The sequence below is a fragment of the Amblyomma mixtum genome, chromosome 9, assembly GCF_055824585.1.
Source record: "Amblyomma mixtum isolate Tamu chromosome 9, ASM5582458v1, whole genome shotgun sequence".
In the NCBI taxonomy this organism is placed as follows: Eukaryota; Metazoa; Arthropoda; class Arachnida; order Ixodida; family Ixodidae; genus Amblyomma; species Amblyomma mixtum.
The window spans coordinates 100,948,740-101,020,828 of NC_143020.1; the positions used below are offsets into that span (position 1 = coordinate 100,948,740).

A 72,089-nucleotide genomic window follows, 5' to 3' on the forward strand; every position below is an offset into this window, starting at 1 on the left:
GCAAGAGGTACGGGGCAAAATCTTGCATTAGGATTTTAAGCATGCCAACTGTTACTCCGTCAATCCCAGGGGCAGCAGATTGCAGGCAATTAACTACGGACGCTAAATCCGATACAGATACCTTAGTGAAGTCTCCACCCAAATGAAACGGAGTTGATGGAAAGGTAGTGCGAGCTCAAAAACGCACAGCAAGGCATTGAGCTATGGACTCTAGTATATCTTTTTCGTCCCGAGGTGGCAATACTGTGGACTGAGAGATGTGAGAAGAAGGCAGCACATGAGTACGTTCCATGAATCTATAAAGAGACTTCCGGTTGACAGGATTAGACAGATAGGTGTTCAGGCTGGCATTGTACTCATCCTTAGCCTTAGATATTGTTCTTTTAAGAGAGGCTGCAAAGAATTTGTAATTTATCCAGTTCTTTGGGCACTGGTTGTGCGTTAGACTCTTCCATGCAGCTTTCCTTCGACGATAGGCTTTTTCGCAGTCGTCATTCCACCAACTGGAAGGAGTCTTATTTACAACGCCTGACCGGACTGTAAAGACTGCTCGCCGAGAGGCGTCTAACACTGAATTTAATACCAGAGGGCCCCCGTCAGATTTATCGGAGGGGGAAACAGACGAGAGGGCCTCACCTAGGAGGTTCTTGAACAGTGTAGTATTTATAAATTTTTGTGGCGAACCAGTCGCCCTGACTGGACTGCACGCAATAGTGAAAGTGATTGGGGCGTGGTCACTGGACGTACCGCAGTCAACTGTACACCACGAAGATACCGCTGTACCATTAACTGCTAGCGTTAAATCAATAGCTGATCGAGAATTAGCCCTCATGTAAGTTATGGCGCGACTATTGTAACAGCACACGCCGTTTGCTGACATCCAAGACCAAAGTAATTTCCCGCTAAAGTCTGATCTGAAACCCCAAATTACATGATGAGAATTGAAGTCCCCAGCTAGAACTACTCGTCTGCTGATGCGCAGTAACGCATCGAGCTCATCCGTCCTACGGACTCCTGCGGGGAAGTAGATATTTGCCACCGTAACAGGGGCGCACTGCGGAATAATGATTTCAACGGCAAGTATCTCACAATCAGGTCTCACAATTTTGTGAGACACTTTAGCACGATGATACAGTTTCGTTGAAATCAATGTTAGTAAGCCCCCACCCCTGCCGTTTGGGCGATCATTTCTAAAAACGGAGAAATTTTTAATTGCAAATGGGCGATTAGGATTGAGCCACGACTCCTGTATTAAAATAATGTCTGGACTATGTTTTAGTATAAGCTGCTGTAAATCGGGGAAAGAAGATGATATAGAGCGACAATTCCACTGTAGAACAGATATTCCCGCCATGATTATTGCTTTAAAAACGTAGCCGCAACAGCCTCTTTCAACACATCTGTTTTCTTTGAAATTCCAGGCGAACTTTTCTTAGTCTTACCATGATGATGGTCAGATTTCGATGCAGAAGAGGAAGCACGACGCTTCTGAGATGGAGTAGTCATTTCAACATCTGACTCACAAGCGTTAGAGAGGGGGACTTGGTCAAAGTCATTTACATCCACGGACGTGGAGGTAGAAGGGGTGGTGGGCTGAATAGCAGCAGTGGCAGAGGAGGAAGGACAGGTAGACGAGTTGAGGTAACTTAAAGCCGATGAAGCAGCCTGCGCGGAAATGACCTGGGACAAGGCGTCACTGAACGTACTGATCATGCGGTCAAGTACGCCAGCAACAGCCTTCTCCACCGCAGCAACAACAGACTTAGTTGAGGCTGCCTACACATCAGCAGTGGTCGTGCGGGCAATACTTGCGTAGGAGCACTGCCGTCTGTCAAGGCGGGCGTATGCATCAGCGCGCGAGCACCTGTCACGCTGAATAATGTCCAAGACGTTCTGCTCATCGGCACGCTTCGGGCAGGTGGGGTCGTCAGCTGTGTGATCAGAGTGGCAAAGACAGCAGCTAAGCGACTCAGAAGTGCAAATATCGTGTGCATGATCACCGCAACAAACGCGACAGCGCGTTGCGGACTTGCAAGATTTGGCACTGTGACCGAACCGCCAGCAATTCTTACACTGTGAAGGACGGGGCTGCAGTGGGTCTACACGGTACACAATAGGCCAAACTTTGATCTCGGACGGACAAGAGTACCCTGCGAATGTTGCAATAACCGACTCCGTTGGTGTTCGAGAGCCTCCAGCCTCTCTGCTGCAGCGGTAAACTGAAAGGATGCCAACACCGGCGTCATGAAAGTCTGCAAGAATTTCCCCTGGTGTAGCGGAAGGATCCACACCGCGTATAATTCCTTTTACGCAGGCTAGCTGCTCTGGAATGAATACCTTCACCGGTAGTGAAGCGAAAGAGGTGCACTGCAGCAAATCAGCAACGCAATCCAAGTGAGCCGATTTGCATAGAATTCCTCTCTTGCCAAATGGTCGCACCTCCGAAATCTCAAGATAGTGGCTGGTGGCTGCCTTCAGCTGCTCCTGGATCAATCGAGAGTTTTTTATTTTAATTACTCAATCTCCTACAGGGACCAGCGCCACAGGGATTAGCTTTGCACCGTTTTGACTAAAAGATGGTAACGGCAGATTTTCAGCCGGTAAACTGGCGAACCAGGTTATCGGACCTGAGGCCGGGGAAGACATAGCCATGGCGGAAAACCTACATCCAAAGGGGGAAAGACCTGGCCAAATCCCCCACTCGCGGAACGGCCTCACCAAAATTTGAAGACGGCCAGAAGACGCAGAGGCAGTCCGTGGTAGAAGCAGCTCCAACGGGGAGGAGAGGGAACAGCAGGAACAGGCAGTTATGGCGCCCGAGCTGCAGCTAGCAAAGCAGAGCGAAGAACGATCCTTAGTGGAACATGGTTGACGAAGAGAAAGTGGAAAACCTGCTGGAGCATCTGGCGCTGCTGGTCTGAAAGCCCTCGTGGCTGGACGGTTCCGGAGGCTATTCCCTACATCGCGGAAATTCCAAGCTGCACAGCATGCGTCAAAGAATTCACTGCACAGCTAACTGACAAGGAAGGTTTGTTTATGTTTACTGAGGACTACCTAACAAATGTCATGGGTATGAACTTAGGGATGGCTCTCAAGGTATGCAATGTGGTGAGGTCACTGATAGAAAACCCGGCATAGGTTTCGCGACTAGTTTAACATCATCTGCATGAAGACATGACCACCGACCTTATGGAGCAGGACATCAGCAATACTTCATTTGTGACCCATGGAGACTGGGATGCAGCAGGACATCAGCATGCCTTCATGTCTAATCTCGGAGATTGGAGGGCTACAAAATTCTCACCATTTGCACTGTGTCAGCGTTGCGCCTTGAGTGAATGTGTCTCATGCAGCGTGTCAGCTCTCGCTCCACCATTTTCGCCAAAATGAACAGGTTTGTTTTGCATTTGTCTCCTTTCTGGCACTGCTCGTCGATATTGGCTAGAATACCCATTCCCAGAGCAACTGGAACTCAGTCACCAGCTGCCATATCTGATAACGAAGCAGTGTTGGGAATAACGCAGGGTTACTGGCAATGGGTGCTTGGTAGTAGGTCGCTGGATACTGGGAGGTAAGTGCAGCATTTATGAAACATCGAGGTCTGTGCTCATTAAAGAGACAGTATATTAATTACTGACTAAAACACGTGTCATGAGATTATATTCGAAAAAAAAGTACCATGATGTAAGAGTGGAGCAGTGCCATATCGGAGGAAACAAAAATATATAATTTTAATTTGGCATTGAAAAACGCCTAAGAGCGATGAAGCCTTTCCATTATTGGTGTACCCACCACGTGACCGTATCTCCGAGATGTGCACTGTTTGGAGCGGTAACCACGGTCTTCTAGAACGTCAGTGTCCACACGACGGACCGGAGCACGGGAGAAAAGGTCACCTGAGTGATGTGCCGAGTGCGACAACACACCGAGGGAAGGAAAATTCTAGGAACTGCTGTCCTCTTCGCTCATCTCGCGCTGCCCTCTATTCGCGAGCAAACTCAGCGTAAGGGGGCACCGTGATGTCTGGCGGCTCACAACAACGTGACAGCCCGTTGAAAAGGGGTGTGAACGTGGACGCGATCATCGTCATCATAAATATATTGCTACACTGGGCAAGATGATGTATTTGCAAAGGTCCGTACGTGGTCTGTGGGTGTGTCCATGCATATAACTGGTCGCTTTGAAAATGTATTGCTGTTCCTGGCTTGCGATGAAATTCGCGCTGGTTTGTGGAAAGCGGTCACGTTTTTGACGGTGAGCGCTTAATTTTGGCGTGCTCTAGAATCCCCATGGACACTGAAGCCGAAGTTGTGACATTATTTGCGTGACAGATCCGCATATGAGATAGCGGTCTGACTGAGAGATGCATTTACGGAGTCAAGAGTAGAGTAACCAAGGTGCTCCAGCTGTGTCCCCAAGAGATGGAAGTACGTCAGGACGGTGTTCATTCATTCCCACAGATAAGGACCTCGGTGATTTTGCCATCAATGAGCATGAAAGCCAAGGCGCCGCGCTCACCAGATGTTCTTTCACTCTTCGCGCTCTCTTATGTGCCGCGTTGTTGCCGCTAAATGTTTCGTTGCAATTAGCAGTAGAAAAAATTCTTCGAGTCGAATGCTAATTATGCTCTCAGTAGCGAATATGAAGCTACCTTTGGCGAAAAGAGCAGCAAATAATTCAGCGGCACTTTGACTGTCTAAAGCATAGTGTCGAACCGGAACCGAACCTGAACCCGAAACAGGAACAGAACCCGAATTTTCACCCGAAACCGTAGCTGAACCGAACCCAAAGCCTTGCCATTACTGGTGTACCCACCACGTGATCGTATCTCCATGAAGGTGGGTCCAGACGTGCGGACCGAATCGCGGATGGTACGCGTGCGTCAGCGCGGTTATCGTGACACGTGCATCCGGGAGTCGGTCTGAACGTCGGGCATTCACACGAACGCAGCGGACAATCCGCGCATACTCTCGCCCACAGTGGGCTTGCGCTGTTAGCGTGGCTTCGAAAACTCAGCTGCCGAGAGTTTAAACATGAACGCCGAACGAAAACGTCGTCTCGCCGCACTGGTTGTCGCCATTAAAGCGTCTGAGGGCGAGAAGGAAGCTTTCGCGTCTAAAACGGTTATGTTGGACAAAGTCAAGGTTGGAAAAACAGTGTTTGGCCATGCAGGACCTGCTGTACGAGGACCTACTTGAATGCGACCCGGAGAGTACAAACGCTTGCTGCGGCTTAGTCCAGAGCAGTTTTACCAGATACTGGCTCACAGAGCTCCTTCTCTCCATATTCACTCAAATAAGCAGAAACAACAAAGCTAAGCGGGTATTTACGCACAAGCTCAAATACACAGTACGACGCAGTGAGAGAAATACGAAAAGGAGGACACACAATGCTGCACGCGAGCTGCAAATGCGGCGAAAAGCGCGCCAAAACGAAAGGCGCCAGCACGGAGCAATGCCGACTTCATTCAGGATAGCTAGCCAGACGAGCGCACCTAGAAGCAAAAACAATCCCGGTCCGCCGACAAGCCCTCGGACTGAAAAAGGCGCTGGACTTTTTCATTCGGTCCGCGGTCCGGGCCCAGAAAAGTGCACGCCGCCGGCTCAAGGTCACTCAGAGCAGGGACGTTCACGTTACGTGGCACGCGGACAGCGCTGACGCGCCCGGACCATCCGCGATCCGGTCCGCTCGTGTGCGGATGCTGCGGATGCAGAGGGAGTTGGAACTGGTCCAGAACGTCAGGGCGATGCAGGAGCAATACGTCTACGCCGATCCCGGAGCTTCGAATGCGGAGCCAGTGGAAAGGATTGTCCGACAGAGCCACCCCACGTTTGCTCTCTATCTGCGGAAGAAGTCACTGCGGCGACTTGAACGAGCTAGCTGTGGCAGCGCGTCGGGTAGAAGCCGAAATCTCGGCAGCCTGCGCCGCCGCTCTACGCGCTCTATCACACCAAAAGAGTCCTAGATTTTTCGTGCAGGACTAACGCATTTAAAAATTCCTTTCCTTGCGGACTATTTGCGATTGGAATTGTTATCCGCCAATACGGTCAACTGTACAACGGTTTCGTGATTCCTCTGCGCCCTTGTGCCTCCCCCCATCAAAATGCATTCATGTTGTAAACAGTATCTTGTGTCTTTGTTCTGATTTATCATTCAACGTCCTGTATCTAATTGTTTGCTGTTTCTGAATTTGTTGATTTGTATTGTCCACTCCTGCCTAAGTCCTGTATCTTAGGCCTGTAAAATAAGTCAAAAAATTTTTACCAGCACTTCTGACAGATACTCTCGTCTTGTATGCTGACACGCGAGTTTACGGCTACTTTTTCGGTTTGTCAAGCAAGAGAAGCGGTATTTTCCGTAAAATAATATTTATATTGCATTTGAACGACATTTCCGAGATAACTCATTAGCAGTGTTTATACTCGGGTAAGATTTTTGAATGCCTTGGTAGCGTTACCGTCATCGTGGCTTTTGTGAAATTAAGTGATTTAACTAAGTGATCTAACAGTCCTTGAATTTACGGTGCCTCACCATAATTGAAATGTGCTGTAAATGCGAAGCAAAAAAAAAAAGACATGCGTGTAGCCTTTGGCAAATTTACAAATATGTGTAATTCTTTAGGTGCTTGGCTCAAATAGTACTTTGCACCTTTCTTTACAGAAGTCTTTTGGCAGCAATGCTGTCAGCTGCTTACTGCTGCATTTCACACCATCCGGTCATGTGGTGATATTGGTGTTTTTTGAGACTGAGATCTTCTAGAAGGGATTGTATATATTAGAGGTGTTTGGCAAGTGGTGGCCCCAAAATTAATGTGTACAGTTAATAAATCTCACAGAAGGGTCCAGGGAGCTAAGCAGCTGCAGTTAGTGAAAAAAATGGTTCTAGGAAAAAGCTAAAATACTAATTGACCAAGATGATTGGCCTGCAATCAAAGAAACTGCTTGGATTTAACGTGGTGTTAGAGTGAAGGCCTTATGATGGTCAAGGCATTTCCAATTGTTGCTCATGCTTGGCCTTCCTTAGAATGGCCAATGGTTGGCCTGTCGCCACATCTAAACACAAACTTTGATTGGTGTCCAGCATTTCGCCAATTATGGAAGCGTTGGCCACTGATTATTTGCCCTGCTGAAAAAAGTTGTACGATGCAATAAACTCATAGAGTTCGTCACACAAATATAGAATTATCATACAAATCATGGAAAATTATCATACAAATGTCATACATTTCTGTAAAGTCGTGCAATCATCAAAAAGATGTCACAGAATATTATACGAATTGTGTAATATTTTATGAGGAAGCCTCTATGAGGTTATTGCATCATAGATTTTTTTCAGCAGGGTGAAACCGCAGTTTCCAGCGCGGTGCACACAGCTACCGTTGCAACATTCCCAGCTGCTTTTCTTCTCTTTTGTCGATTTTCTGACGGGGATCCTGTCTGAGGCAAAGTGTTCGAAGGACTGAAGGGGCAATAAGAAACGTGCTTTGTCTTGCTGCAACCTATACTTTCATTTCAGTGTCAGAGTTAGGTTTGGGGTTTGGAATAACGGAATAAAGTTTTTCTTTACAAATTAGGACTTTTTCAAATGTTTATAGTTTCCCGCTTTGCGCGCAATCTGGCGGTCCATTCTTTTTGGTATGCAAGCCGAGCAGCTGCTGGAAGACCCTATGAACCCAACAACGGAAGAAGCAACAGTGCCTGCATTCGTGTAATAGTGTTTCCCTCTTGGCATGTGCACAAATAAATAAAAGTATGCGCTGCATATTGTCGTTGTCTTGATTAGTATACCAAAGCATTTCCCGCTGCCCAAGGCTGCAGGGCAGTAATACGTCAACTGTAAGTATTCAAGTTCCACTATTTCCCGATTCAGACAGTACAGCTGTAACGGAGGGTGCTTTGTTAAGCACGCATAGCTCGTAGTGACGCTTTGTACTTTCAGTTACTCTTTGTAGCAGGCAACGTCTTTTTCTGCGAGAATGTCTCCGAACCTAGCACCACACTGACACCTGATGATGAAATAAAACTCATTGGTTAATAGACTGCAAACAACAGAAATTGAAAAATGAGAAAAGAACTTCCTACTGCTGGCGGGAGACTGAGAAAGAAACTTCAGTAGCGTTTGTAATTTACTAAGACGACCATGTTCAGGAAATTAATAGAAAATGCCATTCATAGAATTCCTCATCAACGCATGTAGCGCTTACCAATAACAGAGCTCCTGTTGCGCATAAAACGTAGCATATTTTGCATTACGTCCGTGGACATCAGCTGGCTAGTTTCTGACTCCGTGCACTAGTATACGTTGTTTGTGCTTTCTACGTGACGTAGGGTGCCTATTTATATTCCTTTTCGTCGCGATTTAAACATCCACGGTTGTTCTCTGTGCGAACGGAGCGACCAACGAATGCCATGACGCCAATGCCGGAACTTGCTTTCAATTTCCCAATACAAGTTTTAGCGCTCGGTAAGTCCTTTTAATGCGTTATGCTCGCTTCAGCAGTTTTGGTCCAGCACGTCTACGTTGACGCACCTGTAGGGCATCTAGGGTTTTTTTTTTTCAGAAACTCATAGCGCCAAAGGCATTATAGTGGGGCTACAGGAAACAAAAAAAAAGAGTGCAGCTTCACAAGAGTGACAAGAAAGCATTATTTCATGTAACCCACAACACATCTTGAACGCACCTCTGCCATACAAGTTTCTATGCTTTGTGTAACATTGAAAGCCATCTGACTATACTTAATCAGCAACTTCACTACCTAACCATTATCCCGTGACCAAATTAACGGACGGCCTAACCATATCAACGAATACACCAATTTCATAAACCTTTTTTTAATGCATCGGAAATTAATTTTGAGAAAAGAAATCACCGCTTCATTATGCTGACTTTCACATGACCGGTGCGACCTGGCTTTTATTACCGTGGTACACGTATTTCTTGCCGTTTATGAAGCATCGTGCGTGAGATTGACTTCTTCGACACTGATTTTCGCGAAACTCCCTACACTTTATTTTTCCTTGCGTACCCCTTCCCAAAAATCCTCTTAAATGCTAACTTTGCTTTCTTTTTGTTAATTAGCAATCCTTAAAATCTGCTTTTCAGCGTAGGAAGCGAAAATATTAATCGAAGGACGATCTCTGCAAGATCTGGACTTGTCCAACATACGAGCACTTCCATTTTTACCGATTCAACACACGTTTGATTTACACGTATAACTGCGACAGATATAACGAACGCTCGGCTATTAAGGCGAAAGCCTTTAATGCCCCATACTGTTGTTAGCAGACGCGTCGGCAGCCGTGTCGACAGACGCGTCGGCAGATTCGTCCGCCTTTCGGCGTCACTGCTTAATAGGCTCAAGGTTCCAGCATTAATAAAGGCGCATCTAGTGAATGCATGGGCTTTATAAATAAAATCAAAGGAGTAAAGTCAAGAAAAGGAAAATAAAAACTAAAAATAAGATGTGAAAATAAAAATAAAAAACAATAAAATTAAGAATAGGAGCAAAAAATAAATAAAAAACAAGATATGAAAAATAAAAAAGTAAATAAAAACAAACAGTGGCCAGGAAACGCTTTCGCCTTGCAGCACTTTAGTGAGCCAAAGTGCCCCCTGATTTTTTCTGCATAATGCACTGAGCTAGAAGTGTTTGCCTAGTGCATCTGCTTGGTGCCGAAATGTACCGCCAGCAGTGATAACAAGAGGTAATGTACGTGCACTATGCCCTCGAAGTGCTTTTAGTGTACAGTACACTTTATGCGTATCTGCGTAAGAATTTACACAGGAGAGAAACGACTGCTAACTTTCCCGCTTGGATACATCGAGTACGCTTGCATTTGCTTTAGCTCGCTTAAAGTTCAAGTTGCCAACCGTAGAATTATAGCGAAACTTTTACAACGAATTATTTTCATTCTCACGAGCTCTTCTGCAGTGTGCATCCTGCCCTGCTCTACGTTTGCTTTGTATTTCAACTGGTGTCTTTGAGATGGATTTCTGTGCAGCGCCTATAATACGCAGTGCGACCAAGAATTGAAATTCATCTATACCTAGTTATGAAATTGATGAAGATGACAATGGAGCATCTTTCGATCAGCAATCCGTTCTTTAAACTTACTAGGATTATTTACTTTCGGGTTTATATTTTATGTGCATTTTAGAGATATGGGAAAGAGGTCACTTCTATAGAGATTATTTACAACAGCCCTCACAGTAGCTGCCAATAGCAAGGTCTATCGCAGCGCGTTAGCTGTGTGCTGCATTAAAGCATGTTGGTTCTCTTCTGTAGAATATGCATGACCCAGATAACAATATGAATTTTTCGACTAGCGCAACTCGAGAATCGGTTCAAATACCTCCCCACAATGGGTGGTGTGCGTGAATATCGCCGACCAACAGGAACGGCTCCGGAAGCTGGTAAATGAGTTTTTCAAGTTAGTCAATGGAAAGTTGATGATGTGGTGGTATGTATAGGCAACATACGGTTTTAGTGCTCGTATTGCCACTGCCTCTAAATCTGAGAGGCAATTGAATTCTGAAAAACAACAGCAACGACACCTGATGAGGAGGTACTTCCTTGCCAGTCCTTCCGGTACACTACATATTTTTCCAGAAAGGCAAACTATGTTTGGTTGATACTGCGCGAGTATTTCGATGCCAACCAGCTTCTTTGTAGCCCTCGGCAGTTCCAGTGCATAAAGCTTTCGACAGCCATAGTTGTAAGCGAGGACGCGAATACTAGCCGGAGTTATTCACATATAGCCGCATTTATTATCCTGCTAAATTGACAGATGTCTTCGGTTTGAGACGGTCTTGGAAAATCCGCCTCTATTTGGAGGACTCCTTCAGCGTCTCCGACGCTGAGAAGCCTGGTATTACCTCCACTGGAGACGCGGAAGCAGATGTGGATTCGTCAAGAGGGAGAGACTCTCTCTCGCGTGCCTGTATTTTCTCAGAGCTCTGTGAAAAGTTGACCTCTGGGACAGGGAATGTTGGCGATGGTGTATTGCGTGCCCAGACGGCGCCCGCCCCTGCACGCTGCGTCAGCGTAGGATCTTCCGGAGAGAAGCTAGAGCTTCGTCCGGGCTTCAGAAAACGTTCTTTTCTGTAACCTTTATCTGGATTACTTTTTTTTTCTCTTTCTGGAACGCCTGACGTGTTCGTGAATGCGCAGCGTGTGTCCTGTGACAGTTGGGACATTCTGCTTTACCGGCACTGCAGTTATCAGTCAGGCGCTCATGGGCACCGCTCTTCGCATTGATGAGATTTCCACGGCATGTTTTGGATCCGTGTCCGTACTCTTCGTAGTTGAAAAATCTTCTCGGGTTTGGGATATAGGGACAGATTTTACAATGGATGATTCCGATTTCACAGTATCTGGTAGACGGTACCGTTCAAATGTTAAGGCGATATCGGATGCCTCTTCCTCGTTTCGCCTCATAGTGATGCGGCGAAGGGCAATCGCACCTTGATCTCGGAAGCATTTCAGGAGATCAGACCCTGTTTCGCGGGTCATTCTGATATACCACCTTGTACAGTGTTTAGACTACGTTTGAGGGGTGACTGTCACCAGAAGGTGAGCAAACTGCTTTTGCTTGAGAGGATGTCAGAGTGATCTTCCTGCGAAACTTCAATCGTTCAATTTTGTTCTTTGCTTACTTTGTGAATGCTTGGGCTGCTGTTTCTCTTTTTTTGTATTTACCTGCATTTATGTGCTGTGTTGCTGTATCAACCCCCCCATTGTAATGCCAAATGGCGCTGTGGGTAAAAGATAAATAAAATAAATAAATAGAAGGTCATCGGATAAAAGTGTTTTTGCTTTGTAATTTTTTCCTATCATTCTCTCAAGGGTTCTAGCAATAACAAAAACAGACACTGCAGGAACTTTGTCGTTATCTACTAGGGTGTGAGAATAACCACATTTACAATGATTGCACCGGTATTGATAAAAACACTTATCTAAAGCAGCCGTATTACATTTCGGAGAGACTAGACAACACGAAAAAGATGAAGAGTTATCAATGCCGCATTAATGTATTTAAGTATTCGTTTTTCCTACCACAATTCTGGACTGGAATAAGCTTCCGATTGATGTGGTTTGTGCACCTGGTTTCCAAAGTGCTGTTGAAATGATAACCTGATGTATTTCTTCCAGGTCTCGTGCGTTTACCAGCGCTTTGCCGATGTGTTACCATTCATACTACTCGTGAACTCCTTTAGTCTTCTCTTAGTATGCTGTGTTATCCTTGCTGACATGTTTCCCAATATCTTCTGTGCATGTGTTATTGTATGTAGTAATATCCCCCCATAATGCCTCATGGGCGCTGTAGGTACTTGCAATAAATAATTAAAAAATATCAGGAAACGAGGAAAGTAGTCACAGTGCGGTCGATTTCTAGTGGAGCCTTCTACGGTGCAGTTCCTTTTCAGGAATTCATCAGGCTTTTTGGAGGAAGAGGTACTCATGCGATATAGGTATGCTGACGGTTCCTGAAATGTCGCCTGTGTTGCCCATTCTTATTTACAGAAAGGTCCCGGAGCCCCTGACTCGTAAACAGACGGGGAGCCCGTCGGCGGCAACTTGACCATGGCTCCGACCGCCGCCGTTCATGGTTTCTAACATTCACCTTAAAAACTATCGCCACGGTGCGGATGACAGCTTCCGTATAAGGGGGCTAAGGGTCCGTGGTGGCACCAAGCACCATCACCTTGAGACTCAAGGTGCCGTTGCGGTGATGGGAGCGAGATGCTAAAGCCCCGTGCACGTTAAAGAACAACAAACAAACAAAATAATGTGTGAATGAGGCAAGATGAACAACTAGATGGGAACTTTCACTCGTAAAAGCGATTGGAAGCGGCAGCATAAAATACCGAGGAAGTAATTTGTGAGGGTAATGAAACAGAACGAAGTTACTCAAATTTAACTTCATTATGACCAAATGTTTCGGAGAGTCCCCCAAGGTGGAGTAGATTTGTAATAAGGGAGTAGTTACTCATTGAGGTCCAAGCTTGCCGTCCTGGTTAGCTCAATTGGTAGAGCGACTGCTCCGGTGTAGCGGTGGTCCTGGGTTCGTACCCCGGACCAGGACGAATTTTTCTTTAACTACGAAGTTTCCGAGAAAGCTGTATAGCTTTACTTTGTAGCCGTACGGCTGCGCTCGGGTGGACGTCAATGAGTAATTACTCCCTTATTAACTTGATTATGTTAGCTTACGTCGATTATATAAGCTGGATGATTGTCCTCTGCCGTTGGCGCATCTTCCTGACTGCCTTCAGGCTCGCCTAGCTCATTTCTGTCTCAAAACCTGCTTTGTACGAACTATTCAAAGCTATCCTCAACTTCCGATTGGGAAGATATAGATTTGGGCACCTCTGTTTTTTTTTCCACATCCATGCCGGTATCCCGAATTGGGTCTAAAAATTACAACGAGAAAACCAAAGGAATGTTCAACACTCTAGCAAGGGAACAGCGGTTTGAAATTGGTGGCGAGGTACTGGAAGTAGTAAGGGGATACGTCTACTTAGGGCAGGTAGTAACCGCAGATCGGGATCGTGAGAGGGAAATAACTAGAAGAATTAGAATGGGACAGAGCGCATGTGGCAGGTTCTCTGTGGTCATGAATGGCAGTTTACAAATATCCCTCAAAAGAAAAGTATACAACACTTGTATCTTACCGGCACTCACCTACGGGGCAGAAACGCGGAGGCTAGCGAAAAGGGTTCAGTTCAAGTTCATGACAACGCAGTGAGCTACGGAAAGAATAATTATAGTGTAACGTTAAGAGGCTGGAAGTGGGCAGAGAGGGTGAGGGGATAAATGCGGGTTAATAACATCCTAGTCGAAATCGAGAGGAAGAAATGGGCTTGGGCAGGGCATGTTACGCAAATGGAAGATAATCGCTGGTCCTTAAAGGTCACGGAGCGGATTCTAAGAGACGGCAAGCGTAGCAGTGGACGCAGTAAGTTAGGTGGGCGGATCAGATAAATAAGTTAGCGGGGATACGGTGGGCGCAGCTCGCAAAGGACAGGGTTAACTGTAGAGACATAGCAGAGGCATTTGTCCTGAAGTGGGCGTAGTCAGGCTGATGATGATGATAATGCCGGTAGCTCGCCTGAACGATATTCTTTCTCGTGACGTCTCACTTATCTAACTCGGCCACTCTGAAAACCCAGTGCTTTCTCCTCTGCCTGCACTGCCCCGGAGATCATAGAGCCAACGATCCATAAAAACCATAAGCAGAATGAATGAATCTATATACAACGCATCAAAATGCGCAACCAGCACCAGACTCCACTTTATTGCAGCACACCCAGCAACGCAACGCCACCCGATTACCATCTAGAATAGCCATCGCAAACAGCGAAGACGCCGCCGTCTCAGAAGCACAGGACAAGCAGCCTAACGCACCACTGTCAAAGCCAATGGCATCGGCAAATGCTGCTGACATCCTGCAACGATGTGCCTCGAGTAAAGGCCCTGTGCGCAGCCTAGAAAAACTGACACAGCTACGCCGACTGGTAAGCCAAGCACTCCTTCTTCCATGCTACAACCACACACTACTACTACCATTTACGCAGCTCCACAATATCAACAACATATCCAACACATACCGTCAATGCTAGAATCTGATATGAACAAAACAGAGATCCCGTTAACGTGCTTTGAAAAGACTGAACAGACTTCACCGCCTGACTGACACTGCAAAGAAACTTGACTCAGCCAACGAACGCGACGAAACACGCCAGAGCATGCTTGAACGCCTTCTCCCAAATGAAAACTTTAGCTGCGAAAACATGGCGTACATTTCTCAGTCGCAAAAGAGGCAAGGAGAACACCTAGGAAACACGAAACATTTTCCGCACAAGCTCATAGTAAATTTCAGGTTCTTCTACTCTCCTTGCACCAGGGGTGCCCCGTCGGAGACGGTTGGTTCCAACTGGAAGACTGAAGCTCTTCGCACCAGGGGTGCCCGTCAGAGACGGTCTTGTGTTCAGTTGAAACGCAGGGGTAAGGCGAACACTTCAAATTTTATGTACAGTATTTACAATAGATACAAGTTAAGGCACTAGAGAAATTAAAACAGCAAAGGACAAACAACAAAAAGGTGGAACTGGCTAATACTAGGGGAGGCCCCTACTCGGCGTGGCCGAAAATGCGTTGCATCTCACCTTAGCCCAGAACCCCGCTTCCAGCTCCGGGGCCCGGTTTTAAAGCCCTAAAGGCCCGGCCTACATTTCGTGGCTTCCAATCATGTTACAATGTTCACATGATTGGTTTAGGGAGAGCCTGACCAGCCCTCCAGCTCCCGTAAGGTGAAGAACCCTCTCCACCACAAAATAAATACACAAATACACATTCGTGCCAGCACGTGCGCGAATCGGTACCGCGGGGCGGGGGGACACCCGAATTTCCCGGCGCGTTCGCAAGCGGCCGCGTTCCGAGAAAGGAGACGCTCCGCTTTGAGCGCCCCCAGCCGCGTTCCAATGACCCCGCGTACACTACCGACCCTTTACACTCATACCGCTGTAATGCTGGCACGCAGGACGTATTTCTCATACTACAAAGCACGCTTCTGCAGCCAAAGACAGCACAGACACAGGCACTTTTCGCAACAGACATAAAAAAAACCCTCTATAATGTTACACATGATCTCATACTCAAGTCCGTTCAAGACACACGATGCGGCCCCAACATGTGCAATTACATACGCAGTTTTCTCAAAGGTAGGGTAGCCCTTTTCAAGGCAGCGCCGTCTCTCTCTCCTCCCCAGTCAACATTACCCGTGGACCACCTCAAGGATCCATTATATCTCCAACCCTCATTAATATATGCCTGAGAGCTCTACCCACGATCTGAAACCGTCATCCCACATTCTACGCCGTTACCTTGTGGAACGAATCCGGATGTCCAGGGGACGTTGAAACGACCCTCCAGGAAAGCATACACACCATAGTGGATCACTTCCACGTAACCGGATTCAAACCGTCAGCAGAATAGTCGGAATTCCTCCTGATGAATCGAATGCAATACCAAAACAAAACCACCGCCCTGTTACAACTCACCCTACTCGGCAGACAGGTACCAAAGGTGACAGCGTGTAGAATACTCGGACTCCTAATACACGATTACGACAATACAAACTGCAACCTTGTACAATTTCAAAAAAGTTTTCCTATTCGTACCGCACAGTGCGTGAGCCACATGACTGAAGGAGCACGATATATTAACAACAGAGGTTTATGGGGTTTGAGGTCCCAAAGCGACTAAGGCTATGAGAGACGCCGTAGTGGAGGGCTCCGGAAATTTCGACCACCTGGGGTCACGGAAAACAAACCATACGGTGCGGTTGATGCCGCGCCCAAACGCACTTCTTCGAACTACTTCTTATGAAACGATACTCGAGCAATTAACTTCACAGGATGAGAACGCAAGACATTTGAAGCCAGGGCTACTGCGCTGCGAACGGAAATTCAGTGACCGCGAGTGGCATCATGCCTATGCAGCTCCAGGCTAATGACTGGTTATCAGGAAGTGAAAGCCGCGGTCATTGTCTCACGCCTCGATGGACACCTCAACCACGCCGTAGGGGAAGGTGGGAGTGAAAAAAGTAAATTAGCTGTGGTTTAACTACTGCTCAACCTAGTTAGAGAGTGAAAGCTCTAGTGTATCGAGTAACTAGAAGCGGCTTGGCGTCAGTAACGCTGAGAACGTTCCGGACAACTACCAGCACGGGAGCTCGTCGAAGAGGCTGCGTCTTCGTTCCCGTCCACGTCAGCGCCGTCTGCGGCGAGATCAGTCCCGGTAGGCACCTTTTCAACGCGCAGAGTGACGTTATGCTAGGTCACGTGACTTGCACTCTGTTATAGGGTATATGACGTCATCCATTCACCCATTGTTATTCTTACATTTTGCTAAATTTTTCAAAAGTCAAGCAGAAGGTCACATCGTGTTTAGCACTTGTAGTTATCCACTGCTATAGAAACATATCAACTCATTAATTGTTGCAATTAAATTGTATAATTAATGTTAATTAGGCAAAACTTCATCTTTACAATGATGCATTACATGTGGACATTGTTTACTTCAATGTATTGTCATTACTATACTATGACGTCATCATGGTCAACCACAGTAACTAGTACACGCCTAGATGCAATAAGACTAGCGATCCTGCGGCGCTACTCCGCGGCCAAGCGCGGAGCTCGGCGCTGCGACCACCTGTTTCCAGACGCATATCCGTTGTCTAGGCACGCCGTTGCTAACCGCCTGCTACTCCTCTCGAGGCTCCGGCGCCGTTAAGCTTTTGTTATAAAAGACTGCCGAGATCTCACACACCTTATCCGACGGATCCTTAGCAAGAAAGTGTACGACGCCATAGCGTAGTGTGTTAGGGTTTCCACTCTGAGCAGTTTGACACGTTTAAACGCAGGGCAGTCTCCCATGCCTCTCAGGTGGGTGTGGGGGAAGGTGAGGATTCTGAGCACATGGCCACACCATGTCAAAGCTATCGTATATCTCCCCACAGTGCGGGCAGCGCCCATCTATGTACGGATCAAAGTGTTTGGCGATGGCAGAACAGAGAAGAGTTCCTGTCTGCACTGCAGGTGCCGTGGAGTTCGCTCCTCCGCTTTGCTCAGCCCCTTGGCAGGTGTTGGGTAGAGACGGTGGCTGTCGCAGTAATGAATTAAGATTTCGCGGGACCGCAGAAGCGGTTTATGAGCTACTCAGCCAGGAGAGCTAGAATGAGGAGCCCGGTGTGTGATCGCTCGGGCGGCCGCATCAGCGGCCTCAATGCCTCGTAGACCCTGGTGGCCAGGAGCCCAGATTACATTTGAACGAGTTGGATCGGCGAGAGCCCGTCTTACAATTTGAGAGGCAAGAGGTGATATTTCCACTGCAAGATAGCGTTCACAGGCCTGGCGAATGTCTGTGCTAACCGTTCTCGATTTTGGATCGGTGGCAGCGAGAGCTACTGCTATTTCCTCCGCTCGCGTTGAATTCGGGGCCCTAAACGATAGGCCATCGACATTCACTCCCCGGGGGACTACGGCAGCCGTGCAGAATCCCGCGGCCGACGGCCCTGTGATGTCTGCGTAGTAGACGCCCTGTTTAGATCCATATTGCCTCTCAAGCGTGCGAACCCGGGCTTGTAGTCTGCCTTTATGTGAAGTCATGTCCATGTTACGCGGGAGCGGAGCGACACAGAGCATATGGCGCCACAGCATCGGCCTCTTTTGATGACGTCGACAATGCTGTCTCATGCTCGTTAGTGCCAACTTCAATATGCACACTGTCGAGGCACAAGTGGATACTGTCCTCATTAGGGTCCACGGTAACGTGAAAGTTATCACCCTTAACATTAACCGCTAAGTCGGAATCGCGTAAAGGCCACGGCCACGAGATGCGAGGTGATGAACGCATCCCTGTTAGCGAGGTAATGGACGTTAAATTTTTCCTTTCCGTTCTTTTGAAAAACAAAAAAGTGTATAAAAGTAGAGGAGCCATGTGAATGAGCCCGGAATGCAAAAATGAGAAGGTAATGAAATAGCGCTCCGATGATCTGTGCTGCAGCGGCTACGTGGATGTTCACGGCCGCTAGAAATCATTACAGCGCCGGGCAGCATCGCCCTGGCCAGAGCCGAAGGGAATATACGGCTCTGGCCCTGGCCACTGTGTTCACTCGCGCAAAGCGCCGTAGTGCGGCGGCCGCAAGACATGGACGCAGCGCGCAAAGCGAACGCCGCACTAGGTGTTCACCAGTGTTGTAGGCGTTACCGAAAAAAAGTAACTAAATACGTTACTCGTTACACTAACAAAAAAAGAACGCGTTACCGCCCTACGTTACCTACAAAAAAAGGTAACGCATTTCCGTTACCGTTACCGAAAAAAAGTATCGCACGCTACTTTGCCGTTACTCCATGGCCATAAATTTTAATCAGTGGTTCCTCGCTGTAAGAACTCAAGATAACAATTTTATAAAGCTCATACTTCATATAATTCCAACTTGACAAAGAAAACATAGCTGAACTGAACAAATTTACAGTAATTCTGGTGTGCTTCTGCTTACGAAATTACGCGGAAATTGTGTAGCAATAACGAAATGCTTAAATGTCATAGTTCAGAAAAATATATTTGCGCACATAAACAATTTTTTTTTTTACTTGAACCTGCATAATTATTGCAAAAATGCTGAGTGTTTGCGTCAAGGTGTTCAAGGTCAGCTTCGCTCGCAAAACTTAGCCGCAGTTGCAGATAGAAACAACTGGTTGACTGCAATCCCCTTTTCTGTGCTGTATCATTGTACTCTTTCTATGGCTCTCTTGGGGCCAACTTGAAGTGAACTGGCGACATTCATGAGTTTGCTCACAAGAGGGAACTACTTCCACCAAGAATGCGAGAGTGTCGCCTGAGAACGATACATTTTGGTTGAAAAACAAGGTTACGCAGAAACTCACTTAAATATTTCTCCAAATGGTTCATTGGTGGCTTGGCATGCGTCCACTCTTTAGAGAGTTGTGTGTGTGGGTGGTTTGGGGGTGAATACAAGTGGGTGACTGCGTGTTCGTGCTTTCTTTTTTAGTTGAGTGCGTCGTCAAGGGCAGGTCTTTTCTGGCATGCATGCGAGCCGCAACAAGGGTCGTCGAGAGCACCGGTAGATTTTGTTTATTTGCACCATCATTTTCGGAGTTTTTTTTTTAAAAGAGGCGGAGGGGAACAATTGAAATAAAAAGTAACTAGTAACGTGACACGTCACATTACCGAAAAATGTTAACGTAAGTACGTTGCCCGTTACAGGTCCGAAATGGTAACGAGTACGTTACTAAGTTACCGAAAAAAAGTAACACGTTACCGGTAACGCCGTTACTTGTAACGCGTTACCGACAACACTGGTGTTCACTGGTTACCGCTGACCACCCGAGGGCGAGCGGCATCGATTTCTCGCCCTCTATCCTCGGCGCAAGCGAGCGGCAGTATCCGCCGGAGCTGCTTGTGGCCCATTCAGAGCGGCCTGAAGCATCCTTAAGTCCGTTCACTTGGACTGCATACGACCCGCATACCTTACGGCACGGTTCGGGTGTCCACCGAGATGTGAGAAAAGCACTGCGCCATTTCCTTTCCCGAAAAGCGAACCAACCAAGCGCATGCCACTGCATGGTCGCGACGCCGAATGCACGCGCCGAACACAATGTTGTACACAGTCCGAAGATGATTGCTCGAGGCCTAATCTAAAGTACTCTAACGCGGTTCAATATCGCAGGAAGACTGACCAATACGCGGGAGCTTAGCTAGACGCTGGACCATCACCCCACGGTCCGCACTATCCTGCAGCGCCATTTTTACTGAAGAGCTTAAGTGAACATGAAAACAGAAAAAATTTGGTGCAGTTCGGCCTAAGCGACAGCGAACGCTCATGTTTCGTTATACTGTACAGCCGACGCCGATGAATATCCAGCAGGAAAGGTGCGCTTCTAAGCCGAGTAGTGGACCCCCTGGCATTCCAGGAAAACCAGAAATTCGGGTAGACGAAGGCGAGATTCCTCCTTGCCCAAGAAAGATTTGGATTGCACGAGCGATCCATACTGCGTGTCAAGGAAGCAAACCCGCGGGGTGTGCATTTTTGACAAAGGCTCTGCACCTTCGCGAACAGTCCCGAGAAAAGCGTAACCACCTGCGAAGAACGGCTACACCTTGCTAGCCTCCTGGTTTCTTCTGGCGGGTGCATGAAAAGCGTGGCAGAATGACAACGCAAAGGCCGCACGTTGGCAGCGATGAATAGGAATGCCGAGGGTGAAGATAAACACCACTAAGCTTCTCTGTTACCTTATGATTCCCAACAGCGTTGGCAGTCCATCGCATCTACGATAACATGCATGAATGCAGTTCTGCTTCTTGAGGCGACCGAACTCAAAAGGAATAAAAAAAAATTACGAGTCCAAAAATCTTTTCTAACGCGACGATTCAATGCCACCTTGCGCGACATAGGATACGGTCATGTGTGCAATCGCCAAATTCTTGGAAATTTCACTACAAGGACTTAACTTAAGGACTTAACTTAGCTTTGCCAAATAATTATCGTCCGATTGCAATTCTTCCCTTTTTTGACAAAATTTTAGAAAAACTAATTGAAGTAAGGTTGTCTAGTTATATTGAAAAATTTAACATATTGACCGATAGTCAACACGGCTTTCGGCGCGGACTATCTACAGATACTGCAATAGCGTCTCTCATAGATTACGTTAGACTAACAATCGATAAAGGAATGTTCTCAGGAGCAGTTTACATAGATTTTAGCAAAGCATTTGATTCCATTGATCACTCCATCTTGTTTCACAAATTGGAATCTTATGGTATCACTGGACCTCCCCTAATGCTCTTGAAGAGCTTTCTCTGTGACCGAGAGCACATAGTCTCTATTAATGACCATACATCTAACATAGCTTTAATTAACAAGGGTGTTCCACAGGGCTCAATTCTTGGCCCTGTATTGTTCTTACTCTACATTAATGATTTACCATCCTGTTTAAAGAATTGCAATAGTATACTATACGCAGATGACTCTACCATGCTATCATCGCACCAGGACATTAATCAGCTGATTCTTAACCTACAGAATGATCTTAATTCTCTTGAGCGTTGGTGCCACATTAACCGCCTGTCCGTGAACGTCACTAAAACTTGTTTTCAGATTTTCCATCCCCCTCAGAAGTCATTGCCCATCACACCACTTCTATACCTCAATTCTACTGCTATTTCACCGCAAGATCGCGTTTCTTTTCTTGGTGTTATCATTGACCCTCACTTAAAATTCCATCATCATGTAGCTGAAACGTGCAAGAAAATTTCTTATGGGTTACGCGCACTAATTAAAGCCCGAAGCTATTTTCCAGTCCAAACTTTATTATCTCTTTACTACGCATTCATCCACAGCCACTTAAACTACGGTATCTCATCTTGGGGTAACGCCTATCATATTCATCTCTGGCCTTTAATAAAACTGCAAAAGCAGGCCATGCGCATCATAACCAATACCCCTCGAATGTCACCCTCCCGCATTTTGTTCATAGATTTAAACGTTCTACCTATCTCGGCCCTTTATTTTTACAACCTTGGTATCCTATTCTTTAAGATTCTTCATCATTATCTCCCGCTAAGCATATTTTCTCTCGGCACGATCATGAGCAACATCGTCACACGTTTTGCGCTGCGTAATAACTTTTTACTACCTAAGGTCAGAAGTAACTACGGCAAACAATGCCTTCATTTTTCATCCGTATCATTTTGGAATTCTTTGAACATAGACGTCAAACAAACTAATACGCTTTCTTTATTCAAGGTCAAACTAAAGCTTTTCCTTCTTAATTTGTGATTTTTTTGTTATGTTATTGATTCTATGTATCGCGGCATCTGTGTTTTATTTTACATTATCGTGCATTACATGGTTTGTATTTAAATATTTCAGTAACTAATATTACATTATGTGCCCATATTTATTCTGTTTCGTCGCTAATTAATGTGTTGTGTATTTTATATTATGTTGCATATTGAAATTTATTTTCATGGGAGGTCCCGCCCGCGGTCTTGTACCATGGGACCTCTCGCTGTATAAAATTGTAACATTTATTGTATTACTCAATAAACTTTCAACTTTCAACTTTCAACGTCGCGAAGGCTCTCTGCGTGCGCATACTAATTATTGGATGATAATTGCGATGCGTGCTCAGTGGCGTGCACTTAGAATGAAACATCAGATTTAGGCACGTAGTCAGCAGTAACATCAGTACGCTCAAGTCTCGGCGAAACAAAGACCCTGCTTCTCAACATATGCGCGCTATTGCGAGCGATATGCAAGAGTGAGTAACAGAACGCATGCAGATGCGACTCAAGCGAGCGCCGGTGGTTGAACTTAAAATTGAAGGCTTCTTCGATGTGGATGAAAATGGCTTTCGAAAACACAATCTTTTCTCCCTCAGTACCGGATAACAAAATGACTTCTTCACACAGTTAAAGCCTGTTTCACATGCATGCAAGCGAAAACGCTTGCGATTTCTGTCCCCGAAGCAGAAAAACGTGTTTCGAGCGGCCGCGACAGCTACAGGGGCCAATGTGACGATGTTCCGAGAAGTACGAAAGTTTTCGCGGCGTCGCGCCACTCATTCGCTTGAAACATCCTTAACCTTCCCGGTGTTAACACCGGCAAGAACAGTGCTTCTAAACTGAAAACCTGCAGTACTCGCTGAGTGAAGAACTACGGCGCTTACTTCCATTAGTGCTTTCTAGAAGAGGCGAGCCGTGATCGCGTCAAGGCCTGAGTTTCACTTCTACATCGGCCACAGCCACGCGACCACCCTCAGCGGCATATGACTGTATCTGTCACTTTCTTTCACCAGTGCTTCTGCGATTTGGGCAACAAATCTCACGGAATAAATATAGGTCGTTACGGGTTCTTCGCGTGAGCACTAAAAGCACTTTCTACGCTAATAAAATTCTCGATTGTTGCAAGACTCGCGTATTCAGCAATGCCAATTACAGAACTGACCAGATGCCATCGCACTTACCGCTCTTGCTGCTGAGGTTGAAGCTTTGGGCAAGGCTTAGTTCACGCAAAACGATCGTGTTCACACATTGAAGATATCACGCCAACAACACCGCACTTCGAAGACAAGCCGGCACTGGCACGTTGGCAAGAGTTCTTTCTTCCTCCGCAGAACAGAATATCCACCGTGAATGGCGACGGTCAGGCGAACAGCTCACACGAACACGACGTTGTCAGGCACCGGTGGTAGCTGGAGCTTCAGAATTTTTCAAGCCATAACTTGACAGAAATGACAAACAGGGGCTGAGGTCACATTACGACGAGATGCATAAAGGGCGCATTAGTCCAATAATTAATGCCAGTTTCGAACTACGTCACAAGTAATTAACGAAATGACATCCGAACACCGCTGTAACGGCGATCCGCCGCCTTGTCTCGGCCAGGTAGGCTTAGGCCTAGTCTCGCTAATTCTCGTCCGCCGGGCGGGAACAAGCGGGAGGCCTGATAGCAGAGTTGATAGCGCGTGCTGCAGCTGAGGCCGCAGCGACTCTTTTGTTTTTGTGTTTTTTAGTTTTCAGACTGCACTGTTTTATCTCGGTTTGAAGCTCACGTTCAGTCGCGCTCGACTGCTTTGCTTTTTAGCAGACGGGAGCATACCAGTGCCACGTAACCTTTCCGCCGCGATTGGAAAGACGGCAACAGAGCATGCTTGGCTGTCGCCGAAACTGCTAGTCCGCTTGACTGGGGATTCCGTAGCGTTACCATACTATCACGAGAACAGTGGCAGGAAGGTTGAAAAATATCCATTTCGACCTTTGGCAGATCTCTAGCGGTCGAACTACTATTTTCTAGAGTGAAGATCACTTTCCTTAAACAGTGCGACGAAGGTTAGGGGCCAGCTATGCGCATATATTTTTCCGCTCTTCTTGCGGAAATGAATTGCGGCAGAGCATTTGAATATGTTAACCCCCCCCCCCCAAAAAAAAAAAAAGAGAAAGAACATTACTGCCAGCAGCACCAAACCTAGAGTAAAGCGTGTGTAGACACGTGCATGGTGGAGCGGTTAAGCGATGACCCTGCGATGGCAGGTGCTTCCACCGGTGGTGATTGTGTGTAACACAAGTGTCTCCGAACGCGTTGCAGTGCGGTATACCACAATGTTTTGCGCAATGACTTTTAAGGGGCATAACAGCTCGCTGGCTTTGACTGGGATGCACTAAGGAGAGCTCCGGCTGCATTGAGAGTTCGCTGGGTCACGTTGGCGATTCTGAGGTGGCACTGGACAACACTTGATTTCGCTGGCACTGCGATGGCTGACACCGGGCCGCACTAGCACACATTTATTACCGCTGAAATCGAACTTCAGTGCACTGAAACTGCACTGGACCGCGCTGTGAACGCACTGGGCCGCATTGGGTCCACGAAATGCTCTTCACACTGCCACGCTCGCGCATTGCATCGCGCTTGTGGCGACTGAGGGTGTGTGCTGCGTTCGGTTGTAGGAGTATGGGCATCACCGTGCCTCATGTCTCACTTTGTCTTTTGTGTTCTGCCATGAGATAATGCAACCCTCGCCCCGTTTACACACATTTGCTCAAACCTGCAGGGCATCTGGCAAGAGACGTGTTAACAGAACTTGACAACAAACAACTTGACTTGACAAACGGCGCATCACTAATTGTAAACCCGATCAAGGACAAAACGCCAGTTTGTCAGCGTCGTCTAAGCGAACAAATTTACTGTGCGAATAGGTGTAGTCTTTGCGAAAGCCGATCAGCTGTTCAATAAAAAATTAAGAGTTCTTCTTTGCACTCCTCAACTTCGACGCTTAAGGGATTCAGTAAAGGACGCCACGTTAATAGACATATATACGTACATACATACATAGCGCGACCACCCAAAGGGAGATTGCGCACGCCGTTAATTAAAGAACTCCAATGCTCATCTGGAAAATGAATAAATATAAACTTCCAAACATCGTCCTATCTTCACTGTTTCGTAAACACCCCCACTGCGATTATATATAGGGATGATAACCATTATTCCGGCCGCCATGCTAAGCAGTCGTCTTAGTCGCTGCCTTTAAGACCAACATGCTTGCGGCCGAGGCTGGCAAATATCTGGTCCAGTGTGGTGTCACTGACGTAAAAAAAGTGAAACTTGTGCTTCCGCTTGAGGAATAGTAGGCGGTCGAACGTCTCGCACAGGCTGGCCAGTGGCTCAAAAATTCGAAATTCCAGCAGGCCCTCGTAGCATCGCACCAGCGTGCACGTCGGGAAGTGGTCCACCATGTCCAGTACGATAAGACGCTGGTGCTGCAGGTCAGACTTGCGGTCGGGGAACGTGTACACGGTGATCGTGGTGCCGCGGCAGTACCTGTCACTGAGTTCCTTCACCGAGCCAATACATTCGATGCGACCGGCCGCAATGATGGCGATCCGGTCGCAGGCGCTCTCGTAGTGGTGAAGATGCTCGCACGCCAATACCACGGTGCTGAACTGCCGAAGGGATTCCAGCACCCGTCGTACCACCGAGTGCGTCTGCGTGTCCAAGTCCGGAAGGTCCAGCAGGTATAGCCTGGGGAAGGCCATCAGCGCCAGGGCCAGGGACAGCTGAATCCTGGCGCCCACGGCGTACGACCCGATGGCCGCATCCGGTTCGGCGAGGTCAACGATGCGCAGAAGAGACCTCGTGATCCGTGGCACGTCCTGGACTCCGCGAAGCACGTCAAGCAGGCAGATCATCTCTCGGCCCGTTAGCACCTCCAGGAGACCCCCGGCAAACGGAACATAGCCGACGTTGCGTAGCCACTGTCGGTAGTGGAGGGTGAGGGACATGGGACCCATGTAGGCGTCCCCGGACGTCGGGAACAGCTCGCCGCCGAGAACGCCGAGCAGGGTGGACTTGCCGGTTCCCAGGACGCCAACGAAGCCGAGACACTCGCGGTTTGGCACTGAGAAGCTGATGTTGTCGATCGCGAGGCGGGGTCGAAAGAAGCCGTGCGTCTTGCTCAAACGTCTCACGAGCAGCCCGTGTTGTTCGAAGTCGCGCTTGTTGTAGATGTTCTCTACCTGCTGCCTCTCTTTCATGACGTCTTCGTCATCCGAAGAGTCCGGGAACGGTTTGCTTGGAGCGGTGGGTTCGCTGGTCCCAAAACGCGACCAGAGGCGCTGCAACAGCTCGGAATCGAGGAAGCTGACCAAGACAAAGCAGAATCCGCCCTCGAGCATCAGGGAAAACATTTCGTAAAAGCCCGTATTCAGGCCCACGCCGAAGGGCTGTAGCTGGTCGACGGAATCTGCAGGGATCAGTGTTAATAATTTATTCGCACCGCGAGGTTATAGAACAATCCGGCTCAGTGGGTAGGGTTGCGTTCAGCTGTACAGAATCTACAGGAAGCTACATTAGCCATATTGTGAGGACTTTTGACACCTGACTCTTAATCTCCAACTGAACAAATCAGTTGACCTACAAGATAGGAATCAAATGATTTGACTGAACTGAGTACAGCTGAACTCGACTAACTGGTCTGAAACGAATAGGAAAGAACCGAATGCAAGAGGAACAGCAACATTGCGGCTATATAAATTATGGCAACCTGCCTCGTTGAACTCACGCCAATAAATATAACTTAGGATGGTTATGGACCAAGCGCTGTTTCGGTATATTTGTTGGTGTTTGGCCACAACTAAAGCTCTGACACCAGGGAAAATGTAACATTACACAGCGTCCACGAATGACGCACGCCAGCAAAATACGCACGAGCGTTCTTGAGCGGCGGGCAGCATTCCTCCAGCCTCTGCGTGAAGCGCACGAAGTCTTCTCGGCAGTACTGCTTCAGCGAGAGGCCGTCTTCTAAGCAGATGAGGTTCTCCTTCCTGAAAGGATGAGCTTGGTCTGCAAAGCAATGAAAGGTGCCGCAGGAAAGAAGCAGAAGAGCACAATAAACTGGTTTCATATGACGAGCATCGCTGACTAGCTACAACTATCTATCCGCACACATACATTAAAAAAGTCACATGAAGACCTAATTAGCAGCTGTAGATGCCTTCACCGGAAGTGACGTCACCTCCGCACTGGTTACGTTACTTGTTTCTATTCAATGGGAATGCTCCCGTCTGGTGACGTCCCTTCATTATAGCCAATGGGAATTCACCGGCTTGGTGGCGCCACTTCCTCGAGCTAAAGAGCCAATGGGAATGTTCCGGTCTGGTGTTGTAACTTCCCTCCAGCCAATCAGCGAATTTATCTTGAAACGGCATATCTTTCCGATAAGGCTTCTAATGCTATGACTTTAATAACTCATTGCCTACAGAACGACGGTGGTATGAGAGCAGTCTGCAGGGCTGCTAAAGCGGCTGTAGTCAATGCTGCATGATTCGAGCGGATCCAGCGCTTAGTTTTGTAAAGTCCAAGCGGAGGGAGGAAATAACTTTTATTATCCAAAAAGCAGTAAGGTTTATATATAACACTTACGGGCGAGCATCAGTCAGTGATTTCTTCAAAAAAAAAACGCCTTACCCTCTATTCCTAACAGAAATCACATATGACAGAAGCCAACAGCCACAGAAACCAAGGGGCACAGGGGATTTTTTTAATTTATTTATTTAATTTGTGGTGTTGATAAATTTAGAATATTACTGAATATGTTATCGCTTAATGCTAATTGATTAGAAAAGCACAAGAAAAAACAACCACATGCCGCCGGTGGGATCCGAACCCACGACCTCTTAATGCTAATTGATTAGAAAAGCAGAAGAAAAAACAACCACATGCCGCCGGTGGGATCCGAACCCACGATCTCCATTAGCATTAAGCGATAACATATTCAGTAATATTCTAAATTTATCAACACCACAAATTAAATAAATAAATTTAAAAAAAATCCCGTGTGCCCCTTGGTTTCTGTGGCTGTTGGCTTCTGTCATATTTATAACGAGCCCCTCATTCCCCTTCCCTTGTTTGCATAAATCACATATGTCGCTTAAAATTTTTCTTTCAGTTAATTAATAATAATTTCAAAGCTGACGCCTCTAATATCCTTGCTTATTCCTCGGGGTACCAAACTAGAAATCGCTATTAAATTCTCGAGTTGATTGTTTTAAATATTCTTCTTTTCCGGAATAACCTCACAGATGATGTTGTCAGGCAGAGATCATTGCATTTGTTTGAAGAGCACTTTAAATGATTGTTGTTGATGACCTTGCCGCGGTATTTTTTTGCTCATTTTCTATGTGCAATTCTGGTTTGTTCGTATGCGTCTGTATTTTTGTATCTTAACACATTTTTCCCACCTGCTATGTCTTATGTACAAGATCGCAGTATTCATAAATAAATAAATAAATGGCATTCCCCCAACCCCTTGACAATATGCCGGGGAGGCAGGAGTCACCGCTTGTGATGCTGGCCAAAAAGACTACATGGAGAATGACATCAGACAAAGCGCTGTAATAGAGAAGTTGATAGTAGCTCGCTGTTTCTCGTCCTTATCCGTGACCGGTCTCATTCAGGTCACATAGAAAAAGTTTCTTCCGTTCTTCCTCTTCGCACGTGCAAACAACGCAAGAAAGAAAAGAGAAAAATACAAAAACAACCAAGTAATCAGTGAAATCTTGTTTGTTTTTCTTTTCTAACGATCCTATTGTTGCTACACTGGAGCACTTACATGCCCTTTTTGTTACTGATGGCCAAGGCTTCAAATATTGCTATGCATCAGTAGCTCTCCATACAAGTGATTCCTCAACAGATAGAGAACCACACCTCTTGCAGTCGATCACAAAGTTGTTAGACAGATAACAAATTTCGAAACATTCACATGTTTAGGTTAGCAGCTAAAAACTGACGCAATGACTCGTCTGGTCAACCTGAAGCTATCCAATTTGAAACCAATTAACTTATGAATGCTATTTCGTGCGCAGAACCAGACCGGCACCTCACTAAACATGTAAAGCGCTCATTATACTGCAAGTAGTTAACTCGTTGGCATAGGACCGTGGCAGTTTTCTGAATAAATATTCAATCGATTTTAAATCAGCACCAAGAAATTTGAATGAAAGAGAAAGTCAGATTCTTGGCCTCCAAGCAAAGATAGACGCACATCATCTCGACCACATGCGTGCGCCAAGGGAGTGACTATCTACAGGTCATTTGGGAACCAAGTTGCCCTGACCACATGTTCTTCAGGGCCCGTAGCCCTGTCCACATGTCCGTCATGGATCACGCCTGCCCTGGCCACATGTGATTCAGGGACCACGCTGCCCTGTCCACGTGACCTTCAGAGCAAAAGTCTGCCCGTAAACATGCCCTTCGGGGCCAAAGCCTTTCCGGCATATATGACACCCCACAGCCAAAGCCAGCTCGTCCATATGTTTCTGAGGACCCAAGCCTACCTTGCCATGCAGTATCCTCTTCGGGCAGCAGATATACGTGGGTGGGTGAGGGAACAAACGCGGCTTGGGCCGCGTGAAGGAATGGGCTTGGGCAGGTCATGTAATGTAAATGCAAAGTAACCACTGGTCCTTAAGAGTAATGGAGTAGATTCCAAGAGAGGGCAAGCGTATCATGGGGCTACAGAAAGTTAGGTGGGCGGATGAGATTCAGAAGTCTGCGGGAATAGAGTGGCCGCAACTGGTAAAGGACAGGGTTAATTGGAGAGACATGGGAGAGGCCTTTCTCCTGCAATGGACGTAGTCAGGCTGATGATGATGATGACAGTCATGATACGCGCAATCGTTGTGATTATTGCCTCTCTGTGCCAGTTATAACACTTTTCGCCCGCGTTTTTCTTCGCTTAGATGCGCACTACTGATTTCGCCATGGATTGCGACGAACAAGAAGCAAAACGGCGAGAAATCCTCGCTCATTGCAGAACATGCACACTCACCATGCCTCTGGTGACGGGGTAGGTGGGCACCCAGCGAACAGGCAGCGTTATGAGGCCCCGAATCCCGGCCTGCGCGCTCGGCGAGAACAGGTACAGGTCCGTGGCAGTGGAAAACAGGGAACCCAGTACTCCTGGGCAATCGACGTGGTCATAGAAGTTTTCGACATTACCTATAGGGAGAAAGCTGGCGCCACCGCCTATGCCAATTTCGTAAAGATGTGGAGGAAGAAAAAAAAACCTCAAAAGGGCGCGTCTGGTATTATCTTGAAGCCTAGTCATAAAAAACTAAAAAAGGATAGACTCGGTCCACTACGTGATAGTGTGTAATGCGCTGAAGCGCGGACCAGCGCAGCAAAATGACTGCAGACTATGTGCTTGGAAACAGGTAAAATGCTTGGAAACAGGTATTTGGTCTCCACCTCACGTTATAGAAAAATACCTTCTACTGTGCGCTCTTCGGCCAAAGCTGCCCTTTCGCCATTGAAAAATATCATCACCACCTGATTTGTGCGACTGCGTACTCTTAAATTCAGTTCATTCTGATTTGAAAAGAATGACAGAATCGTGCCCAAAGTACGACAAAATGATTTTTGTTCTGTCATAGCGGGATATTTTGATATAGCATTATAGTATTTTCCTGTAGTACGTTTCTGTAGTTCTGTACAACGGAAAGCACCTTACTACAGAAAAAAAATGGCATCACTCCAAAAAAAGTTAATGGCCAAAAATACTACAAAAAATTGTTGCGACGACAAAGAATATTCTGTTCTTTTCGACTGGACTCGACCCTAATCCAAGAAACTTCAATGATTTCTATCCGATTGGACCGTTACATAACATGCCGTTAAACCAAATGACCTGGACACTATTCTGGCATGCACAGTCTCACATAAACCACCGACTACAGTGTTTTCGTTATGAACTTTTGGAAAATGCGACGCTTTTTTGTGGACGTGGATGTCTCAGTGGCGTTTCTAGATGGTACTTGGACAAGAATAACTCACCTCCGACGAGGTACATGGTGGCTATCGTGTAGAAGGCGTTGGATGCGTTGTCGAACCAAAATGAGAACAAGTAGGCCAAACTGATGGCCACGAAAGTATACAACACGAAGACGACAAATATGGCATCTAAAACGAAGAAAGAGCGAAAACGAAGCTTGTAAAGGCTCTTCACGACAGTGCATAAAAGCTAATAAAAGTACAAGCAAAAAAAAATTGCCGGACGTTTAGTCACGTAGTAATGTGGAATACCACATAAGATTGGTTAGCGCGGAATGTTGGTGCCAGTACGGTCGTTTCTTAACTCCGGGTTGGGGTCTCCTAGTACCTTTAGTGTTTATGCCGCTGCACTCGAGTTAGTGGAAAGGGTTAAAGTTAACTGAATGACATGTTTAGATTTGGAGTAATAGTGTACACTAATAGTCAAGATGTGTGATGCTAGATGCAGGACACGTGTACATCAACCGCAGCCATGCATGTTCGCGTATACATCCATATAAGGCGGGTGTCCTGCACTAGAAGCCCAGTGAGCGAAAAGGGCGTAAGAGAGAGAGAGCAGGAAGGAGAGGAGAAAGATGAGGAGGGCGCGGACGACGACGACGACAACGCGATTTCGCCTAACGTGCAAATAACAGCTCTCGCTGTGAAAACTAAGTTGCGGCTCACGGATGAAGATCCAGCTGAGGAAGGGGCGGAAGGAAGCTGTGGCAGCGGTGAAGGCGAACGCGTGCAGCACTCCGCGGCAGCCGTCGAAGAGGAGGTGGCCCAGCCAGAAGAGGGTGCCGCCGATGCCCGTCATGAGCTGCTGGTGCTTGGTGCCCGACACGCGCTCGCCCAGCACCACGACCACAAAGTGGGCCGCGTGGTAGCACAGCGCGGTGGGCACGAACACTGCGCACAGCACGCGCACCAACACCACGTGCACCACGTAGCTGGCATTCTGGCTCCGAGGGCCGCCCAGCTCGAACTCGCGGAAGAAGCTCAGCAGTACGCCCGCGGTCTCCTGGCCCTGCGTCAAAGCACGCCATGGTCACCACACTTCCGTTGATAACGACCAAAAACGTCTGCAGGGGCGTCTCTGTTACGCAGGTGCATGATGGGCTGAGACTTCACTGTTGTCGAAACGAGTGGAACGCGTCAGGAAGTACTTTGGTATGGGCTAATTGGTTCATAGCTAAGGTTGATCTCTATAGCGCCATCTTCAGAATCAACTTTAACGCATCAGAGACCGTACTCAATAAGTACCTACACTTATCAAGTCCCATTAACCTTCTTCATTCCTGCCTTCAAAGCGTTCTTCAAATGCCCACCCAGAAAAGCAGGGCAAAAAATGCTGCACAATTTGTCGTGGTTAGGTAAAATGCGAATTAGGTTCGCCAGCTCTTCGGTTTTCACTTCGGTTTCCGTTAGAGCCTCGGTTTTCAAGGTCAAGGAGGCTTCAGACAAAGATCGGCGAAATCGGACTTACGCTCCGCCTTACCGGTATGACGCGATAGCGGCAATGAGATAATGCGCCTATAGACGGAATTGATCATTCTTTACATACATTCACAGATCCCAGGGAGTCCTCATACCACTCCCGGAGCAGTGGTGAAGCGGTTACGGGATGTGCCACTGCCCTGCGATGGCAGATACTGCCACCGGTGGTGCTTGCAAGATACATATTGTTCTTGCAGAGCAACCTCTCGCGACCAATAATTTAACCGCCAGCTGCCACGGTGGGCAGTTTGCTCACAATCAGGTGGTCAGACGAAAGACAGTGGCCAGTGGAAAGACAGGGTGCAGTGCGGTGCGGTTGCGTTGCGTTGCGTTGTGTTGTGTTGTTGTGTGTTGTGTTGCGTTGCGTTGTGTTTTGTGTTGTGTTGTGTTGTGTTGCGTTGCGTTGCGTTGCGTTGCGTTGCGTTTTGTTTTGTTTTGTATTGTGTTGTGTTGCGTTTTGTTTTGTGTTGTGTTGTGTTGTGTTGTGGTGTGTTGTGTGCTGTGATGTGTCCCTTTCTGTCCCCCGTCCTTTCTTGCTATTGCTCCCCTTTACACTACTACTCGCTATCCTCTCGCTTTCTCTTTCACCTTCGCCGGCTGCAGCTCGTGTGCTTAAGATGTTAAATAGCAACTGCAGCGGCCGGCAACATTCTTTTCTTCCTTGTTTTTTTTTTAATCAAACACTACCATCCCCCATCCCCACCGCCACAACGCCTATTACTTTTCTCAGAATGGCTGTTATATGGTGACATCGCCTTTTCGTGCACGCGCCATATAGACGCAGCTTGTGCTTTTTGTGTTTCTTTGGTTTGGCTGCCTTGTTATTAGTGCATCAGCACCAAGACCGACAGTCGGGATGTTGATTGATTGTTACTACCACTATTATTACTAGACGAGCGTAAACTGCCGTCCAGGATTAACTCACCAATAATATGTCGGATCATTTGTATCCCTTTGTGACACACTTAAATTTCCGTTTTTCATTTGGGTACTAAACAGTGCAAGTGGTTTGCGAGTAAATGTGTGGATGTGGAAATTATTGATACATTTCTTACGAAAGTTTGTTAGTGTATTCAGGGCGAGGCATATTTCCTGTTACCCGCTATTTGGTGTGCAAATCATGTGTGATGTATGATCTTTAACTTTCCCAAACTTTTTGACGATGTGCACACTGTCTACAGCAAATAACAATTGTATACCTCATTTATCACATAGTATGAAATCATGTTCCAGCTGGCTTAAGTTTAGCTAAACTCAGCTTTGGTGCAGAACAGGGCAATGCAGAGAAAAAGTTTATTTTCAAATCAAGAAAAACTCCAGAGAGACCAGCTGAAATGCTACATCTCAGAAATGAAAAAAAAAACAACGACAGCACTTGCACAATTCAAAATAAAGGCTGCATTGTTTAAAATTAATTCATCCACCCTAGCCAAAGCAGAAACCAAACGACTAAAGTGCGCTGAATACCTTTAAACCTTTATTTAAACCTTTAAATATTGTAGCGTATGAGCCGGAGTATTAATTATTTTTGCGGACTTATCGCTCTTATCAAGTGTCGTAATTTCCCTGCTTAATGCTATTTATACCTGTACTATCTGATAGTGTATTATATCAAGAGGAAATATCCAAGTCGCGTATTATTGAGGTCACATGTAGTGACAGTTCATGTATTTTACATATAACGTATAATAGTGCGTGCGCATGCTTTTATCTCCGTTTTGTCCTTGCCAAGGCAAGGCTTACGGTATCCACAAATGAATAAATATCGTAAAAACTTCGCATAAGATAGGAAGGCTGCCTACATAACACGAGCGCTACACAACTAGGTAGTTCGTGTAATACGGCCCATGCTACTCAATCACTTTCGCATTCGTCTTTGACTGCGTTCGTGGCATCGTGCCTGAAAGGTGTCCGGGGCATTGGTGAACCGAATGGCGGCGGTCTTGTGTCCGGTCAGGTTGCGCAGGAGTGCCGTGTGCAGGAGGTTCAAGGCCAGCAACGCCGAGTGCGTGTTCTGTCCGTTGAACCAAAGTGTGATCCTGCATTGTCAGTGAACCATATATACTAAGGAAAAAGAATACGGTCACTGACCAAGTCAAGAAATTTTAGACGTTTCGGAACCTCGTACGGGTTCCTTGATCACTGAGCGGGACAGGAAGCGCCGCCACTTATATACGCAACACATGACGTAACGAGCGTGCGTAGATTGGTGGCATATTTCCTTGCATCCGGTTCATGGTAGCTGGTGTCGACTGGAAGATTAGAGATTGCAGTAGGCGCCGAGATGACACGTTCCTTTCCTTCGCGACTATAGTGGCGTGGTCCCAGTCAATCGCGTGACCATGTTCTTGCACATGCTGTGCAATGGCGTTAGTCGCGTGATTATTATTTCTTACGTCACGTTTGTGTTCACTGAGCCGTCTTGTAAACTTTCCCGTCTCACCAATGTACACCCGGGGGCAGTCAGCACATGGTATCTGGTATATCACGCCTGGATACTCTTCAATCTGCAGTCTATCTTTCACGTTCACGAGCTGGTTACGGAGCTTGCTGGTCGGGATGTGGGCAATGCGCAGGTCGTATTTTGAAAATACGCGCGATAGTGCCTCGCTGATTCCCCGCACGTAAGGAATGGCTGCACGCGCCTGGAACGTCATGTCGGTCTGTGTTTCCGGCTTCAATATCCGCTTTTCAATTTTGCAGATAAAGCGACTAGGATAGCCATTGCAAGTCAGCTCCCGGTGGACCGTCTTCAGTTCGTTCTTTAATTAGTTGTCATCTGAGCAGATGCGTACGGCACGTGTTATTAAAGATGATACCACTGACGTCTTGTGGCCGGCCGGATGACAAGACATAAAATTGAGGTAGCGACCTGTATGCGTAGGCTTCCTATAGACCGAGAAGGTGAGGGCGCCCTCATCCCTGCGGACCAGTACATCCAAGAAAGGTAATGCGCTGTCTTTCTTAAGTTCCAGGGTGAACTGTATATGCGCATTCTGGGCATTTAGGCTGTCCAAGAAGCGTGAGACGTCTTGCTTCTTCAAAATACAGAAGCAGTCGTCCACGTACCGGTAGTAGACTTTCGGTGCAGGATTGAAGGTGGACAGTACCTTTTCTTCCAAGGCTTCCATTACAAAATTGGCCGTTGTAACGGATATCGACGCTCCCATTGCCGTGCCCCGTGTCTGCTGGTAGAAGCTGCCGCCGTAAGAAAAGTACGTGTTGCCAAGGCAAAATCTCAGAAGCTCGCAAAGTTCCTTTTTCCTTTAACTCAATGCCTGACCAGACGTATTTTCGTCGAACTATTGATTATATATACTAAGCTCCAAGTATTTTGTACCCACAGTAAGGCTCACACTTAGAGGGAGAACAGGAACGTTATTTCAGCACTGAATAAAGCGAAGACTTCAGATCAGGTACAGGTCAGTAATATTTATTAAGGCGAAAACCTTTAATGCCTCATCGTTGTCGACAGAAGATTGTCAGCAGAAGGTTGTCAGCAAAGGTGTCACCTTCTTCTAGTCAGACCACAAAACAAATATTTGTGCACGATGGGATTCGAACCACCATCCTTCCGCTTCGCAGCTGAGCGTGCTAATGGCTACGCTACTTCCTGCCAACGCATATGTAGTTCTCCTTGTCTGGGGCGCTGGAGAGTGTTGGAAGGAGGCACAAACCACACGAAGGCCGTCTGTCCTCCCCCTGCCCGCACTTCTGCGCATCTGTCATCATTTTTTGTTCATACAGCAAGGGACTGGAATGACCTGCCAAACGCCATCGTAGATCTGACCAACTCATCATCATTCAAATCATCCATCGAAGAAATATTCTGCTGAGTATTCCACCTACTCATGTAATACCCCTTCAATGGGGCCTTTGAGGTAGAAATAAATAAATAAAAATAAATAAATAAATAAATAAATCATACGGATGCCTCCCAAACGCCCTCCAGTGTCTCCAGCATTTAAGGGTCACAAACAATTCTGTACTTAACATCTTAACCACACATCAGTGACACAAGCAGCGACACCGCGCTAAAGGCTTTCGCCTCATCGCACTTTAGGTCATCAAAGTTCCCCCCTGAATTTTTTTTAATACATGTTCGCTCACAGAGTCGCATGAAGAGATCTTACAACAAATCAGTGTAAAAATGTAGAGATATTTCCTATAGTACAAATTAAGTGTTTCCTTTAAATGAGAACGGCACTGTATACGTCGCTGGCAGGCCAGCACGCGCTGCATGGTTAGCAGGTACAAGTTATACTAATTAAAACATCTATCACGCCATATATAAATGTTTTCTCTGTCCAGAAAGAACGTCTTACGTACACGGACGCCGATTCACTCGATACCGCGCCAATCTGGTAGCGCAAAACGTAGCTGTAGACGTCCCAGTCCGCCATGGAGAGCAGCTGGGGAGCATCATTAGTTAGGTCGATGGTCTCCAACCGCACGCCATTCTCCTCTAGCACTGGACACATGCTCTGGGCCATGAATTGCTGCAGAGACGACGTAAGAGGAACATGTGGCTCTGTGCTTGTGACGACTTTTGCTTTGCGATACGAACCGCCTTGCCGAAGGTTGCACTAGAAATAACACTGTTCTTGTGCGCGCACCAGTTACTCGGTCACAACCTCCGATACACGACACCTCGATGTAGATTTCAACAATCGTTTTTGGCGAGCCAGCAGTAAGCTGCACCAACTCGCCCAGTTTCGGTTCTTCTCCAGCAGTAAGCATGCATGGCGCAGATTAAATAAGTGTCCATCAAAAAATCCCGGAGCCTATTTTCTGAAGGCAGACTTTACCTATGGCGTAACCACCCCATGAATCTGGTCCTTGGCACGCGTCATCAATAAACACCGTAAGCATGCACGACCAGCAGTGATGCCAATGTAAAAGCTTTTTTCTCTTCACTTCATTGAAAACAGGTGATGCTCTCATGAAAAGAAAGCAGTTCAATCCAATTTATAAGGCTGCTAGAATGCAGCCTTGGTTCCAGCCTTATTCAAATCTTGATTTCCTGCCTTGTTCCAGTCTAGTTCCTTTCGTGCAAGCGACTTAACTGCTAGGGAAGGTTAAGACTGCACTGAATTTCTATTGAGCCTGGAGATTAGAGTAAGTCTGGACTAAAGAGTTTTGTGCAAGCGGGCACTGGATATGTCATGTACACTCGTATGGTTTATCGTGCTGGTCTATTTGTGTCCGGTTCTGTATAATGAGACAGGGTACAGGCCCATGTGGTTGGCTTGTGAATGCGTGAGAGAGAGCCCGCTTATGCAGTCCGCCGCGTTGTGCTCGTCGGTTTACTGCAGAGATGGAGTAAAATGCCGAGGTCTGAAATCTAGGTGCGGTGACAGCTCCTGAGAGTATACGGTAAAGGAGGGGCAGAGGGTGTGTAATGAATGTGCCGGAGGTAAGCGTGAGTCGGCTAGAAAACGTTGAGGACTAGTCCTCTCTTGGGCCCCAACGAAGACAGGTCCACCTGTCGGAACGTTGGCTGGCGGACTGAGGTGGTGGTGATCTCTTTTATTACTCCCAAAAACAGGGGACCAGTCCAAGGACCGGTTGGGCGGACTGAGGCTCTCCTCTTGCACATTGACCACTTCGTGCTATCAAGAGTTTCTGGATGATCATCTGCAATGCTCACCTGGAAGCGTCCGCCCTTGGCACCACAGAATCCGACGGCGCCGGCGACGATGTTGTGGACGCCGTAGGTGAGTGTCGCGTCATGCCTGGGGGTGCCGTACAACATGGATCTCTCGCAGTATCCGCCCAAGAGCAACAGGCCCGTGGGAAGAAGCCAACGGAGGGTGCGTTGAACAGACGCGCGCTTCCAGTGCAGGAACCTCTTGTGGAACAGACTCTGCAGCCTCGACCTGGTCGGGACTTCCACGAAGACGGTCCGGTGTCGCAGAGCTCGCAAGGCGTCCCTAATGTCGCCGCCGCCCAGTACTGCGTCCAAATGTTGCAGCCGCGCAATGTACGGGAGAAGGACGACGATGACGTCACGCCCAAGAGCGGATTCCCGCAACCTTATCATGCGCCCCGCTCGTGCTGGTCCCGGGAAGGAACTCTGAGGAAAGCTCCATCCAATTTTTGTTCCTATCAAGAATAGATTCTCTGGCTCCTGTGGCTACGCAAAGAATTGTTTACCAGCAAAATTCATTCATTCAGAACTGTATATAAAACAAAACCTTTCTTCTTATCCCGCCACTAGATTCGAACTTCCGATGTCAAGAAAAAAAATGATTCTGTGGTCATCGTTTAGAAGCGAATGGTGATGTAATCCAGCTCCAAAGTCTGCTTTAACTCTTTCGTCTTTTCTACCTTATAAAATATCTGATTTAAATGGACGTAGTCTCCGTAAAAATGTCGTACTATGCTGATACAGGCTAACCCTTATCCGTCCTCACAGTTCCTTCAGAGAAGCAGCTATGTTCTGAAAGCTTCATGCAGGTCTCTGAATTTCCAGGAGGGAAAAGGGGCGCCACCGTACGTGAGAACTTATTAAAGAGCGCTTAATTCATGACGGGAATGCTTGGGCGAGCAAAGTTTTACCATGGCTAGCCTAATTAATGTTTGGCCACACTTACGATGCCCTGCAATAACATATATGAACATCTTTGCAAATCATCGACAGTGCGTGGTTTTGCGTCGAACATTTTCTCTCACCTGGACATGGCTTCTCAGGCTCTAACCGCGACTCCAGGCTCCTCATGTCAGACTTCAAGCGAGACACGGCCTCTTTGACCGTAAGAGCAGAGGAGCTGAGACGCTTGTTGGCGACGCGTTTGGAGCGCCCAAGTGAGTGTTGTTCGTGGATGCTGTGAAGGAGAGAATATGACGGCCATCACGCATCTTCATCATCCGCTTTTAAAATCGTCTATAGACTTTCTAATAGACTTCTTATAAACTATTGCCTTCCCGTAGATATTTCCTTTTGTATATTTGCAGTGTAAAGACCCTTTATAGAAAAAAGTATACTAAATGTGTATGGTCACATAAGTATAGGTTGTCAAGAGACAGTCTGTAGAGTTCATTGGCAAAAGTCTATGGGCACTCTATAAACTGAAGAAATTTCTGTAAGCGTCGTAATGTTAGGTTACGTCGGCTTCAAGAGAATGGCCCCTCCCACCGGTGTCCAACAAGCGCTGTTCGATCCTGAGGCCAGGCTATTCCAGAAAACTTCCCATAACCATCTCCCCACTAGTTTCTCTTCCACTCGCGCACCCCAACGGAATTATTTCTGTTACCTAAACAGTCATTGTTTATCTGTTATCAAATTTGCATGTCCCGCATAGTCTGCCAAGGTCGAACCGAAACTCGGCATTAGGCATAGCATTTACAAGCTGTTTCAAGTATTTTACACTGAATACTATCAGAAAGTGCTTTGAGTACCCAGCGCAGCAGTTACACAATTGGCACTGTCAGTAAGCACCCCTATCAGTGCAGCAATCAATGACACAACATGAAGGCACATTCCGTAAGGAGATAATGTAGAGTTTTTTTAGTATACTGTGTGAATAGACCGGACAGAGAAAGAATACACTATATTTTATTAGCTACGTCAATTTACTACTAACGCTGTACCTTTCTGCGCTTAAACACCGTAAGGCTGCGCGCCTCGTGGAACAGCAGAGCCGAGACAGCGAGCAGTGGGCAGGGGCTTTCGAAGCCAATTGCAACAGCTGAATTCCGCCTCGCACAAGCTAGCACTCATAGCCTTTTTTCTGCAAATTTGCAACCCACAATTCAAACGTCGTTTCAGTCTTGCCGCCGCGGTGGCTCAGTGGTTATGGTGCTCGGCTGCTGACCCAAAAGACGAGGGTTCAATCCCGGCCGCGGCGGTTGAATTTCTTTGGAGGAGAAATTATAGAGGCCCGTGTACTGTGCAATGTCAGTGCACGTTAAAGAACCCCAGGTGGTCGAAATTTCCGGAGCCCTCCACTACGTCGTCTCCATAGCCTTAGTCGCTTTGGGACGTTAAACCCCATAAACCAAACCAAACCAGTCTTCTGGCTCTAGGATTATTGGACGCACTCCTTTGAGGTCCGAGCTAGAAGAAGGTGGGAATGTAGTTACGGCTCTAACTGATACCACCTAGTAACCTAGGTGGCATTGCTCTAACGCACCCTTCCAGGATGTCCTCTAGTGTGGTGACTATGACGCCCATCTTGGCAACGCCCAGTCTAGCCTTGGAGTCTTCCAGGTCGGCGAAGAGGTCCCGCATCAGAGTGGACAGCGCGTCGGAGCTGCCGGTCAGCCGGTAGACGACGATGCCCGGCTTGTCTTCGACCTTTTCCGCCCCTGAGTGGTGCTTGCGGAGCACGGTCTCCACGCCTCTGGACTTGTACCCGGGACCCTTGTGGAGCAAGAGCTGCGCAATAGGGCAGTGTAAAGGCAAAGGTGAATTTGAACAGCCACAGAAAAAATAACAGCATTTCTTCCTGTGTAGCTGCGTGTCTCCTTCAGCGCTTTAACGCGATAGCTTCAAGGAGCTTGTGTCGCAGAAAATCCAGCGTCGCTGACAGTGAGCGAATCCATGAAAAAAAATTGCAGTTGTTTAGCTCTGGTTAAACCTGGATGTGTTGCGAAAGCAACTGCTGCCTGGCTACGCTCAGAATTCGCTTGTGGTTAGGCGTTTTGCTTAAGCTCTATTGTTTATACACGAAGAAGACACACTGAGGCAAACCGTATACATAGTTTTCACTGACGTCATAGTGGACGCCATCTCTGGGTCCCGAAAGCACAGCGAGAGCCTCGGCGATTTGTTAACCCGTCCATCGCAAACCGGTTCCTGCGTACACTGTGGAAGCTAGCCACAGTACCCAAAGATGGCGCCCGTGACGTGACGTGAAAACTATCTATATTTGCCTTCGAAGCGACACCCCCTCCCCCCCCTCTACTACTCACAACTGGCGAAGCGAGCGCCGGCGGCGGCGGCGCCTTCTGGCGAAGCGCGGCGGCGGCTGCTGCGGTTGCTAGGCGACGGCTCAAGGTGGCGAAACGGTGGGCGTAGAGGTACTTTCGCAACAAAATGCCTAGAAGCGACCTGGGAGGACGGTGGGCCATCTAGGTCTCGCGACCTTGCGGCGTCATCAAAAGCTGCCTACCGGATTGTCAGCAAAGTGGACACCGTGGCAGGTGGCGGTTAAATTACTGATTGGTCGCTAGAGGTTCTCAGCAAGAGCAACCTCGGTCGCACAAGATCCATCGGTCGCAGCGCCTGCAATCGCAGGGCAGTGGCGCATCGCTTAACCGCTGCACCACTGCGCCAGGAGTGGTATGAGTACTCCCAGAGATCTATGAATGTTGAGTAGAGAATAATTCTGCATATATGGTCATTAGCTATATGCATATATGGTCATTAATAGGATTGATTATGAAACAACAGCGAGAAGCCGACGGGGACAACAGTGAAGACAAAACGAGCGCTGGTTTTGTCGTCTTCACTGTTGTCCCCGTCTACTTCGCGCTGTTGGTGCATAATGAACCGGTACCAACTCGCCCAACTCGCTATTCTTCTACTAGAATAAGAGGCAGGTATGCGCCTTTCCTTTTCTCAAAAGCAGCGGGGGGTTCAGACTCTCTTGGTTCTAAGGAAAGGAAAGATGCATAACTGGCCCACTGTGCCAGTGGATGCCTCAGTAGCGCTCTGAGGTGGCGGTTGTGTCCATCTTCAAAGTGAGGCAGTTATGCGCCTTTCCTTTCCTCAGAACCAACGGAGGGTTCAGTAAGACAAGACTGGGTCTCGCCCCTGCCGCCGCGACAGGATTCCTTTATTTCCTTTCTTCAAGAACCATTAATAATGCGCGTCACGCCTAACTGCGACATCGACTCCGCCATTGTACCCTCTGTGCATGGCTCTTAACTAAGCTATAACAGCTTTCGCTGTAAAATTTCCCGTTTTCTTCTTACTGAAAACACGCTGCAACGCCATTTCACGAGGAAATCAGTGCTCCCTGCGTCAAAACAGTGGTCAGCAGAGGCGCTCCATCAGAAGCTTACAGTGGAGGAAGGACCATGTCTGGCGTACCATGTATCCCATGCCGAGCTGGCTCATGATGTACTCGGGCGAGCCGACTAAGCTAAGTTCCCCGTGTTGGATCACAACGAGACGGTCGGCTAGGGCCTCGGCCTCCGAGAAGTCACTGGTGGTGAGGAAGACGCCCTTGTAACGGCGGATCTTGAAGAGGAGCTCCAACATCTCCCGCCGGCTGCGTGGGTCCATGTTCCGCGTCGGCTCGTCCAGGAGGATCATCTGCACCTGATGAGTAGGCGCGTGCCACAAAGTTTTCTAAAACCCATAAATTTTAAACAGCCATCAAGGATAATGCGATAAGCGACGCCTAAGCGCGTAGGCAAACTTCATAACTAAGTATATCACGCGTTCACTAAGGATTCTAACTTCGTTAGTGGAGCGACCATCGATGGCCAAGAAAGAGCGAGAGGTCATTGAGGAACCAGAGGTCATCAATGAAAAGATGCGTCAATAAATTGCCGCTAAAATGACTCGGTGGCGAAGCAAGATTTTGCTTGCCCTCTGGACTTGGCAGACACGGTCCACGGCTTCTCAAACACACACCACGAGGTCTTGTCGGTGTTTACGTTTGATCAGGGTTATGTCCTTTTAGGCCTTGTCGTCGTGGGTACCTTTGGTCTGCTTCACGGACACGAACTTTGAGATGTCGCCGTCGTTGTCGCTTATGCTCTCGGCAACATCTTCACATTTACTTTGCGCTACAACGTTGGTGCTGATCGCTCTTCTCTAGCAGGAGAATAAGCACCTTAGAGAAGCCCGCTCAAGCCTTCAAGACGAAGCCGTTCTTCATTTCATCGGCTTCACGTAGCCAGTAAGGGAGAGCGCGTGCCACGGTGCAAACTACTGGCGGGCACATCAGGCTTCACACGGGATTTGGACTACTTTCTCTATCATTTCCCGAGGATGTTTGGAGATGAGCTCAACCACATCAAAACTGAATGTATGTGCGCGTGATATGTGTCTAGCTCAAAGGCGAACGCAGCACCTCGAATCTGGCACCTGCTCTCAGAGTTTGTTCATCTTGCTACGCAGCTAATGGCTCGTGCGCTCAGAGGTACGAATAACTTAATCCACACGAGTCCACCCATACGGCTAAAAAGTAAAGCTACGAATTTTTTTTTTTACAGAGTCAGTCCAAGAAAAATTTCTCCTGGCCCGGGCTTAGAACTCGGGACCACTGACAGTCCGAAAGAGCTGCCTTGGGTACTTAGCAGGCGGTGGGGACCAGCGCAGTCATACGGCTGCTAAGGTGAAGTGTGGGTGTTAGTAAGTAAATTAACTTAAATATATCCCAATTGAGAAAATTACCTTGAAGAAAACTGGAGGAAGTTCGCAACTCTATTGATCCAGCAAAACACCTCCAGTGGCTTTTTGTGCCGCGTAGGGACGGCTTTTTGAGCTATTTCTCGCTCCTGTGACGCCACAACTAGCATCGAGTCCCCATGAGCGACAAGCAGGCAGAGATTTCCACTGACTGAAACATTGACGTCACGGGTACGCTCCCGAAGGGGGTCGTTGGTCGTGTTTACCTGCTCGAATCCCACTGCCGTGCGCGTATATAGTTTTCCCTTCCTGCAACTAAAGATCTGTAGTTCCGGTGCAACATGTCATCTATTTTCGGAAGTAAAAAACAAAAAACATTGTCTAGTGTATGCGATGAGATGTGGTGGTGGTGGTGTGACACTTTTTTATTCGAACATCCTTGTTGTTAGGCGTTCAGTACATCCTGGGCCAAGGCGACGAGGGCACGTTGCAGTCTCAGATCCAGGGAGGCGAGCCAGATGGGCCACGGTGGGGGTGGGGGGAAAGGATAGGCGGGGGACTGGAAGGCTGCGTGGCACTGTGTAAGGCAGTGTTCTATGTCTGCATATGTGTGGGGACAGTTAGGGCACTGAGGTGTGGAAGTGTACCGGTATAGGTAAAGTTTGGCTGGTGTATGTAGGGGATTAAACTGTATTCGGCGAAGAATGCGAGCTTCACGGATCGATAAGGATGGGTGCGGTGGTGGTAAATCAGCTAAATCCAATTTTTGCTGCGCGTAGTATTCGTTGACAGTGCGTTTGTAAGCCCTGACCGCCTGCTCCGTCGGTGGGCTCGTCCATGGGATCCCCGGCGCCCGGTGTATAGTTTCGCAGGCAAGCTGGTGAGCCAGCTCATTGCCGGGGATGCCCATGTGACCAGGGATCCACCGAAGGGTCACCGGTCGTGGACTTAATGCTAAGAGGGCGGAATCTAAGGCCGATCGAGTAGGGAAAGAGAGGGCTCTTTCATGGAAGGCACGCAGAGCTGCCTGCGAGTCTGTATAGACAACGTATTGGGGGGCGGGGGGTAGGGTGGCAAAGTGTGTGATGGCATCGGCGATCCCGTGTATTTCTAGGGCGAGCGTGGAGGGTGGGGAGGTGTATGGACCGGTTGTGTGAGTGCTGATTGTAGAGAGGGAAGGGTGGAGGAAGAAGGCTGCTGTGGAGCCCGCGGTTTCCGTGAGACAGGCGTCTGTGTAGGACACCGCCGCAGCGTCCAAAGGTGGCTTGTGGTTGTATGCGTATGCCTGGCGGCGGCCTGCGTGTGTGTGTGCGGACATGTTGCGTGGAATGGGTGCGAGGCGGAGGTTAGGGGGATAGATCGGAGACTGCGGTGGGTCTGGGAAAGAGATGGGTGTGTAGGGAGTCTGGGAAAGTATCCACCGGCCAGCTGGTGTACTGGACAGGCGGATGATTTGTCTCTCCCGGTGCAGCTTAAGGAGGGCTTGAAGAGGGTGGAAGAGGCCTGTTCTGTACAGGGTGTCTGTAGAAGCCTGAGGGGGGAGTCCTAGTGTTGCTTTATATAGTGTATTGAGGGCCCGGGTTAATTTGTCTTGTTGTGTACTTGTAAGTGGGCAGTAAGGTATGTAGTACAGGAATTTGTTCAGAGCCAGCGCTTGAGCAAGGCGGCTGGTGTGTCTCTCGGAGAGGCCGGCATGTTTTAAAACTACGCAGCGCAGTAAGTGTGTTACTGAGTGGCATGTGCGTATGGACTGATTGATGGCAGAGGTGAAAGTGTTGGAGTTGAGTGGCATACCCAGGATGCGACAAGATTCGACGCGGGGGATGCGCTGTCCGGCAAGGGTGAGGGAGATGGAGGGGTTCATCATCCGTTGATATTTACTGCGTGTTATGAGTAAAAGTTCTGATTTCTCCGGAGCGGGTTGCAGGCCCGCTTGGGTGAGGTGTGAGGAAATGGTGTTAAGTGCATGTTGGAGTGTGGTTTGGACCTCTCCCGGTGAGCCAGCGGTGACCCACAAGGTGAGATCGTCTGCATAGAAGACGAAATGAAGGTTGGGAATAACGGCTAAGGCCCGGGCGAGTGGGACCATGCCTAGGTTAAAGAGGATGGGAGAGAGGACGGCACCTTGTGGAGTGCCACGAGTGAGTGGGATTGGGTCAGACAGTTTGTCGAGGTAGCGAATACGGGCAGAGTTGTGGGAGAGGAAAGCTCTTATGTAATTGTGCATGCTGTGTCCGCACTGCGTATCAGCTAGTATGGTGAGGTTGTGGTCGTGTGATATGTAGTCGAAAGCCTTGCGTATGTCAACAGTTACTAAGGCTTTGACCTGCGCAGTGTCTAAGGCATTTGAGTTAAAGAAAGTGTGTTGAAGGAGAAGGAAAAGGTCTTGGGTGGATAGTGCTCGGCGAAATCCAATGAGGGTGTGGGGGAGATAGTCGGTGGCTTGAAGATGGGAAGTGAGGCGGGCAAGCACCATGTGCTCCATGAGCTTGCCCGCGCAGGAGGTAAGGGAAATAGGACGGAGGTTATTGATGCTGGAGGGTTTATTGGGTTTCGGTATGAATGAGACCAGGGACGATGTCCAGTCCACTGGCAGGGTGCCAGAGGTCCAGGCGTCGTTGATGACATTAAGAAGTAATTTGTTGGCTTCGGGGGGAAGGTTCTTGAGAGTTTTGTATGTGATTTTGTCTGCACCGGGGGCAGAGTGTGTGTTACAGCGCGCGAGTGCTGTGTCAAGTTCTGTGTGCGTGAAGGGGATGTCTAGTGCGAGAAGGGCTGGACCATGATATGGTGAGTTTAAAGAGGATTGTGAGGGTGGGAAATAAAGTTTTTGGAGGTCAGTGAAAACCTCTGTTGGAGTATGGGAGGCGAAGAGGCGTTCAAGAGTGGGTGTGGGATGAGGTTGAGGTCCGAGAAGGGAGCGGAGAAGGGACCAGGATGATTTTTGATGTAAAGTTCCGTCTAAGCGGTCGCATGTTCGTGTCCAGTGTTCGGTGTCGAGTGTCTTGCAGTGGGAGATAATGTCGTTGCGGATTGATTGTATTCTGTCGCGGAGCTGTGTGTTGTGTGGTTGTGTAGCAAATGTGCGTTGGAGACGTTTTCTCCGCTTCCACAATCGTAGAAGGTGAGGATCAGGGTTGTCACGGGGAGTAGGATTAGAAATTTCACGTGTTGCCCGTGACTGGGTGTTTCTGAGATCATCGACCCATGAAGCGTAGTCGGAGGGGTTAGATGGGGGTGGGGGTAAGAACCGACGAAAGTCTGACCTCGAAGTGTGTCGCACCTTCGCTCTGCGTCGGGGGTGTTGTGTGGGTATGTTGATGACAAGGATGGAATGGTCGCTAAGTAGGTATGTGTCAGTATTGTGCCATGTAACATGTGGTATGCATAGAGCGAAGGTCAGGTCGGGTGTGGTGTCTCTGTGATAGGAGGAACCCTGTCTAGTGGGGCGTAAAAAGTCATTCAGCAAAGAGTAGTGTCGAGAGTATATATGATCGTGGAGCAAACGCCCTGCTTTTTGTGTGGTTGGTTTGGTTTGGTTTATGGGGTTTAACGTCCCAAAGCGACTAAGGCTATGAGAGACGCCGTAGTGAAGGGCTCCGGAAATTTCGACCACCTGGGGTTCTTTAACGTGCACTGACATCGCACAGTACACGGGCCTCTAGAATTTCTCCTCCAAAGAAATTCTAGCCGCCGCGGCCGGGATCGAACCCGCGTCTTTTGGGTCAGCAGCCGAGCACCATAGCCGCTGAGCCACCGCGGCGGCTTTTGTGTGGTTGCGTAGCCCCACTGTGTGTGTGGTGCGTTGAAGTCGCCTGCCACAAGGAGCGGGGAAGTGATGGTTTAGAGGAAGTCGAAAAGGTGGGGTAGAAGGGAATGCTGTTTGGGGGGGGGGGGGATTGTAGAAGTTAACGAGAATGGTGGGAGGGGATGTAGGTGCAAGGAAGAGCTCGACGGCAACTAGATGCTGTGCGAGTATATCAGGAATTTGGAGGACTGAGAATTTGAGGTCTCTTCGGATATATGTTGAGACCAGCGGTGTTCGATCCGTAGAACTAACATGAATCGCTTTGTATCCCGGGAGGGTGCGTTCGCCTCTGGTTTCCTGGAGTAGGAGACCAGAGGGGGGGGGGGGGGGGTGGAAGGGTGAGAAGATGCTGGGAAAAGGGGCGTACGTGCCGTGCGGATGCATCGGCAGTTCCACTGGAGAAAGCTATGGAATGGGGGGCGTGCCATAGTCTGATATGTCCTCTGGGTGGGGGCTTTGAGGACGGCCACAGGGCTTTTTCTTTTTAAGGAGTGGGGAGTCAGATGGAGAGGAGAGGGCTGTAAGTGTGTGCTGAATTTCTTCTATGAATTCCGCCTGCTTGGCGGCGGCGTTGGAGAGTGTAGTGACTAGAGCTGTGCGTTGAGTTATCTGCAGTGCCTGTGCCTGTATTTGTTGTTCCAGGGCCTCTTGGCGTTGTGGTATGGTGTCAAAGAGGGAGGCGAGGTGGTTCATACGTGTCTCAAGGGCCTGCATGTCAAGTTGAAGCTGGGCTAGGGTATCGGGTATATTGGGTTGTTGTGGGGGGGGGGGGGGGGTAACGGAGTGTGCTGGTGCGGGTTGGGGAGTTGAGGGAGTGGGAAGTGGCCCACCTGAATGCTGTCGCGAGGCTGGTGGTTCTTGGCTCAGGACACTGGCGGCATCCGTACTGGAGGATGAGCTCCGGGTGGAAGTAGGTTCTTGTAGTCGGCTTGGTGCGGCAGTGTTGGGCGTCAGGGAGTATTGTGCTGGTGGCCGTGGAGGTCCTTGCAGGATATCTGCATAGGTCTTGGTCGTGGCAGTGTGAATGGTGAAGGGAAGATGCCTGCCAGGGGAGTGGTTTGGAGTGGTTGCGGGGGTTTCAGGGCTGTTGCCCGACAGATGGCTTGGTGGTGGGTCACGGGGTTTCGCCTTTGTAGAGGGCTGTGCTCGGGCTTGATCCTGCTGCTTGCGGACCGAGCAGGTGTCGGCGAAGGTAACGTGGTCCTTTTGGCAGTGCAAGCACCAGGGCGCACAGGGATGGGTAGCGTTCGGGTGGACAAGGGTGGTCGTACAGGTAGGACAGAGGGCTTGGGTGGAAGGGCATTGGAACTGTCTGTGCCCATACTGAAGGCAGCGAAGGCAGCACAATGCCCGGGGACGGTGTGGGTAGCAGCGGTACGCTATTTGTTCGAAGTAGATAGTTCGTGGGACGGTGCGGCCTTCAAACGTAACCAGGACAGTGTTTGTGGATCCCATCATTCGTACACCGATAATAGTGTGGGTCCGGGAAGAGATGCCAGCCAGGAGTTGGAAGTGGGTGAGCCCGCTGCGGTCGATCCGGAATATTCCGCGGGCTGAGTTTGCGGGGGTGAGTTCGTACGGGGTTAGATGGTGAGTAGTGGAACTAGGAAGCGATGAGACGCCGGTTTCCGATGAGACGCCGGGGCCCGATGAGCCGCCGAAGACCGCTGAGACGCTGGAGACTGATGAAACGCCGAGAAGGCGTTTCGCAGTGTCGTTGGAGTTAGTCCGAAGAATTATAAGCCTTTGGTCCAAACGGGTGTGGACAGTAATTTCGGCGCGTGCGTGGTCAGCGAGGTGTGCGGCAGTCGTGATAAGGTGGAAGATATGACTCACCGGTGCAGCTATGAGTGAGGCAGGGAGATGAAAGCCAATCGAGATGAGCGTGTGTAGATGGCGGGGTGGCTCGGGAAGCTTGCGGGTTCTACGGCCGTGCATAACCGTGGTGAATGGGGTAGGGTCATCAACGTCTTGAAGTGGAGTCATCTTGGGCAGCAATGCAGGAGTAGGCAAGGCTTGTGGTGAGGCTGGAAACGTGACCGGCTCAACGCCGTCTTCGGCGAGTTCCATCACCTGCATAGGTTGTGGCGTGGCGGACGCGGCGTCGGTGGTAGGCTTACCGTGGCGTCTGCTGCTTCATACTTTCAAAAGAGCGCTCCGTGGTGAAAAAAGGTCTGATCCCGTAAGTATTAGTGTTGGGTGAAAGCTGCGAACTTGCCGGGAACGATGTTGAAGATATTTTGGGGCGATAGGCAAAAATTCCAGTCAGTTGGGGCAGATGAGAGGGAGCTCGATGTGAGGTGGTCTGCATCTGCTAGGCCATGAGATGTAGAGAGGAATGTAATTTTCAATCGAAGATATTTTTGGTGTTAATGAAGCTAGGGAAAAAAAAATCTAGCGGTGCGGTGACGAGTGAGAAATAGTTTTCACTGATCTTTTTTTCTTAACCTCAGTGAAAACAGTTTCGATTTTTTTAAATGCTATGCATGAGTCCTGCGTCTCTTAAAGGTGCAGACACTGGCGGTCTTCAGGGGGTCTACTAGGGCTAGTCGATGAGTATAAGGGGCCTACTTACGTTCGGATACGGCATGAAGGCGATGGCAGTGCTGAGGAGGCGCTGAATGCTGCGGGTGAGGTCATCGGCGCGGCGAGCCCGGTAGAAGGACAACCCGATGTCATCCATGAGTTCGTTGACGTTGAACCGGACTTTGCTTCTGGAAATCCCTTTTGCCTATCGGAGAGGCCATGGGCTAAGATGAAGCTTAACTGTGGGCGATATGCTTTTCAATGCAAAAAAACACTGATCCGAGTACAAACGAAAGGAAGCAGACGATCGCTTAAGCGGGAGGCATTAAAAGTGCACTAAAGAGTAATCTAAACTCGTCTTTTTACGCGAGAACTCGATCTTCACGTTCCTAGCATTCTTATAAACTTCGAATTATTGTCCTGTGCGGCCGATTTGCCAAATTTAAATCGAAATTAAATGTCGTGTTTAAACAAATGGAGGAGTGATAGAGAAAAAAAATTAGCGCCGCGTACCATTCCCCTCAACACTGGCCAGCCCACCTTCCGACGGCGTGGATCGTCAGGCTCCTGCATCGACGTTGCGTTCGCGTCCAGCGGCATCGAGGCGACCTGGCGTCGTGCACCATCCCTCTGGGGCTCGGATCACTTCTCCATCACCATAGAGCCCACTGCTAAAGAGGCGCGCCCCATGCGTACGTACGCAATCGTGAATTGGGGCCGCTTCCGCCAAGAGGTGGACGCCGCCGCTGCGTCCGGCGCCGATTACTTCACCAGTCTTGTCCGGAGCGCCCTCGCAGCCGCGCGTCGCGCAGAGGTGCGGGCAGGTCAGCCAACACCCGACAATAAGCTGCTCGATCTGCGCGACAAAAGTGACAAGGCGGAGCGCAGGGCGCGACGGACGGACAAGCCAGAAGACTGGACAGTCTACAATCGGCTGGACGCAGCGGAAAGGCGTCACTCCAACAAGCTCTATCGACGGCAGTGGGCTTCTCTCTGCAACACGATGGAGAAGGATCGCAGCTCGCGGCGGCTCTTCACCACCCTGCGGCGCATCACTACACCTCAGGCGAACCCTCAGCCCCTGGCCGCTCTCGCCATCTCGAGCGGCTAAACAAACCAACAGCTGGCTGAGCAGTTCGCTGACCGATTTGCGCCACAGCGTCCCGCGAGCAGTGCAGTGACGACATCGGGCCCCAGTTTTGAGGCCAGGTACTCTTCCCCCGCCCCGGATGACGGCCCGTGCAACGCGCTCTTCACAGCGGCGGAACTGAACGACGCGCTGCACCCGCCGCTCATCGCCCGGGCCAGACGGGTTACGTACCAGATGCTGCGCAACCTGGACGCGGAACAACGTCAAGTCCTCCTGCGGCAGCTCAACCTGGTGTGGGAACGCGGGGTGATACCTGAGGAGTGGCGCACAGCGGTCGTCTGCCCGATACCGAAGCCAGGCCGCCCACCCAGGGAGCTCAGCGGATACCGACCAGTGGCGCTAACGTCGGCGGCATGCAAGCTGATGGAGCATATGGCGCTCCAACGCCTGCATGCGAGGGCCGCAGAGGCGGACTTGTTCGACGAGCGTCAGACAGGGTTTCGCGGGATGCGCTGCGCGGCAGATTCAATCGCGGACGTTGTCTCCGCACTCGAGCACGCCGTGGCGGCGCGGCAGGTAGCACTGCTCTTGCTGCTCGACGTGTCGAGTGCGTTTGACAACGTCCACCGTGCGGTAATTCTCGCGAGGCTGGAAGAGGCGGGCGTGGCCGGTCGTCTGTTGCGTTATGTGCAGGGGTTCCTCAACGCGCGCACTATTCGCGTGCGCGTGGGAGCGGCTCTCTCTCAGCCCCGCCCGGTGGATCTAGGCGTGCCGCAGGGGTCGGTGTTGTCCCCGTTCCTGTTCAATGTGGCGATGTCGGCGGTGCCGGGCTGTCTGCCCACAGGCAACCGACACCGCGTGTACAACTCCATATACGCGGACGACATCGCTCTGTGGTGCTTGGGACCTCCGGGCGAGGCTTCCCGCGTGAGAGACTGTCTCCAGGGGTCCCTTGACGCTATCGGCGACCGGTTGCGGGGCCTCGGCCTGGCGCTTTGCGCGGAGAAGACTGCAGCCATGGCCTGCGGAGCTCGCAGATGCGCCCGCCTGGCGCCGCTGACGTTGGCTGGGACGCCGCTGCCGTGGAAGAGCTCCGTGCGGTACCTCGGCCTGGAAATCGACCAGCGCCTCTCCTTCCGCCCCGCGGCGACCAGGGCCTGTCAGCAGATGAAGAGGACTACAGCCGCTGTGCTCAAGCTCACCGCCCGGGGCCAGGGGATTTCTCAGCAGGCTGCGCTGCGCCTCTACAACGCCGCAGCCTTAGGGGCGATACTCTACGCGCTGCCCCTCGTCACGGTGCGCAAACCATCATGGAAGGCACTGGAGGTGCAGCATCGCAAAGCGCTGCGGACCTGCCTCGGTCTACCCGGAAACTCGCAATGCGAGGCAACACTGGCCGAGGCGGGCGCGTGGCCGCTGCAGCTACAGGCCACGCAGCGCTCGCTGCATCACACTGACAGCCTTCACCGCGCACCAGCCGGCGCGGAACTCCTGCAGCGCCTTCGTCACTACCCGCGCTCAAGAATGGGCGCGGCACTGCAGGAATATGACCAGCTGACGCGCGCCACGCCCCCCTACGGCCTCTGCTCCCCCTGGCCCCTCACGACGGAGGTACAGCGAGAGATCGTTGGCATCGCGGGAAAACGCAGCACACCACTATGTGCGGTGCAGCAGCTAGCTGGAGCCGTCATCTACGAGCAACTGCGCGACCATCTGCTTGTGTTCACTGACGGCTCCGTGGTGAGCGAAAACTGCTCGCTCGCCGCAGCGGCCACCATCCCCGCTCTGCAGCTGCACCGCCAGCAAAGAGTGGCCCTGGGCTCTTCGACCACGGCGGAGCTACTGGGTCTTCGCCTGGGCTTGGACCTGGTGCTCACACTTACTCCGCCGCCACCCAGGTGTGCTCTGCTGTGTGATTCCCGTGCCGCCCTCAGCCGCCTGCAGACTCCCGCCCGTGGCACCCCGTTGCTGTGCGCGTTACGCGAGCGCATTGAGCGCCTCGCGGAGCGCAGATGCAGTATTCGCGTGCAGTGGGTGCCCGGTCACTGCGGCATCCGCGGCAACGAGCAAGCCGACGAGCTCGCCACCGCCGCACATCAGCTTCCTCCCAGCGACGAACCGCTCGCCCTGGAAGACGTGCGTGCGGTGATCTACGACCACCTCCGTCAGCAACACCCGGACCCTCGCATCGCGCGAGGAGAGCGCATTTCTGTCGTCGGCGCGCGCTCACTGTCGCGCCTCCAGCGGGCGATGATCATCCGAGTGCGCGACGGCTGCGTGTGGCCCGGGGAAAGACGGGTGCGCCACGGACTTTCGTCGAGCGACGCGTGCGCTGACTGCGGCGCAGTGGAGATATTGGAGCACATGCTCCTTCGCTGTACCGCTTCTGCAGTGCCGCGTCGCGAGATGCTCGCGGCCTACAGGGCGCTGGGAATCATCCCGGACAGTCTCGAAGGGCTCCTGTGGCCGCGCGGCAGTGCGCGCACCCGTGACAGAACAATGGTGAGCCTCTGTGCGTTCATCGAGCAGGCGGACTTGACTCCCCGCTTGCTCTACGCTAGGTAGTGCACGCGTGACACGTACGCTCCGTGGGTGCTACCTCGGACGGTATACGCGGCCGGGCGCCCCACCCCGGCTGCTAGTGCAGTGTGCCGCGCGCGCGATTAGTCCGAGAGAGGACGCTACGTGCGCGCGGCTATGTACATACAGTTTACTTCTTGTGTAAGTGATTGTGCGCAGTGGCCGCTCGCGCGCACTTATTTTCGGACAATGCTTGGACATTAGCGCGCGAGCAGCGCGAACTTGATTACTTTTGTATTTTGTAAATAGTGTACAAAGCTCTCCCCTGTCCTTTCTTGCTGTCACTCCCCTCTATACTTCTCCTCACTATCCTCTCCCTTTCCCTTTCGTTTCCGCCGGCTGCAGCTCGGGTGCTTAAGATATTAGATAGCAATTGCCGCGGCCGGCAACACTCTTTTGCTTCACTTTTTATTTTTTTTTAAATAAACCACTACCACCAGACTGCTTGCAACGAAAGCTAGCGACTGAGTGACGGAGCGCTGACAACAGTGCTGGAATGGCCAAAATATGTTTTTTTTTAAAAGCTTTTGGAGAACAAAATGGGCGTTCTGCGGCAACTATGGAACGGAAAATGTGCATTCTGATGCAGCTGTGAAGTAGAAATATCGCCATTTTGTTGCAGTAATACCAGTATTGTGGAGCTCCAACACAAAAAATATTTATTAAAACAACCCCTCACGCTGAGAAGTACTGGTGTGGTTGAAAGTTTTGTTGCTTCTCAACCAACTATCCCATTTACCTCATCCTTCACAGTTTAGATACCTTCCCGACCATGTTGTTAATGGTAGCAACTGTCAGGCTTTTAGGGCTCCGCTCTCTGATTATCGCAGCAAAGTCTTGTCCCGTTGTCTCGAAAAAGTTCTGTGCCGCTTACGGGACGTTTAGTCATGTCTTATGTTATGTGTATACTTGCAGTAATTTTTGACAAATCATCGCTCGAAGTCGCACGAAAAAGGCACAGAGCCCTGTTAGCCGCGACCCGACTTTTCCTTTTCTTGCACGCCAACAAAGGGAGCACGGAGGGCAGCCGCACAGTCAGCCCGCCTTGAACACGCTGGGTGAGAAAAGAAAAAATAAACGCAATACGGCTGGTTTCTTGACACACAGGCTGAGGACATGTGGTTTCCGAAGCTTCCACCAATTACGTGGCCGCCGAAAGGTCTTGCTCCACATGGCAGTGGAACAACAGCGACCTGATGCGATCAAAGTTTTTTTGTTTTTTTTTTACCCGGTGGTGAGGCTTCTTAGTGGGCGCCTAGGTCCGTCTGTATGTCTGGAGTTTTCTTGACCTTAAATAAAATTAACTAAACGAGAGTACCTTACGGACCGAGTGGGTTGCGAATCCGGACGGCGCGATTAGATTAGTTTTGCTGGCCACTGCATCAGACCACTACATCACTGCCTTTTGTTCTATGTACATGAACCGTGTTCAAACCATATGGAAAACAGTAGCAGATCGACATGACACGTAATACGACACACCTCAGCAGCACAGCACTCGCTCTTACATCACCGCAGCCGAACATCCCGTGTCCTAAACTACCCTTCTCTCGCGCTGTGCTTTGGGTATCTTCTTCATCAACTTGCAGCCGTAATCAGTGGATTCGAATATCGAAACCGCAGTGCTAACACACCTAATTCGCATTTGCCGTAGCCACGACAAATGGACCAAAATTTGTTTTTGTGCCACTCTTTGTGCCTTGCACTGCTCTCTTCACAAAGCTGGTGGCAGTCCTGCGTAACCAGGACGTCAGAGAATGCAACTGATTCTCTCCAAAAACTCTGATGGGATTTTTGGGAAATGTTTGACCGCTTCAGTCAGGAGTGGCACATTAGCAGCTGTAAGGGTTTTTTTTTTTTTACGTGAGCCGGCAAGCATGCGTTCATGCATGAGACCTTTCAGGACCGGTTTGGCAGACGCGCCAGCTTTGTCGTTCTGCAACGTCGGAAGTAAAAAAAAACAGCGCACTTTAGAAGAAAGCTCGGCCTGCGCTCCACGGCTCAAGGAAAAGTAAAAGGGGAAAAAGAGAAAGGCGCACACAAAGGTACAGCAGGAGACAGCACCCTCTCCCTACTGCCCTTTGCTCTCTCCTCCCCCTCACCCCCGCAACCGGTCACCTACGTACCTCTTGAAAATAACGCCCATTTCTGCCTGTGTTCGTTATCCATTTAATTCTGTAAATCTTGTGTCGCGTTGTCATAGCCTTTCTGAGAGGAACATATTGTCAAAGAGTTGTGTCGGAAGGGTAGCGAAAATTCAAGCAAGTTTAGGTTGAAAGCGATGCCCAATTCTTCCTTATTTATTTTAAAATCAGCGATAGCAGTGCTTTTAGCATGCGGTTCGCGGGCGGTTCGGTTGTTCGATTCCCAGTGCCCCCCGGGTACCTATCGCTTTCCAATGCATACAAATTTTTTCGTGGTTTCTCTGAGGTGAATTGACTCGAAAAATGTCTTTCACCTAACCTTATGTAGAAGAAAACACTGTTCCACGGCGCTCTTTGGTGCAAGGCGGCCCTTGCACCATTAAAACTTGTCAGCAAAAGAAAACATCCTTATGGGAAAAAACGCAACGAAAACAATTCTACGCGTAGGCTAAGTACACGCCAGGAGCAAAAACACGTATGCAATCTGTACGTAAAAGGCGTCAGCAAAACCTTGGCCAGCATTCGCGGAAAGGAAGCGGTGGAAACTGGGTACCAGCCGGACATCATTATCAGGCGCCTCCTCCCCTGTCCCGAAGACCCGTCGTCGTACTGAAAAGATGCAAGGCGTGGTACGCAAAAACCCTGCTCGAGTGCATGGTGTCTAGAGCGGCGTTTACTTGAAGGGGTTTAGTTGAGGAATTCAGTTGAAAACCGGTTACTGGTTTCATGTAAACACCGCACAGTCGGTTCCGGGAGTCGAGGAAGTGAGTCCAGTCAACTACGCTGCAGGGGGGGGGGGGGGGGGGGGGGGTTGACTCTCGCTCAATCCCAACGGAAGATAGCACGTAAACCGGATAGAGACGAAGAGTCGGGTTAGTGGGAGTGGAGAGCATAAATTACGATCCTGTTTTTACGCTTGCGCCATCGCGCCTGCGAGACAGCGGTGCCGTGCCGCAATCTTGGAGGCTGCCACTGCCCTCACCCGCTGCGCTGCTCGACGCTTGGTGTCGCTGCAGTTGAACCGGTCTCGACTCGCTAAAATCTAGTTCATGTAAACACGCAATCGTCGAGTCGGGCTGAACTTACACAACTTGACCCCCCGATTCGATCTACCGCAGTCCGGTTCATGTAAACGAGGCTTAGGCTGGGGACACCAACAATATGACGGAAAGAGTGAAGCAGCACAAAGCTTATGTCAAGCAAATGAACAGAAGCGCAGTGGCCATACTTCCCAGCCATGCCACCACAGGGGTGACTTTGACGGCACTATTGTGGTGGAAACCGAACCAAACTGCGCAGAAGCCTTCTACCTGAGTCATGACGGAGGAGAATGTTGAATGTTTTCTGGGAACCACTCCCTTTTCCTACATCCATGGTTTAAGCTCCGTGACCCTGCGGTCGACCTTATGTGGGCTTAAAAAAGGCTCCGCAACGCGCCCGCAGTCGCACCTTCAAGAAGTAGTAGTAATCGTTTACTGACAAAAAAAATACAAAAAGGAAGCACGAGAGCTGCAGCCGGTGGAATTCACTGAATTCAGAGCCGGCGGAAGTCACAGGGAGAAGATAGCGAGGAAAAGTACGGAGGAAAGCGACCGGCAGAAAAGACGGGGAAGCTTTGTACACAATTCACAAAATACAAAAAAGTATCAAGTTCGCGCCGCTCGCAAGCTAGTGCCTAAGCATTGTTGTACACATTTACAACGCGCGTAAATTAACTGCATATTCTAGGCCGCGTGCACGTAGCGTCCTGTCGCTAATGGACAGCGCGAGCGGCGCATTGCGCAAGTGGCCCGGATGGAGCGCCCAGCTGCCGCCTTAAAGCAGAAACAGAGCCGGCTTTGAAACGTCGTGTTATCCTACAAGAACTTATTTGGCTGGCGTTTACTTCTCAAATAAATGCAAATTATAGTCATAAAATTGTAATTGGATTTGCCTCTGGGTTGCAGCTTTGGGAAAAGGCGTAGCTTCCTGCACAGCAAATGGCAGATTTGTCAGAATAGCTCACAACATGCCGTTCTATGAACTCTTCGTTATCGCTTCATAGTTTGCACACACTTTTGACATGAACGCGGAAATTAGCAGCGATTACGGCAATGGCAAAGCCCTTAGCTACGGCGAATGATCGAATAACGGGAGGCACTTTAACAACCTAGAAGAAATGCTGTGAATTACCACACTACGAATTGTTACACTGGACAAATTGCCTAATGAGGTAGTGAAACAGGCACGAAACGGAGAACCAGGTTTCTTGCATAGAATGCTGCAGTACTTGCAACGTACAAGCTTATGGGCGTCTATATATGTACAGATGACAGGAGTACAGCAAGAAGCCAAACGAATTCGGCTTGATTGGGCTTGTACCCTTACAGAAATAGCTTTATATTCAATAAAGAGACTACAGAGGTACACTGATTTCAACGCATCCCTGCTGCATTTTGACCGCATCGCCTAAACTTTCGAAAAGCTGAACGCTATTGAGCTTTAAGATGTAGCGATTAATGGGCTAATACCTAAGTTTCGTGGCTTTGTATAGTTAATGCGCACGCATTTCCACTATCACTCATCCTCAAGTAGCCACTGTATGCGTATGCAATAGTAAATGTGTCTGTAAAGCTCCGGAGTTTGCTTATAATCCTCTATAATACCCATACATGGCAAGCACTTTCTTGTAGCGGCCCAGGTTTGTGTGCCTACATCCGATGGGGACACTTTTAATAAAAGCGCGCATTCACAAGGCGTGACTTGATCTCCTTAAAGCAAGCAAAAAAAGCGTAGACGTGCGCCTAGCCAAACGCACCAAGAGAGGGCGCCACACGTTTCTTGCCGATGCTGAGGATGCATGATGAATAGAAAAATAGCCAGGGAAAAATTCTGCCTCTTTCAAATGTAAAACACTTTACATCTATAAAAGATGGGACATTTCGCTACCTACAGCTCCTAGAGCAATCCGATATATTGTAAATCATGGCAGCGGTGAGTGATCAAGTGAGGACAAGTGGGGTTTTTTTCGCGACCTCGTCATAGGCATCATGCGACCATATCTCATCGCGTAGGGTAAACACAATATTTAAGCCACAGTGATGAAACTTTATTAAAAGAAACTTTATGAGATATTTAACCCCTCAGGGTCAGAGCTCGCTTGTAACTGTTATGCGTGACGAGATATTGATTTTTTATTTTTCATCGCCATTCAGTTACGCGCCGCCGCGCCGCCGGCTGTCGCGAGATGGCGCGACCGGTTTTCCGAGGCGCATGGGCCGGAATCTTGGGGATGTGACCTAGACCAATTCCCATCATCATGCAAACTTTGCGGCAAACCAGGAAACTTCTTACACACCCTCCTCACATGCCTCACCTTCTCTCCTCCCCCATCACCAACCGCGGCGGAGTCTTACTGGGAGTCTCTTCTGACGAGCTCGTCCGCTCAAGACCAGCGCCAGATCATCTCCAGCGCTCACAGAAGGATTGCGCTCCAGGGGCTATCCTTCGCGTTGTAAGGGTGCCTCCTTCTCACATTGAGGAAGCATCCAAGTGCCATGTAGGAGGCTTCGCCCCCACGATTTACATCATTGGCAATAAACGTTTCCACCACCACCACCACCACTCCGGGAAGCCTGAAAACGATGCCACCAACGCTTTACCCCGAGATTCTCTCAACCGGGCACCGGCGGCCTCCGGTCTGGGGTTCTCACGCAGCGCGTGCGTTCATTCAGTGAACTGACGCAGGCCTGCAAAGCCGACCGTCAGCTGTACCCCCACCCCGTCGCTACCTCGAGAATTATCATCAGGCGCTTTGGATGCGGCTCCAAACACGCACTTTACCCTGCCCTTATACATGTTCGCGCTATCTCCAACTCCACACAAACCCCTTCTGTACCCTCTGCCACCCCCCTCCCAAAGCCACTCTCGACCATATACTGACCCTACTGCGTTCCGAGGACCCGGCCAAGTAAGCCATCGCCGCAGGCCGTGCTGCCGGCGTCATGAGCCTCCAGCACATGAACGACTCACTGCGGTGGGGCCGTGCAATGGCCCAAGGACCTGCCTGTTCCAAACTTCCAAACTTGCTTGTTTCGAATAAAGTTTTCACCACCACCATCTATGGCCGGAAATCCTTTTTTGAAATAAGCGCTTCGAACTTTATGTGTGTGCCTTCGATCCACAGAATAAATTAAAAGGCCAAGGTAGTCTATTGCTGAATCGCTGCTATGCATGGTGCTTTATTCTTTTTTTTTTGCCCTTGTCCCCAGAAAAACTAAACTGTTCAGTGGAGGAAAGCATGCGTCTATATTCCTTTTATCTGCATGTCTCTCTTCGTAACCAGACAGGTTATTTCCATTGGCAGAGCTCATGTTAAGCATAACCCGGTAGAAAAATGTCTGCTGGTTACAAGCGGTTCTGTTCGCTGCGTACATTGCTAGCGTCAATATGCGTACTACATATAGAATTCACTGCAGTAAATTTTATCGAGAAAAATCATCTATTTTTTAGACATAAAGTGCTGCATTAACACACTAATGGTCGCGGTGACTGTGCCACTCATAGTTTTAAAGGTTAGTCTATAGAATTTGAGAGAAGTGCTTCTAGTTTCCTTGGCAGCGACCAACTGGCGCAGGGTTTTTAACTTTCAAAAGTAACGTGCTAACATTATCTCTTACGCAATAACAAAGAAAATGACCGAGTGACCGCAGCACAGGACTGGCTAGGTGCCGCCTAGAATTCGTGTTATTCATCGCAACGTATTTATTTACAAATGGCTGCGAACAGTAAATGTTGATCAAAATGACGTGTGATGCGGCATAAAAAATTCCGCGTTCTTTATGGTGAAAACACGCTCCTTTCCAGTGAACAACTAACAATCTGGCCTCGATCGGCGAGGACTCGGCAAAGAATGTGCTACGTCCACCTAGAGTCATAAGTTCATGTCACGCTGTATTCGCGCGGAAACTTCATTAAAGTATATAGGCGGAAGCAGGCATAGATACATGCCACTTGATTCTGAATGTGCTGAAGACTGCTTAACTAATTTATTTCAAAGACGGCGAAATGGGTGCCGAGAAATGAACATTCTGCTTTGAAGACATGTGACATCATCTGACGAAGCGCGTTGCACGTGCAACATCAAAAGCTCTTGCCGTCTAAGTTCATCGGTGAACCAACGAACACTGTTGTGAAAGTCACACCCGTTAAATGCAAACAGCGCATTTGAGAGCGCAAGTGATACTATCCTGGTAATGTGGCGATCAGTCGGAAAAAGAGGTTTTCCTTTTCCTCGCTAAAGCAAACAATAGGCAGAGAACATACTGTTCCACACTACTGATGGAAATGAATTCGAATGCAAGATGACCCGTTCTAGGGCCACTCAATATAAATATCTTGACTGCGTCTACTCACTTCATATTCGTCGTTTCGTTTGGCTATAACAATAATAATAATAGTATAATCTAGAGCGATGAAATTCAGAATATCTGCTCGTCCTTTTGTGAAGTGTAGACTGAGTTCTCTTTCTCTTCCTATTTCTGATCTTGGGCAACCAGTTTATGCCTAAAAATCATTTCTGGGTGAGGAAGTTGTACAAGCCAACCGGCAGATGGACACTTTTTGAATTAACAAAATGCTGTGACTAAGGCAACGAAGCGAAAATGAAAAGATCTTGCCGTCTAAGTTAATCGGTGAAAGTCACACCGGTTAAATGCAACCAGCGCATTTGAGAACGCAGGTGATACTATCCTGGTAGTGTCGCGATCAGTCGGAGTCGGAGTGAAAGAAGAAAGCGAGAAATAGGTGCCGTAGAGGAGGTCTCCGGAATAATTTCTACCGCCTGGGGATCTTTAACGTGCACTGACATCGTAGAGCACACGGGCGCCTCTTGCGTTTCGCCTCCATCGAAACGCGGCCGCCGCGGTCGAACCCGGGTTCGAACCCGGGTTCGGGTACTCCGGCTCGGTAGACGAGCGCCTTACCACTGATCCACCGCGGTGGGTCGTCCCTCATAGCCTGAGTCGCTTTAGGACGTTAACCCCCATTAGCCAACAAATGGTGCTATCCATCCACCGTAGTATTTTGTTCATAACTAGTTGAAATAGGCCTTGGTGTGGTCGACGCATTATTAGCAAGCGGATTGAGCCTGCACACGCTCTAATAATTGCAACAGCAGCACCCAGTCCGCCTCCTTCATGCGAGGGTTGCGGCTTTCCTTCATAATGTGGATGCTTGGGGGAGCAAAATGGCGGACCTACACGCAAGTCTATTACTATACGGTAACACTATGCCGGCGGCACGGAGCCGTGTTTAAGATGAAAGTGCACGACCCTGTACGGACAAGCGTGGCATTGCAGATCGTTGCTCCTCCGGGAGTGAACGGAGTTATCGCTCGACCGCCGATCTGCTCTAGACAAATCGGGCGCCCCTTCGCCGGCATTTTTTCAAAGCCACTGGCCTGGAAACCTGTCACGCTGTGACGATACGCAGTAGTTGTTCGTGTTGGCGTCGCTGACGGTCTAGTGGGAGAGCCTAGTGCGTCAGCGACGGCATCTGCCGATCAGCCAGCGACCGTCGACGTCGCATCTGCCCGGGTTGAAAGGCCGCGTTCTTACAACACTGACCGTAAACCTATGTGTTTGTTATCACTCTTGCGTAAGGCCGCTGCTTCGATCGCCCACGAAATGACAGGAGACATGTCATTTCACCTCGCAACCCCACTGCAGATGACGCTTCGGCGTGCATGCCCTCGTAACGTCGGTTGACCATTTTCAATACAGCGGTCCCTGTACGTGGGACGAGTTTCCCCGGTACCGTTTCGATCGCACTTCTGGGAATATAGGTGCAGGGCGTACAGTGCACTCAAAGATTGTGAATAGAATCAGAGGTTGTTCTTTTGTTTAAAGAAATACAATACTACTATATGTCGAACAACGTACAGACGCCTTTGAAGTTGCAAATGTAAACTATACGTTTCTCACAAAAAATATCAATCACAGTACAAACTCCGAAGTCACAACACTTGCAGTGCAACAATGTCGTTTTTCTTTGAAAACCAGCATCCTTGAAGCCGGCGCTGTAGATATTATAACTTGCTATTTGAAGATGATTCACACTGGTTTCATTTTATTCTCACAGAGATATTCTGTTTGGAATATGCTGTTGAGGATATTCTGTTGTTTGGATATTCTGTTGAACACATCGCACATATTTAGGAGCGTATATTGAACATCTATGACGCATTTACATAGAGCACGTGTATTCAAAGCTCCATCAAATGTCTCTTGTAGATTTTTGAGGAGGCTTTCATACATACACGCTTTTGAAGTTAAACTTTATTTTTTCTCAAACAATTTAAAACACTGCACCTTAGCATATTGTTTTCGAGATCGGGCTGACGAATCTAACGAACGGTCGTGGGCGATTACAGCGGAGATATATGTAAACGTGCGGATATCAAAGGCCTTTTTAGATACTGTGGTTTCATGCCTTGTCTTCTATATCGATGTCAAACGCCTGACAGCCAACAGGTCGTCCATTATTGGTAAACTCAAAAATCACGTCGATTGTGGTGGGTGCTTCCTGAAAAATAGAAAAGCGTAATGAGAAGAATGAATTAAAACACTCGAAGAGGGAAATAAAACAGTCATCCTTTCATAGTTCTCGTATGCTGCGTGCTGTTTGATGACGTTCCCTAACATTCGTACGTTCAGTTTTCAAGCCCTTGCCCACCGGGAATTCGTCTCGTTTCGACACGAATGCTGGATATATGAATTTCCCTGGTGTGAGCTTAGTTTGCGTCGTCGGACGTCATAGCGAAAATCTCCTGTGTGCGCGTAGAGTTGGTACAATGGGGATGTTCACTATCGTCTCCTTCAGGGCAAAAGCTTATCTCAGTAACCTTCGATTAGTTCTTCTCTGTTCCAGTTCCCGCCACCTTATCCTTCCGAATTTTTTACAAACACTACACTGTCTCTTCTAATAGCTTATAATCTCACCGTACTTTACATTTTCACCACTTGAATCTCAGCGGCTATGGCTACGCCTTGGTTCTTTTCAATCCTGCAGCGCAAATGTAAATGACCCCCATGTATCCGCCCTTTATATCGCACATCTAGTGGAAGTGAATTTGTCCTTCTTAAGATCGTATAGACGCAAAATTTTTGGCTGTCAATACTTTGGCCTTGAAAGAGGCCTACCGGCCTAGTAATCGTGAAAATAGGCTGGAAACGCCAGTTCGCAGCGTTCATAATTAATTACAAACGGTTTTGTACCGGCAGTTTCGGTATCGGGTCTCAGGTCATCGGGAGAGGTCTCTTTCCTGAAGTAAACTCTGCCTTAGTTATTACTGAGTGTCCGATTAGGATGACATCTGAAGTGGGTGGTACCGAGAATGCACTTCTGGTGCTCATCCTCGGAGGCTTGTTCCATGTGAAATTTTCAGTGTCTAATGTGATGGATTGGGACGGGTGCGATGTACGATGTGGATATTGGCGCTATGACTTTTCGCTTGCGCTCGAGATTGAGAAAGTGGAAGTTTTTTTGCATGAGCAGCTAGTGTAGTTTCAATTAATACGAAAACTATCAACATTGCTATTCAAAATATTAAGTATATTGAAGTCTAACCTCTCTCATTCGAACTAGAAAATAATCGAACATATGCTCGAATCTGGTGAAGTGAAAATGGATTCTCGTTAATGCACGTGATGTTACCAGGATTAAGATTTCATTGCCAAGAAAAAGTACGAATTAAGCGAATTGCGAATAAGAAAATTGCACTGTGTTTAAAAAATACATTAAAAAATACCTACAAAATTTAGTAGCTGGTTTTACTTACACCAATCATCTGCGGCACAGATGTGGACAAAGGCACGGAGAATGACATTGGCGCCGTGATTGCCGGAACGGGACAGGTGTTATTCCACGGGCGATCTATTAAGCGTTCTGCTTCAGATTCTCCTCTGCAGAGCTCGTATGAGCTGATTTTCGGAACAGAGAACAATCTCAGGGTGTCGTTTATTACTCTGCATTCAACAACGTTAAGCAGGACTGATAAAATGCTGTATATTTTTTATTGCGATAGTATGCCTGCTGGCATAAAGTATTACCTACCAATATAAATACAGACTGGACTCTCGAGAAAATGCTCTACATACGGTTTGTCAGCGCCAGTTTTCGAGTGAGGCAGATATATTTCCACTTGTAAGGGCAAGACGAGGTGGAGTTAGTGTTGCTAAGCAACTTGTAATTCGCTAACATGAGTAGAGGATGATAAAGGTTTGGCTCAGTCAATGACTTTGCAATCACTACAGTTGCCAAGGCGACACCTAAGCCGTACTGAAAGCGGCCGCCCGATAAAATTCCATTGATAACCTCTGGGTAGGTGACCGTACCGAGATGCTGGTGTCCACCTGTTGTGACCCGGACTGGGCGCAGCAAGTGGGGAGCTCAGCTGACCGTAGCATTGGTGTACAAGCACTTCTGAATACTAATATATTACATGATCATGAAAACTGTGTCAAAAATATTAGAGATGACTCACCATGACCCTATGCTGCCACGACAGGGAACTTCGGAGCCGTCCATTATGGATATTATAACATATAGTTTCGGGCCAGAATCCAGTCGAGACGGAATCTTGAGTGTGAAGTTCATGGTTAAAACAGCACCGATCTGAGCGTTCGTGATGGTGACGTTGGATATGGTGACGTCATCCCGAACTGAATTTGGATAAAGGAGCTCATGTAGCTGGATAAACACGATGTTTCAGGGTGGTTTTCACATTCAGCTCATAGCGAAGAAGCGGAGATATCATGTTTCCCCTGCTAATTTATGAATTCAACTTGGAATTATATCTTTAGCTAGACAGGCCTGATGCCTAGGGCACTCATCATGTCCTGAAGGAGCTGATTTGAATTTATATATACAATACGACTTTCAGTCTTCGATCGCCGTGCGTGCGGAAGTTGGATTTCAAGACATTGATTTCGTTAGACAAAACTCTAAAATTACTGAATTCATCGACAGAAGTGTTAGTCTCCAAAGGGAACATAAGTAAGAGATTTAGCGTGTGACAAAGACCTGCTTGTGACAATAATTTTGAGCGTGCACAATGAACGGACAATGAACTATACCGGAAAATGCGCTCGAATGGCAGGTGCGTTTGTGCGCATTCTCCAGTGAATTCAGATAAGCTGATCACTAATTAAAAAAAAAAAGGATTTCTGCGGCAAAGAGAAGCTTTTTGCGGCATAGTAATACCAGTGTTGGCAGACGTCAGAAAACAAGGAAATCATGCTTACTAGTACAGTCATTAACTAAATTCTAATAGTTAACTCCTTGACTATTACTGATTGCAAATAGATTTGCAGCCGGCCGTAAGCAATGGCCATATCAGTTTTCAAAATTTTAAAAGCACGATTACGCTCGCCTCTATGGCTGAACTAATTATGGATTCATAATGACTGATAATGACTGGCGATTTCAACTTGCCACATATTGATTGGGGATTGACTACGCCTGGGCATACAGAAATTTCTAGCGCGGAAAAATTGCTGGATATTGCTTTCTTTTACAATTTGAGACAAGTAGTTGGACAACCTACACGGATATCGCCTCAGTCACAGTCATTACTAGACTTGGTGTTCCTCTCAAATAATGTAGGAGATATTGAAACAAATGTCACCGATGGAATATCTGATCACAAAATTATTTTCGTGAAAGTGCTTACTTCTGTAAACGTTCCTGCGGAACCTATGGTTCGAGTAGAAATCATAGAGTACGGGAAGGCCGATGATACATCCATCCTGGATTACCTGGAAACTTGTTTTGATGAATTTGAAAGTGCCTCTGAAAATGCATCAGTTGAATGGTTATGGCAGCGTCTTAAAGTTATCATCAGTACTTGTGTCGACCGGTACGTTCCAACTAGAGTTAAGAAAACAAAGCAGCGCAACCCATGGGTCACCAGGGATATCATTCACGCGAAACGAAAGTTGAAAAGATTGCGTAGAAAGAAAGCCGACTTCAACGACATACAGGTTTTACGTCAAAAAATAAAAATGTTGCTATCGGCTGCAAAAGAAAGATTTTTCAATCACACTCTTAGTGGTTTTCTGCGAAATTCTCCAGAGAAATTTTGGCGCTATCTTGATAAAAGAAAGGAAAGAGTAAAGCAGGTGACAGTGGGAGCCGAACTTATTGCAGATAAAACGAATATGGCCGACCACTTCAATAAATATTTCCAATCTGTATTCGCAAGAAACACGAGCCAAAGCGACGCACACGACGAAGCACATTCTCGTGAAACGTCTATCGATGCTATCAGCTTTACTCAAAGCGGCGTGTTTCAGCAGCTGATAGAATTGGACGAAAAAAAAGCTATCGGCCCGGATGGAATACCTACATGCTTCTTGAAACGGTATGCTGAATGGATGTCCTTCTACTTGGTAATTATATTCCGAAAATCACTCGTAACTCATTATCTGCCACAAGACTGGCGCACTGCCATTGTTATACCCGTATTTAAAAGTGGCAATCGCACACTTATGAACAACTATCGGCCTGTGTCACTTACTTCAATCTGCTGTAAGGTAATGGAACATGTTATTGCGAAACATATTATCATTTTTTTGGAAACAAATGGACTACTTTCTGAATGTCAGCATGGCTTCCGTCGAGGGTTTTCAACGGTGACACAGTTAATTGAGACAATACATGACCTTTCTAAAGCTATAGATGACCGGGGACAGATTGATGTTATTTGTGTAGATTTTGAAAAAGCCTTTGATAAGGTTCCTCATGACAAATTACTCCTGAAAGTGCGAAGGGCTGGCATTAATGGAGATATCCTTAGATGGATAGAAGCGTACTTGGCGAAACGCAAACAGGCGGTACGTGTTGACAATTGCGAGTCTGGCTTTTTGGATGTGTATTCTGGTGTACCACAGGGTTCTGTGCTGGGGCCATTGCTATTTCTAGTTTATATCAATGACGTAGTATGTGCGGTTGGAAATTCTGTTAAACTGAAACTATTTGCGGATGATTGCCTCATTTATGCACCTGTCACATGTGAAGGAGATCAGATTTACATTAACCAAAACCTGCAGGCTTTTGCTCTTTGGTGTGAGAAATGGGAAATGAAAATCAACTTCAATAAGACCACATTTACCCATATAACTAACAAACGAAATATAATTTCTTTTCAGTACAGTATTGCAGGTCACGATTTGGTTAATGTTAGTACATTCAAGTATCTGGGGGTGTCAATTTCTCACAACCTAAGTTGGCACAATCATGTCGAAAATGTTTGTGCGGTGGCACATAGAAAACTGTGTTTTCTAAGAGGAAAGTTGGGGAGAGCAACGAAAGATGTCAAACTTTTAGCATACAAATCTCTCATCCGGCCTTCCCTAGAATATGCATCTGTAGTATGGTCTCCTCGGCAGAAGATTCTTTCAACGGAAATAGAAAAGATTCAAAGACGTGCAGCGAGATTTATTTGTTCAATATACAGGAAAACAGATTCGGTAACGGAGATATTAAACTCATGTAGTCTAGAAACATTAGAAAAAAGACGTAAAAGGCAGAGATTAAGAATACTTTACCAAATCATTCACGGAGAAATTAACATCAATAAAGAAAAATATCTGCAGCCTCCAGGTAGACTAAGCTCCCGCCTTAACCACCACAAAGCAATTCGGCCATACTTGACACGAACTAACGTCTTTCGCTGCTCATTCTTTCCGGATGCTATTGAGCACTGGAATAAACTGCCCGCTCACGTTGCTGAGTCTACAGGTGTAGCGGCATTCTTGAATGCACTTGGGGATTCCGTCTAGGCATGGGATTCTTGTAGATGGGCGCGTAACTGATTGTCCAATATTGCTTTTTGTATAGCAGGTGGTTCTACAGTGGTGTGAACTGTATTGCGTTTCAATGCTCTCTTGTATTGTATGCTCAAAGAAGTTTGTTCATTAATGGTTATATGTGCATTTCTTTGTCTCTTCACTTTCCCTCCCTATAATGACCCTCAAGTGAGGGTTGACAGTATTCATAAATAAATAAAAATAAATAGTGCTAAAATATATGTACAGTGGTGAGCATCCTTGTCTAGAGCGCTTGAGCAGTGCGCACTTAGAGAGCAGCCCCTCATTACAGGGCGAAGTTTTCGTGCCTGCTTTGTTTACGAGGCTATCTGGCGCTAATTCCGTGCAAGCGTTGCAGCTGGACCCTAGAGGCTGCCACAAAATCTGGATTTGTTTGGAAGGAAGTGCACCGCCCGAGCGCTCTAGACAAGGCTGCTCACCATTGTACTTTCAAAAGCATGCAGGCAAGACAACTCCTCCAATGCACGCAGCTAGTCGAAGTAGCCAAATTGTCTCGAGTCGGCCGCCAAGGCTAATCACGTTTGCGAAGTCCTAAAAACTGTAACGGCTCTTTAACGACCGGCTACAAATCAGTAATTGAAACCATGTGTGTAACTGTAATAGTTGAAAAAGTTAATTATCAGAAATTAGTTTATCGGTTAACTAGTTGACTTTATTCGCCTGTTTTGTGATGTCGGCTCTCACTGGTATTATTGTCGCACAGAAGCCTTCTTCATAACTCAAAAAGCTTATCTTTTAAAAATTAGTGACCAGCTTCTCTGAAAACCTCATAAGGATATTACTTACGTGGGCTACACGGCCCTCAATAATTAGGGAGCCTAACCGAAGTAATTAAAAAGTTAACGGTTCAGAATTAGTTTACCAGCCTACTAGTTTGCACCTCTTAGCTGTATTCTGCTGTAATACACCTCTTATAAAGCTATGCCAAAAAATGCGCTCTTCTAACTCAGAAAAGCCCTTGTGTAAAAGTTGTGGAAAGCGTTAGGTGAAACGCCTTGTACACACTGCACGGTGCACCAGACAGATCTATCATTGGAAACATCTATCTATGCCTCGATGCCATTACAAGCTCCTCAACCGTTCGTTTTATGCATGTGGAAACGCTGGCTCTATATCTGACATTTAAAAGTGGATGTTAATGCCTAAGAGTTTTTCCCATTCTTCGTGGCGAAGGAATGCCGGCATAGCTGGAGGAACTTCCACCTTCCGCGTTTATGTGTAGACCGACTCCACGGCTTACAAGTGGAAAGCAAGTTGAAAACAGCAGCACCCTTTCTTGTCGGATGCTATATTGTCGCTGTCGGAGGCGCCCGTATGCGAGAAGGCCCGGTAAAAATCCGCTTTCTGTGCGCAGAATAAGAATATGCCTCAAATGTCTTCACCATATACAAGGATTACTCTGGTATTGATAAGATTTCGCTCAATAAGGAGCCTCGTTATGTTTGTTTAGAATAGGAAACATAGTACAGGGTCTTGAATATTTGGGGGCCGGGTTGTAAAAAATTCCTATGTAAAATCTACTACAACATTCGAGCTGAAATAACGTTCACAAAGTATCAAAATGTGGTCTACGTTATCTGATAAGTAATTCAACATCGGTAGTTGCCTAGATTTTCTGGAATGGACGGAAAACTGCTCTCGCCCTAAAAATCCGTTATGAATTTTAAACCGGAACCGCATACCGGGTTATTGTACAGGATTTCCGATACCGGATTACTGGAATATCCTGTATAAAACAGGGCAGTCCTGTATAATACAGGACTCTCCTGTTTTGTACAGGATACTCCGGTATCGCAAATCCTGTACAATAACCCGGTATGCGGTTCCGGTTTAAAATTCATACCGGAATACAGGACAGTCCTGTATTAAACAGGCTAGGCCCGTATTATTCAGGAGTGCCCTGTACCACAGGACTAAGGCAGAATAAAATGCTTCAAATATATCCCACTTGGACTAAATCTGCCCAAAAACTGGGGCCATAAGTGTACATGCCAAATGCTGAAATATACAGAGCCTCAGAAACTGGTAATCTGCGATTATCAGCAACCCGCATTGCAGTCGATGTGCCATTGTGTTATTTGCTCCCACCTTTTACCAAAGTATTGGTAGCTTGGTGAGTATTATAATGCATCAAAAACTCCAAAAGATGTTTTTTTCCGCATGTCTTGAACCAGCTCACTAAGGTAATAATTTAACTCTTTGCGACGATCTACCGGCGCTGGGGTCTCTACAGGGTGCTGGCCAATGAAGTAGTCAAAAGCACCTGCAGAAAAGAAAATATGATTGGTAGTACATAATGCCCCCAGCTTATCATTTAATTGCGCACTGACACACAACATAATGCATTGAGGACTGTGACATGCAACTTACGGCCAATGGCTTGTAGCTTTTCAGGGGTCATTGGCTTTCTGCCCACTGTGGAGACTTCTGACTTCAGGTTCCGATGGCAAGCTTGCCCTGTAACGCCCCTTTCCAGGAGTTGTGGAGTCGTCCAAAGGCTGCGTCTTTACAGAAACGCGAATCTTTGGGTGCCACCATAACTGCTGCGCACGTTGCCGAAGGAATAAAAATTCCATTCCCGAGGTGGACCTGTATGCAATAACAAATGCATACCCCAGTAGCACAAACGGGGCTCTGAATTGCGGGCCCCCGTGGGCCCAGACAAGCCACAGACAAGCCAGGAATCTCAAGACGCCAGGCCCTGAGCATTGGCAATGCTCAGTATCGTGAATGCACCTCCCGCCTTCCATATTTGAATCAACAATGTATTGCAAATCTGCGTCGTAACATTGTTGGTGTGTAAACAGGTTGCTCAGACGATTGCGATGCTTGCGTGGTCATCCTCCATTATTTACGGCACATACCGCAGT

The 72,089-nt window shown here is 48.3% G+C and overlaps 1 pseudogene across 1 annotated transcript; it reads right to left on the reverse strand.

The window, feature by feature from the left end:
* Positions 1–25,518: 25,518 nt before the first annotated feature.
* LOC149330365 (phospholipid-transporting ATPase ABCA3-like) lies at positions 25,519–50,735 on the reverse strand (annotated as a pseudogene). The gene is made up of 12 exons (XR_016285501.1): positions 50,586–50,735; positions 42,934–43,164; positions 41,030–41,274; positions 39,570–39,721; positions 38,545–38,849; positions 37,224–37,393; positions 34,795–34,933; positions 32,082–32,424; positions 31,419–31,544; positions 30,415–30,545; positions 27,294–27,428; positions 25,519–26,829 (listed from the first exon to the last, which is right to left on the reverse strand). The product of XR_016285501.1 is annotated as a phospholipid-transporting ATPase ABCA3-like (transcript).
* Positions 50,736–72,089: the final 21,354 nt, after the last annotated feature.